This window comes from Crinia signifera, chromosome 9 (genome assembly GCF_055691185.1).
Source record: "Crinia signifera chromosome 9, ASM5569118v1, whole genome shotgun sequence".
In the NCBI taxonomy this organism is placed as follows: domain Eukaryota; kingdom Metazoa; phylum Chordata; class Amphibia; order Anura; family Myobatrachidae; genus Crinia; species Crinia signifera.
Window position 1 is genome coordinate 64,256,805 of NC_139225.1, and position 60,948 is coordinate 64,317,752.

Genomic DNA, 60,948 nt, shown 5'->3' on the forward strand with positions numbered 1-60,948 from the left:
AATAGAGAAATCAAATATGTTATACAATCAAAAAGATTCACGAAGATCTACTATTTTACTATAAGTGATAAATTGTCCTTGTGACTGTTTTTATATACAAATCCAGTTTACAAGTGATATTTCACTAATATGCTATGCCATATATTATATATATATATATATATATATATATATATTTATTTATATACACAGACACACACAGCCTAGTACAGACATTACTACACCATGTAATGTATGAGAAGTGAAATTTTGTCCTATTGTCTTTCTATAAAAATCCAGATTACAAGCAGAGATAGTGATCTTTTACATACAAGTGTATTGAATATCAGCCGAATCAACTCTAAAAATTTTAATTTCAATGAATTACTGCTAATTTTTATTTAATAAAAAACAAAATTTTCGCTGTACGCTCATTTATGTTCCAGCATAACTCCGCAATTACTGCAGAAATGTACACCAATTATACTACACATATTACTTGCCCCCCACAGTGTTTGTTCCCAGATTGTAACACACTACTAGCACTGATGTAGCAGCACAGAGTATTACAGCATAACTCTGGAAAGACTGGAGCAATTGACACAAAGCATGGTACACATCAATTACAATCTGAACAAATACTGTAGGGGAAACACCCCGGGCACTCCCTGGGGTGGGGCAGCAGCACAGACTATATCAGGACATTCATGATATGTCAGTGATGCATAGTTGCCTACCCTCCTGCATTCTGCAGGAGACTCCCTTAAATAGCAGCAATCTCCCTCCCTGCCTAATTCGTCTACCAATCTGCCTCATGTCACCTAGCCCATATTACACAGTTTTTTTGGGGTGGAAAAATGGAATAAGAGATAGATACAGATTCATAAGCACCATTTCCCAGCACTTTACCAAGTATAGTATCTCTTACTCCAGCTGCGGGCACTTGTGAGGGGATGTGTCTTTGTATCACATCCCCTTGCATGGTTGCAAGGGGATGTGGTGGCGATTCAGCAGGGCAGGCCCTCAAAGACTCGGTAAGCTGCAAGATCGCAGCTTAATGACACAACCAGAACCTGGCCCTAATATACATACATATATACACACACACACACACACACACACACACCTTGTGCACTGTGCCATACCTTGTGCACTGGTTCCTTTCTTCTTGGATGAGCAAGAAGTACGCTTCCATCTTCTTTTCCCAATACTTGTGCAGCTTCTGTGCACTCTGTATCTTCCAATTGATGGATCTTCTGCAGTAACGCAACCTTTTCTTGCAGCTCTCTTTGGTGCACTTGAAAATCCCCTTGCACTGTTTGTGCAATTTCATCACACGTCGTGTTCTGGAATCTTGATTGAGAATTTCTTGCCTGTGAACCAAATAACTGTGCAGAGTGATGAATTACCTGGTTAATGAGTGTGTCGGTTTCTTCATCTGTGAAGTTTGGTCCCCTGTTGCAGGAGTCTTCTCCGGAGTCAGCTTTGTGGTCTGTCTGTGATGGTTGTTGGACATCTTCAGTCTGTCTCTGCGCGGATTCTTCTTCCTGTGAAGAGAGAGAAAACCTACTTCTTTCTTCTTGGGACATTGGTGAACCCAAAGCTTCAATCTGTCTTGACGCTGATTGTTCTTCCTCTGAGGGTCTCCTTCTTTTTCCTGGGGCATTTCTAAAAGAAAACTGAATAGAGAAATCAAATATGTTATACAATCAAAAAGATTCATGAAGATCTACTATTTTACTATAAGTGATAATTTGTCCTTGTGACTGTTTTTATATACAAATCCAGTGTACAAGTGATATTTCACTAATATGCTATGCCATATAATATATATATATATATATATATATATATATATATATATATTTATATACACAGACACACACAGCCTAGTATAGACACTACTACACCATGTAATGCATGAGAAGTGAAATTTTGTCTGACTTCCCCAACTAAAGTAAAAATATGGTGTCACTCAACACCATAGAATACAATTTTAGTTTTTATTCCTAAAATTCTGTAGTGAGCAGTGTTTTATCAGCTTTTATATAAATATTATGTTGGGCGCGTTTTTTCCATAACTGTAATTGTGTGTGTGTGTATTAAGGCAATGTGAACTATGTAGAAAAGAAAAAGCAAATCAGTTTCAATGTGACGCACTCCTTATTCACAAAAATGTCAAAATTGACTAAAATTCAAATATATCTTTATTAAATAATTCAACACATTTTTGCTATTTTTAATAGCTAGTATCACTTACAGGTCATCATTATTTATAGTGGTAGTCTCAAATTTTTATTATTTATTAAATAATGCTTGACCCGATAATATAATGTTAAAATAAGAAAGATAATAGATATAGAAAAAAAAAGAGATTTATATGTATATGTCGGGAACGCGTTATCATATGAGCGCTATAGCAACATATTCGTACAGTGTATCTTACTGAATACTTGTCAGATGTAGGCATAGGTAGACGCGGAATGAGAAGCGCAGCTACTAATTGTATTAACACATGCCCAAAAAAAGCACTGATACAAGTATTAATTGTTCAACTAATCAAGTCATACATGCTATATATATGAGAGATATGATATATACACACAGTGAAGAAATGCACCAATCTAGATGTATGTGATTCTAGATTCAACTTATAGGATTTGAAGATAGAGGTGGTTCACTAGGCTGTACGGCAGGTCACCACCCATTCTCCTATTTGATATCCACATACTCCATGGGCATCCTCGAATATAAGAAATACATGTGAATAGTGGAAATCACTCTCTGAGAAGGAAGGATAAATATTAACCTCGAGATACACGTCATTTTACTATAACGAGCCCATTTGAGTGCTCAGGCACTGCACACGTGCGATTAAAACAGCATACTTACGTGATACACAGTAACAACTTGATCAAATCCGCAGAAATATAACATATATTCTATTGCTGTAACATTACAGTGAATGTGTAATCTTTATTAACTACAGACTCCCTAGATACTGGGAGATCATCTAATAAAGCACGCAATATAAGACGGCATTAGCTGCAGAGTTGGGAATAAAACCCATTTATTAATTACATTTCAACTAATACAATGTACCATACTTACCTGAATTATTAACAGGAATTGTCTCACAATATCCTATATTTTTTTTTTTTTATAATTTTTTATTTTGCAAAATTGTAAAATATACATACATATTGTCCACCATTGGACTACCATAAAACCATTCTCACAGACAAACATCGGTACTATCTGACATCGCCGCATATCTCAAATATCAATTCTGGTCCTCAAGTACCGTAACACTTACATCATTTAAGACACAAATAAACAAAACATACCCTTTAGGAAGGATTCATCTAAGAATTTCATATAGCCTTGGAAATAAGAACAGTAGGGGTTCATGAATGCCCCTGTATATACCTCAGTTGAAATTTAGATATATATATATATATTTTTTTAATGGTAGAGTAGGTCTATATTAATACCTGGTCACGCTATCGTCTCTAAGACGAGGGGCATCTAGGTAAATTTCTTCTATATACTTCCCAGTCTAGCCAAAGCTTTAATGTTTTATTTTGTTCTGTTTTCCCCAATGTTTCCCACTTAAAGCAACACTCAATCTTCTCTATTACTTTTTGTAAGGTTGGAGCCTGTTCTTGTTTCCAGTGCTGCGCAATAGCAGTAATGCCTGCCGAAATTATTTGATTCAAAATATATTTCTTAGAACAGGATAGGCTCGTTGGAAGTATATGTAAGAGTGTTACCTGTGCATTTAACTGGATATCCATGCCCAGCCTATCTAATAATTCCCGTTTAATCTCAGCCCACAAGACTACTATTTTCTGACAGGCCCAAAAAATATGTATTGCATCTGCCCTTTCACCACATCTCCAACAAGTATCTGGTTGTTCAGGGAAAAAGGAATGTAGCTTGACTGGGGTATAGTATGTATCGTAGAAGATAAAATAGAATCTTTCAATATACATTGTTGATTTCGACATTCTATTAATAATGGAAAAAAGCTGGTCCCATTGTATCATATCCCATTCAAAATTTAGGTCTCTTTCCCATCTAAGCTGCCATTTAGTTTTATAGTTCAGTTCCACCTCTCGGTCTAACAAAAGGTTATACCAGAATGAAATCCCCTTTTTCCTTTTCACCCCTGCTAGATGGGCAAGGCAACCCGTTGGTAGGGAAGCTAGTTCTATCGTTTGAAAGACCTCTGAGCCTAACCAGTGTCTAATCTGTAGGTACTTATAAAATTCGGAATTGCTCAATTTAAATTTCATCTTGATTTGTTCGAATGACATTAGTTGTCTATTTTCATATAGGTCAGCTAACGTTTTTATAGATTGAGTTTTCCATATATTTAGATTTAGGTTCGGGATTATTTTTTGCAACGTTTCAATCGGAAGGTGTCCCATTGGTGCCCCTAAGCATTTCCTATCTTCCAAGAGTTTATACCACGTATGTAGGATATCTCTAAGTGGCTTCGTTAGGTCTTTATTTAATTTCTCATAACAAGGGGGTAGCCAAAGCAGGTCTTTGAATGGAATTTTTGCATTATAACCTAAGTCTTCTCTACGGCTTATCATGTCTCCCAGTGGTCCACATAAAAACTTTATTTGGTCGATTAGAGTAGCTCTTTGATATAGCTCTAAGTTTGGAGCACCCAAACCTCCCTTCCTTCTAGGTAATGTAATATATTTCTTCTCTATTTTAGCTTTTTTATTTTTCCATATAAATTTATTAAATATCTTGTTAAATCTATCAATCCAGTATTTAGGCAGTATCCTCGGTATAGCTCGAAAGAGGTAAAGTATTCTGGGTAAAAAGAACATTTTTACGATAGCAATTCTGCCTAATAGAGATGCCTCGGTATTCATCCATGCGTTAATTTTTATGTTCAGTTGATGTAATAATTTACTGTAGTTAAATTCCACTAGATTTTTATCCTGCGAGACCAATTGAATGCCTAAATATTGGAGTGAGTTGTTTTTCCATTTAAAGTTAAAGTCATCTTTTAATTGTCGTTGTTCATTTACATCGAGATTTATTGGAAGGGCCTCTGATTTATTTTGGTTCAATTTATAATAAGAAACCCGAGAAAATTGATGGACAATGTCCAGAACCCTAGGTAAGGTGTGTTTCGGGTTTGTCAGAAATAGCAGGACATCATCTGCATACAATAATATTTTTTTCTGGTTTTCCTTTATTACCGGGCCAGTTAGGTCCGTTGTTTGCCTGATAAGTTGTGCCAGAGGTTCAATCGTTAATACATAAATTATTGGGGACAACGGGCAACCTTGCTTTGTACCATTTGTAATTTGGAAGCTTTCTGAGAGGAACCCATTGCAGTACACCCCAGCAGACGGGCTGGAGTATAATGCAAGGATGGCCCTCAGGAAGCCCCCTTCAATACCATACCTCTTTAGGGTTTCTCCCATATACAGCCAATGTAGGCGGTCAAAGGCTTTTTCGCCATCTAACGAAAGGACCACTAATTGCAGCCCATCTTTTGACAATATCCTATATTAACGGCTAACAGAGAATAATTTTAATCTTTCTATAAATCTCTTTTTCTCTATATCTATTATCTTTCTTATTTTAACATTATATTATCGGGTCAAGCATTATTTAATAAATAATAAAAATTTGAGACTACCACTATAAATAATGATGACCTGTAAGTGATACTAGCTATTAAAAATAGCAAAAATTTGTTGAATTATTTAATAAAGATATATTTGAATTTTAGTCAATTTTGACATTTTTGTGAATAAGGAGTGCGTCACATTGAAACTGATTTGCTTTTTCTTTTCTACATAGTTCACATTGCCTTAATACACACACACACAATTACAGTTATGGAAAAAAACGCGCCCAACATAATATTTATATAAAAGCTGATAGTCGACAGCACCCTCAACCTAGGAGGAAAGTGTGTATATATAATAAACTTCCCATAGGTGGGCATATTGCCGTTCACATATATAAAAAACCTACACATATATCTCACGTACCACATATGGTGCGGGTCGCTCACCCTCTCTTCACGCAATATTAAGGCAATGTGTCTTCTTTGTATTTTCTACTTAAAAAGTGGATCAGGGGTTAATATTATTCACATACAGATGTGTCCACATACATCGTTGCTGCGTACTGTACAGCGCATGCCTCTAATAGCCAACAGACTTTTATGTCTTTACTCTGTGGGTTGTCGTATAAATAGTAGACGGGAGTTTCATTTGGACGACCACGTTATATGGATTGTAACAGTAGATCAACGTACATTTAATTTATAGTATTAAGAGATCGGCATTTTATATGTCTAATGTATAAGTTAGACATGGACTAAAAGCCGACAGAATTTACAGACTCTTCTAAAGATCGACAATGCACTGATCGGCATTAGGTTGACACTTGTTAGGTCAACCGGTAATAGTTTGTTATTCATTAGATCGACAACGGCACATATACTGTGGTACATATGATCGACATTACTTTGATCGGCTGTTATTAGATCAACTTCTCCATCGGTCGACAGTGCATAGGGTCGATCGCTAATTGGTCGACAGTTAATAATGTTGACTGCTAATACAGATGGAGCCGGGCTGATGGCGGATCGCCAGCGGAGACAGTCTGGCGATTCACCAGCAAGAGGGAGCCTGGCTCCATCTGTAGGTTGACGTAATTATTTTGACCGGTAATAGGTTGACTGCTTTCCGTGGGGCAGACCTTATGTTGATAGCTACACCTTACCAACCTGGCCCCTTCACTATACCCACTTTTTGCCCTCGTGAAATGTCTTCATCGGCACCCTAACAGGCTATGTGCATAGCTGTGCACATGTGGATGCACAGACATAGCCGTCTTAGTGACTATCCTTTTAAACTTTGCCACTATAAATACCAAAATGCCCTGGCACTGCTCCCTCATAAGCTCGCGCTGGAACCCCTATCAGAACCCCACCCATGATGGCCAGCACCCATGGGAACCCACCTTCACCACTGCTGCACGCTGCCCCCTTCCACACTCTAATAGCCGTCTAAACATGGATGCTGCAAGCCACCCTCTAGTCACCCCACTGCCTGTCTACATGTAGACACACACCCCATCTTTAGCCGTACTGTGTTGTTTTCACCATAGCCATTTAAACCTGGACACCGCACACCTGTCCCAAGTCACGCCGCCTCCTGTCTATATGTAGATGCACACATCATCTTTATAGCAGATTGCCATAAACCAGTGGTTCCCAAACTTTTTTGAATCACGGCACCCTAGAGTATCAGAGTATTTTTCAGGGCACCCCTAGGCCAAAAGTTTGTTACCAAGAATAAAAAATAATAATTAAATAAGTCGTGCTTAAATGTTATCCTTAGGTCCAGTTATGTGGTGAGGGACATGATTTACTTCTGTTTATCCACATATTTTATAATTGAAAGCCACAAGCACTGATTTTGGCCATTACATTGACCATAAACAATTTGAATTGGTTCTGAACCACCAACCTGAGGCACCCCTGCAAGTGCTCCGAGGCACCCCAGGGAGCTCAGTTTGGGGGAACCACTGCCATACACTATTGTTTCCACCATTGCCATCTAAACCTGGATGCTGCAAGCCTGTCCCTAGTTTCCCCACAGCCTGTCTGCAAGCCTGCACCTAGTCAACCCGCAGCCTGCCCCTAGTCTCCCCCCGCAGCCTGTCTGCAAGCCTGCCCCTAGTCTCCCCGCAGCCTGTCTGTAAGCCTCCCCCTAGACACCCCACAGCTTGTCTACATGTAGACGGCCAGCTACACCCTTCTATAGAGCAGTTTGCATGACTATTTTTTACGAGGCACTACAAGTACCAGAATATCCTGGCACTGCGCTATGCTAGTGCTGCAACCACCATCAGCTACCTAAACCTGATGTTCAGCAACCATGGGGAACCTTTTTTTAACTCCTGGGGCACACTAAAATCTGTACCCCCAATGCTCTCTATATGCTACCCGCCGTCTAAACGGGGATGCAGCAAGCCTGTACCTAGTCAATCAACCACCTGTCTACAGGTAAATGCGTACCCCATCTTTATAGTGGTTTACTGTACTGTGTTGTTTTTTCTGTCTAATCCTGGACACCACCTGTCTACAGGTAGATGGCCAGCTACATAATTCTTCAGAGCAGTTTGCTGGACTCAATTTTTTATGTGGCACTACAAGTACCAGAATGACCTGTCACTGCTCTATGCTATACTAGCACTGCAACCCCCATCAGCCACCTAATCCTGATGTTCAGCAACCTTGGGAACCTTCCTAACCCCTGGGCACACTATAAAATCTGCACCCCCAGTACTCTCTGTATGCTACACAAACATCTTTAAAGCATGCAGCATTATTCATTCTAAGTCACCTTTGACTGTATTGTTATCTACAGTGTTTTGCCCTGTATGTGCGGTTAGTGTGTCGTATGTGTACAACGTGACAGTTAAATACAGTTCAACATACTCTATTCCCTTGGTGCCAAGATACTGTACAACTTAATAAATATCCGCCACCACTGCATGATTTAAATGAACTATTCAGAAAGGCCTGATGTATTGTGGTGCCACTAAGCTTTCCAATGAAATAACATAAATTTTTGGGTGAAGGAGGAGCTATTTTCCTGCTATTTTACTGAGACAATAAAAACCCTGACCCTCCCTACCTTAGGCGCCATTACCCTGAGATTGCTACCTGGCTGCATAAGTTTTGGTTGGTTTCTTGGTATTATCTCTTTGCTGGTGGTGATTTCTGATTAGCATATCAGAGCTTTCGGATTCAAGTGACCGGGAGGAGTTCTGCCGACGCTGGGAAGGAGACCCATCTGGAAAGGAATCCATTTCTTTTTCTCTTCTTAAAAAAGTAAGGCTTCTTTGGATATGAGAAGCCAACTAGTAAATTTGTTCCAATAAACACAATGAAATGAGGAACATTATGTCATTAAATAAATGGTTGAGAATTGTTTGGCTGTGTGCGTATGGTTGGAGTTGCAATTGAATTCACCCATAGAGGCTGTTCGCATGCCTGATATTGTAAACAGTGTGCTTGCGAGCATGTAATGGCCCCCATACACTAGGGCGACTTGTCCTTAGGACAAGTCGCCCCCGACTTCCCCCTGAGCTTCCCCGGCTGCTCCCCGGGGGAGCTTGATTAGATTGGCACTTGGCCATTTTTTACATGTGATAAATCATCTCGATTTATCACATGTAAAAAACCCGGGGAGCAGGGGGGGGGCTACAGAGCAGGGCTGCTGGTGGGAGCAGGGGGGGCTGGGGACGCTGCGGGGGACACAGGCGGCATAGAGAGCCGGAAGCGGTCAGTGCTAGAAAATAAAGCCTATACAATGAATGGGCAGCCTGTGATTGGCTGAGCGCTCTCTCAGCCAATTGCTGACTGGCTGAGAGCGCGCTCAGCCAATCACAGGCCGCCCATTCATTGTATGGGCTTTTTTTTAAATTCAGTACTGACAGCTTCCGGCTCCCCCTGCCCGGCTCTATGCCGCCTGTGTCCCCCGCAGCGTCCCCAGCACCCCCTGCTCCCTCCACCGCCGCGCCGCCCCACTAGGTCCCAAGTCGAGTGGTCGGACGTGCAGCAGGTCCGACCACCCGACGCAGATCCGATGCGCACGGGACCACGCATCGGATCTGAGGGGACATCAAAACTAGCCGATTTTGGTCCGATTTCGGCCAGATCCGACTGATCTGGCCAAAATCGGCTAGTGTATGGGGGCCTTAAGTGTGTGTGTGTGTAGTTTGTGGTCGCTCCCATTTGAATAGCAATGCAAATACTAAAGTTTGCATGTGGTGTGGACATTGCTTCGTAGAATGCGTGTGTGTGATAAAAAAATAAATGGCACGTGGGTCCCCTCCATTGCATTTACCAATGCCGGACTCAAAGAAAGGGTCCTGGTTTTAAAATCACAGGACAAAAGATTTAGTGGATCCCCAGATTTATTTTAAACCAATTTTTCAAACTAATGACATGTCAAACTAATCATGTGACCTTCAAATGTAATCTAAAAAGCGCACTGTTAATAGTTTTGCACATAAAAATGCATTATACAGTTAAATACAATCTCTTTGGTATACGTTTCATAGTTTCATTTTGGGGTGCCTTTGGGAACAGGAATAAAAAAAAAAATCCTGAAAATTGTAAAAAAAAAAAAGAAAAAAAAAAAGAATCTATTTCTGAAACACTGCCATCTCTTGGCAGTGAGTGAACTTACATCTCTCACAGAGGCAGCTAGCTTTCAAAACTTTTGCTTTGAGCAGGCTTACATGCATGTGTAAGAATGAATTTGCAGGGAGCCATTTCGGGCGAATATGGTGGATGTGGTAATAATTCATAGCACAATTTTACCCGATTGGGCAAGGTGTCGAAATTGGTCCAAAAACGCATAATGTATGGGCACCTTAACATAACATAGTCACCAGGATAAAGACACAAGGATAAATAAGGATTTGGCTATTCAGCCAATACATTGTAGTGATAGGGGGATAGCGCCTCGACCGAACAGCAGCTGTGACTGCGAGTGAGCGCCTAGTGTCGGAGCAAGAGGCTGCATGAATATAGGCGGAGGAGAGGACAGACGCCCAGCCTGATGACTGAAGGTCACTGGGAATCAGCTCTGTACCGTAGATGATGTACGGAGGTCTCCAAGAACCCACTATGCAAATGATGGGGGAATCTGCTATGGGTAGCAAAAAAACAAAACATATAAACCAGCCACAATATACATACCAACTGCTGGCGGCTCATTGTGGTTTGAAATGGCTGCCTCCTCTCCTGCTGTGTGGGTAGTACAGATCAGCAAGTCACTACCAGGAGGGCGGGCGATAAATTGCACGCTGGGGAAAATGTCCCCTGATGCATGCATTATGGACCCGATAAGATAGATTCTATGTGCAGGATTCATCTCTTGGGTCAGACCCGATGCGCACGGGAATGTGCATTGGGTCGGAGTGTATGCCAATCATGTGAGATTTGGTTTGATTTAATGATCCAATCTCACAAGTGAATGAGGGCCTTAAGTCCTGATATTTTAGGAGGTTGTAGGGGCCGCTATGCCATATTTTACATGTTATGCCCACACTATGAATGTACTCATTGGATCTCTGGTGTAAATACACCAGAAACTTAAACCATGCAATCTTGATTAATAAATATAATATACTTCATGTGTTTCGCCCACACTGATATCTGGACACCATCTTTAGTATGGGCAAAGATAAAATATGTATTTTTTAAATGTTTAATCTATGAATTCATTTTAAAGTCTCTTATATTAAATGACTCTACCCAGAAATATGTTGTACATTTTTAGAAATATATGGGTTTTTAACTTGTGTACCGGAACAGTTAGTGGGTTGGACTTCCTGTTCCTATCAGTATGTGGGGTGTAAAATACACCAGCATGTACAATCCTCTGCATACCTTGAAACAGTACCATTTAGGTTCGTAATGCGTTGGTCCAAGCAGAGGAGATCCCCTACTTTTAGTCATTCCACCATCAGGAACAATTTGAAGATTTCCCCAAACACCTGGAACCTATGGGAAATCTGGCACTCCATATTCATGTTGTCATGTTCGAACTTTCTGTTAGTGTCACTTCATTTTTTTTCTTGTACCCATCAATAGGATGACATGCCCATCTTTTACAAAAAAATTCTGTATGTTTTTTTTGGAGGTGTGCTCCAATAAACGCCTGTTTTTAAGAAAACCTGATTCGTCCATCTGAAAGATACCTTTATGGAAGTCACCTTCGCAATGACTGAGTTTCAGGGTATGCATCATTCTTGGTCGTAACTTGTGCAAAGATACCTTGACAGGCTTTCCCAACTACGGTCCTTAAGGCACACCAACAGTGCAAATTTTAGTGATATCCAGGCTTCAGCACAGATGGTTTAATCAGAATACCTTAAATACTAATTAAGTCACCTGTGCTCAAGCCTGGATATCTAGAAAACCTGCACTGTTTGTGTGCCTTGAGGACCGTGGTTGGGAATGCCTGCTTTATTATATGCTATATCTTGTGAGTTATGGTACGATTTCTTCATTATAAACATGCTTTTATGGGAACAGGTGCTGGACGGGGTCCCGACAGTTGGGATGTCAAAACACAGACAGCTGGGTTCCCGACGGCCACCTGCTATTTTACCTCGTAGGGGTCCACAAACCCCATAGAGGGAGAATAGAATAGTTGGCGAGCATATCGAGCCACCGTGCCCTCAAGAGGCTTTGTTACACTCACCATACTGTCTGAGTCTGGCCAGTCGAGATCCCGACGTCGGGCTAATGACTGTCGGACCCCTATACCACACCCTATGGAAACTAAATCATATGTAGCAAAGACACTGCCATCTTGAGAAATTTGGAGTGAAGATTGAAACCCCAACGGTTGACTCCTTACATTCACCATACCAGGGGAGTTCCTTACATTATTTACTATAAACATCATAGCATCAGTGTGTATCCCTACTATCTTCTGTTTTATATTGCAATTTTTGAAGGTGGTGCCCTTCATTAGTGATAGATGCGGTCAGTCTGCTGTGCTCGAAAGTAACACACCCCTACCCATTTTTTGCTGGTTAAATGCCGCTTGCAGAGTCTCATCCCTGGCTTAATACTGGTGTCCCATCTCCATTGTTGGTTAAATGCCAACCTGCAGTGCTCTCTCCCTATTATAATTGTCAGGAGGATGCCGCCCCCACTGTGCTCATCCAATGCCCACCTGAAGTGCCCCATCCCTGGCTTAATACTGGCACCCCATCTTGAGCACTGGCTAAATGCCTCCTTTAAGTGTCTCATCCCTAGTTTACTTTTGGCGTCCTGTATCCAGCGCTGGTTAAATGCACGCTTGCAGTGGCCTCTCCCTGTTTTAATTGTTGGGAGGGAGCCGCCACCTCTGCGCTTGTCCAATACCTGCCTGAAGTGTCCCCATTCAGAGTGGTCTGTGAATCAAACACTGTAGATCAGTGATTTTCAACCTTTTTTAGCTCGCGGCACACCGGACAAGACTTTCAAATCGCCAAGGCACACCAACAGTTTTTAATCAAATATACTACATATAATAGCAAATATTGACATATATGCCCATGCCCTGTCACAGTATTGTTATTAGAGACCATTAAAAGTGTGGCAGGGCATGCTGGCATATGTAGTTTCACAATTGCCAAAAACCACAGGTTGGCCAAGCTTAACATCGATTTATCAAATATTATCATTAATATAATACTATAGCCACCCACACATGGTAGGTGGCAGATCTGGGACAGCTGCACCAACCCAAATACAAATAACTGTAGAAGTGAAAGCCCTGACAGTTTGTGCGGGCGGCTGCCAGCTGGCACCTGCGCTTACCCCTACATTGCAGCAGAAGCGGTCCATTGTAAGCGGCGCTGTGTTTGCAGGACGCAGGCTGTAAACACAGGATTCGGCCGGGCTCTTGTCTCCATCACCTTGTAAGATGGCGCCGACAGAAGTCCATGAGGGCCTTTTGAGCATGCGCCGGGACAGGCTTGGCGATTCTACGCACAGGCTGATCTGACGTACTTGCTAAGCACAGGCACATCCCGGCGTCGGCTCCACAGGACAGCGCCGAGCACCTCACCCTGCCCGACCCCTGCGTGTCACTACACACAGTGACAGCGCTGCCACCCACAGGTGCAGATTTATGTTTTTGCTGGTGGGTGCTCACGGGGAAAAATATAGGGTCGTGACCTATTCAGAAAAGTGGGCATGGTCTCTATAATACAGACATGTGTATATACAGTCTGGGAAGTGTAGTGTTTGTAAAATATGGTGAAATGTGTAGCCTAATCAAGCTCGCCTTTCCCCCAACAGCCTTAATAGACTTCCAGCCGGTTCAATTAGCAAAATATCAGATTATTACCTGGTAATATGTTTTCCTCTACTCCACCATGGCAGCCATTACTATGGGTTCCTCCCTTCTGGGTAGTCCTTCGGAAAAGAAAAAAAGACACCAGCCCCTATAAGAAGGCTCCACCTCCCTGCTCCGGTGTCTTGCATTCTCCAGCTTTAATACATAAACAGAAATAATTATTCCACATAACACAATACACAACAATTCGTAAGGGATGGGAATATATGCTGCCATGGTGGAGTAGAGGAAAACATATTACCAGGTAATAATCTGATATTTCCTCTACCTTCCCCCATGGCAGCCATTACTATGGGTCATACCCCAGCAGTTATTATTTTCGGGAGGGCATACTCACAACCAGCACCGAATTGTTGCCTCCTCGAAATCATAATAATCATAAATCATAGTTTCAGAACAACTTCTTCAAACTTTCATAGAGCTGCGCTAAGAACTTTCCTCCCGAACTTAGCGTCTGCTGAAGACATTACATCCAGTCTGTAATGTTTTGTAAATGTATGTATCGACGACCATCCTGCCGCCTTACATAATTCTTCCACTGAAGCGGATCCTTTCTCCACCCAGGAAGCGGCCATTGCTCTTGTAGAGTGTGCCTTCAAGCTCACAGGTGGCTCTCTCTGCCTCACTTGATACGCTTTGAGGATACAGTCCTTAATCCACCGCGCCAATGTCGCCTTTGAGGCCATTTGACCCTTTCTAGCACCAGTTGTTAGAACAAACAGATTCTTGACTGTTCGAACTTCTTTTGTTCTCTGAACATAAACTTTTAGCGCTCTCACAATATCCAAGTTATGCAAACGCTTCTCCTTTTCGTTTGTAGGATTCATACAAAAAGAGGGCAAAACAATCTCTTGATTTATGTGAAACTCTGTCACAACTTTTGGTAGGAATTGTGGATTAGTTCTTAGAACTACCCTATTCTCAAAAAAATTTAGAAAAGGCTCTTCTGCCCACAACGCTTGCAATTCTGAAATTCTTCTTGCAGACGTAATCGCCACCAAAAATAAAACTTTCCAGGAAAGAAATAATAATGAAATTTCGTGTAAGGGCTCAAACGGAGGTTCCATAAGCACCCCAAGCACCAAATTCAAGTCCCAAGGTGCCATGGGAGATCTAAATTTAGGTTTCAGTCTTCTTACTGCCTGAATAAACCTTCGGACATACCTGTCCCCTGCCAAGTCCCAGTCCAACATTGCCGACAGGGCTGAGACTTGTACCTTCAAAGTACTTAAGGACAGTCCCATCTGCAGTCCTACTTGCAGAAAACTTAGTACTGATGTAACTTCCCTCGGCGACTGCATCTTCTCCTTACACCTTGATACGTATTTTTTCCACACTTTGTAATACGCTGCAGAAGTGGATCCCTTCCTAGCCTTGAGCAGGGTTTGGACCACTTCCCCTTCAAAACCCTTTTCAGTCAATGACCTGGTTTCAACCGCCAGGCCGTCAACTTCCAGGTCAAAGGTTGCGGCTGACATATTTGCCCCTGAACTAGAAGATCGGGTCTTGACGGAAGCGTCCACGGTTCTTCCACCGCCATCTGGCGTACTGAAGCAAACCACGCCCTCCGTGGCCAATAAGGTAGTACCGCTATTACCTCTGCTTTCTCCCTCTGAATTTTCCTCAACAATCTCGGAATTACCGGAATCGGTGGGAAAACATAGGCACGCCTCATCCACCAGGTGGCCGTCAGCGCGTCCCATTGCTCTGCTTGCGGATCCTTGAATCGAGAAAAGTACACTGGTACCTTGTTGTTCTCTGCTGAGGCCATGAGGTCCACTTGAGGTAGACCCCATCTCCTCACTAACATGGTGAAAATTTCGTCGTTGAGCGACCATTCTCCTGGTAGACAGGTCTTCCTGCTTAATTCGTCTGCCCTGTAGTTCTCTTTCCCTGCCAGAAAGACCGATGTTATGTTTAGAACAGAAGTCTCTGCCCAGGCCAACAACCTGTCTGCCACTTCCATCAGACTGCGACTTCTTGTTCCGCCTTGGCGATTTATATAGGCCACTACAGCCCGATTGTCTGATCTGATGATGAGCTCTTTGCCCTGAATCTGACTCTGGAACTGACGACACGCTCTGACCACTGCCTCCATTTCTCTCACATTGGAGTGTGCTTTTCCCCAGGATGGGGACCATCTTCCTTGTGCAATCCCTGGACCACAAGTTGCTCCCCAGCCTATTTGACTGGCATCCGTAGTCACGACTACTTGCTCCATGGGGGCGAAAGACCTTCCCTGTCTTAGCCGATCGTCGTCTGACCACCAGGCCAAATCTAATTTTGCCGCCTTTGTCAACACTATTCTTTGCATCAGATTTTTGCTGTCCTTGTTCCATTGTATGAGAAAGCAGGCCTGTATTTTCCTCATATGAAATCTGGACCATTGCACTGTCTCTAATGCGGCCGCCATGAGACCCAGCACCTTCATACAGTCCTGTGACCTCACCGTTGATCTTATCCTCATTATATTGGCTTGTTGTATCAACTTCAACCTCCTGTCGGCGGTTAATGCCACCTTCATTTGGGCGGAGTCTATTATCACTCCCAAGTATTGTATTTTCTGAGTTGGCTCTAAATGACTTTTCTTTCGATTTATAAGCCACCCATGTTGCTCCAAACATTGAATCACTCTTTCTGTGTGACGTAGCACAACGTCCCTGGAGCTTGCCACTATAAGTATGTCGTCTAGGTAAGGCCATAGCTTTATGCCTTCTTGCCTCAGTCTTGCCACTAGTACTATCAGTACCTTTGAGAATGTGCGTGGGGAAGTTGCCAACCCGAATGGGAGGGCCGTGAATTGATAGCTCACACCTAGAATCTTGAAACGTAGAAATTTTCGATGTCCCTCGAATATTGGCACATGAAGGTACGCATCTTTGAGATCTATTGAAGTCATAAAATCTCCTGGACCTATCTCTGGAAGTATGGACTTGATTGATTCCATCTTGAATGGCCTGATGCGCACCTTTTTGTTGAGACGTCTGAGATCCAGAATGGTACGAAAACCTCCGGATGCTTTTTTTATAACAAAAAAACGAGAGTACCACCCTAGAGGCTCTTGTCCTCTTTGTACTACAGTGACCACGCCTTGGGCCATCATCTCTTCCAAACTCAAAAACAAAGCTTCCCTTTCCTCCTTGTCCCTGGGAATAGGGGATTCTACTACCAGATTTCCTGGCCACGTTTTGAACTCTATCTTGTATCCTGACTGGATGATTTCCAAGACCCACCTGTCTGTGGTGGACCTTTGCCAGACCTGATGAAACTTTAACAGTCTGGCACCTACCCTTTGAGGGTCGGCGTCATTGCTGTTCCTTCTTGGAAGGGAATCTATTTTCTCTGCCCCTTTGGGCCCGAAAATTTGCCCTGGATATCCAGGATCTCCTTCTATAGGCCCTGCCAGGCCTATAACTCCTGGCTTCCCTATAATCCTGTGGCTGGTATCTGTTGAACCTACTAGGCACATTCTTTTTGGCAGTTTTGTCCTGGGGCAACCAAACCGACTTGCCCCCAGATATCTTTGTCACCAGATCATCCAGCTGCTTTCCGAACAGGTAATCACCCTGGAACGGAAGAGACATTAACTTGTTCTTTGACTGAACGTCTGCAGCCCATGGCTTCAGCCACAAGGCCCTTCTGATAGCTGCTGTAGTGGCCCCTGCCCTTGCAGCCAGGCGCACTGAGTCCAAAGAGGCCTCACACAAGAACTGTACTGCCAGTTGTATGTCCTGAATCATTTTGATTAACTCAGACCTCTTTATGCCATCCAATATATCAGCCTCAAGCTGCTGACACCAGCCTCTGAGAACTCTGGAGGTCACCGCCATTGCTGCAGCAGGCTTTAATGCCGCCCCTGCTACCAAGTGTTGCCTTTTAAGGCCCAATTCGATCCTCCTTTCCATGGGATCCTTAAAAATGTTTGCGTCCTCTAGTGGAAGCGTAGTCTTCCTGGATATCCTAGAGACCGCTGCATCCACCCTAGGGGCCTCATCCCAGGATGAAACTTGCTCCCTCTCAAATGGATACATTTTTGCAATCCTACTTGGTATAGCAATCCTTTTATCTGGGTGTTTCCACTCATCAGCAATCACCCCTTTTAAAGTCTGTGATAATGGAAAAACTTTACTCTTTTTCCTTTTATCTTTAAACAGCAATTCTTGCAAATTAAGATCTTCTGCTGGATCCTCTATGTTCAAAGACTTGTGAATCAGTCCCAATAAGTTATTAATCATGTCTGCACTGAAGTCAGACTCAGACTTGTCCTGCACCTGATCCTCATCATCAATGTCAGGATCTTGATCCAGCACATGCACACTGCCAGCTGCTTCCACTGATTCCTCTGAATCACTTAATACAGCATGTTTCCTTTTAGATCTCATTTTGGAAAAATCCTCCTTAGTCATAAAGGTATCTGACAGTGATTTTCTCAGCATATCTACCAGACTGTTCATCTGAACCATAGGTATTTGCAGCGGGGTCTTACAAGCCTCACACAGGCTGCCCACATGCCTCTCAGGCAAAGATTTGTCACAAGAACTGCATTTAGCTTTGTGTGATCTCTTCTGCTTAGCTTCCTTTTCTCTGCTGGTCTCAGACCTACCAACAAAGAATATCACCTAAGTAACAAACACAGTGGTGCCACAACAAAAAATAAAAATAAAAAACTAATGACCACCACCATTAAAAAATTATTCCTCTCTTAGGGCTTACCCTGACTTCCTAACAGCCTGCCGGTTTTCCTCCTCCATAATCTCAAGGTGGTGCGCTGAATAGAAGCATATACAACTTTAGCTTATGCAAAAAAACACTGCTCATTCAGTAAGAGAGTACTGCATCCACAATCACCTCTTCAATCCAGCAGGGAAAGAGTTACCGCCTCAGTACTACTCCAACACACCTGCTTCCAAGCAGACAATCCTTTCCACAGAATTCTGACAAAAGCAAAATACAAGGTGCTTACTTCTCTCTCTCTCCCCGCAAGCATTGGTGATGCAGTGGACAACAAAAAATATCAGACTCTCTCACCCGTCCAACCGCGCTCCGTGCAGCAGTCGCAGCAGCGTCCACGCGACCCGGCGTCTTCCGGCTTCTTCCTCCAGCCGGCTACTTGTTATGCACGCGTCATCTCCCGCGTCGCGCACCACCTGACACCCGCCTGTTCTCTACGGAGATTAACACAGGCCAGGAGTTACACTGCAAACGCTATCCCGCGCCGCTTGATAGTGCACTCCTGAGGATGCCGCCGACTCAGCTTACCCCTTTCTGGGTTTGCATGCGGCACAAACTCTGGGACCGGACCCCACCAGCTGCAGCAAAGTCCTCACACCTGAGCAGCGGTATCCAGGCAGCACTTCACAGGGTAAGCCCTTCCAACTACCCGGAAAAGAAAAAAAGACACCGGAGCAGGGAGGTGGAGCCTTCTTATAGGGGCTGGTGTCTTTTTTTCTTTTCCGAAGGACTACCCAGAAGGGAGGAACCCATAGTAATGGCTGCCATGGGGGAAGGTAGAGGAAACAATAATAAAAAGCAGGAAGGTTTGGAGAAAAATATAGTACAGGCGCTTAGGGTTAGTTGTTTAGAAGAGGCTCAGTCTGGTGTTTGTACTAGAATAGCAGAATTTAATATGTTTAAAAAGCAATCTTGTAAAAAAAAAAATACACTTATGAAATTAAGAAAAATGTTCACTCACAAAAGAAGTCCAGTACTTGTTTAAAGAACAATCCGTCCCATGTAAGAAACAATGGGTACAGCCTCAGGAAGGTTAATCCACAAATCTCCTGCCTGTCCTTAAGCACTGCGTTCCCTTTGTTGTTCCGCTGTGACATAACTCAAATGCAGGCTGACTCCCCGACGGCTACTGTAGCTGTGGTCCCGGCTTTCATGCTGAAGACAGAGTCTGTACACTTCACATGGGGGAATAAAAACAGTGCTGCGGCTTCTTGCGGGATCTTTATAAGCAAGTTAAAAGTAAGTCACTGATGGGAGGTGAGGAGGGGGGACCCGAAGAGAGACCGCATGACGCGCTGGCATCACACCGCGCTCCCTCTCCCTGCGCTGTATTGACTCAGGAGGAGTACAGCGTAGGGCGGAGGAGAGAGAGGGCAGATCGCGGTATGACGCCAGCGCGTCACATCACAAGCCGGCCAGAAAATATGGGTGACTGTGCGGCCAGCCACCAGGAATGCCAGCGGGCGCCAGTGCCACCCATGATTTTGATTTGGTGAGCCGCCGTGACCCGCGGCCAGGCGGCACACCTGACTCCTGGCCGCAGCACACTAGTGTGCCGCGGCACACCGGTTGAAAATGACTGCTGTAGATATTGTCAAATCCATGTGATATCAATCCATAGTTCGTTATTTTTTCACTTTTTTACTTACTCATCGCCGGTTTTTAAGATCTTCTGTACCTGCTGCAGCAGTGTGGTTGGGAAGTTTAGGTGGAACAAGAATTGTATAAGCATAAAACTTTTGACCGTCTGTCGGACAGGCCTTAAGACTAGTCATAAAGAGGCAAAATATAGTGTAACTTTTTCATAATTAAAATTTATTTTCCACATTGAATCACTACCCTAATTCAAACCATGTTATTCTGGGTTGAGCAACTGTGTTTAACCAAAACATGAAAAAATTACCACAAAAGTGTACACAAAAAGAAAAAATAATAAAAATAAACAATCGTTTTATGTAAACTGTTAAAACACTTAGATACTGCTTGCATAAAATATTTAGCTGAATGCCAGTAAAAGGCAATGTAAGAAACCTGGGGTGGAACATGTGCTTAAAATTAAGCAGTGTATTTTTGGTTTTGTTATAATAGACACAACAAAAGCAAATACAATTTTTTTTATTTTTAGACTTCCATCTTCAAGAACTTTTCTCCCATGGCACACCATCTCTCTTTGCTCAGGTAAAGTGATTGCTTGTTAGTTGGTCCATAAATCAATCATTCCAGTCACAAGCCATAAGGCTGCTAGGTACAGGAATTTCAAGAGTCGCTGGAAAGAAAATAGGACATACAGTATTATATTTCAAACTATCTGGTATTTATAATTTACAATTAAATCTGTAATGAAGCTAGATGGGTTGGGATCATTTAGTCTACAGCAGGCATGTCCAACGTTGGCCCTCCAGATGTTATGAAACTACACATCCCAGCATGCTTTGCCACAGTTTTGCTATTAGACAATGCTAAAACTATTGCAAAGCATGCTGTGATGTGTAGTTTCAAAACATCTGGAGGGCCAACGTTGGACATGCCTGGTCTACAGCATGATGGTCGACAGTCATTAGGTGGATACCATTAGGTCGACATGGGAAAAGGTTCAACAGGTCATTAGTTCGACAGTGTCTCGGTCGACATAGGTTTTTTCACTATTTTATTCTCCCACCACGCCCTAGTGGATGGTGGGGCATGAAATACCGCCTGTCGGCACCTCGGCTCAAAAAACAGTTAAAGACCCCATGTTGACCTTTTTTACTGTCAAACTAATCATGTGACCTTCAAATGTAATCTAAAAAGCGCACTGTTAATCGTTTTGTACATAATGTGTTATACAGTTAAATACAATTTCTTTGGTATAAGTTTCATAGTTTCATTTTGGGGTGCCTTTGGGAACAGGAGTAAAAATAAAAATCCTAAAAATTTTTAAAAAATACATCTCTATCTCTGAAAAACTGCCATCTCTTGGCAGTGAGTGAACTTACATCTCTCACAGAGGAAGCTAGCTTTCAAAGCTTTTGCTTTGAGCAGGCTTACATGCGTGTAAGAAAGAAGTTGCATGGAGCCAAGTCGGGCGAATACGGCGGATATAATTCATAGCGCAATATATGCAAATTGGCCGCAACAATTCCAGATGAGGGAGCTGGTGCATTGTCGTGATGGATAAAAACTCACTAACCTATGAATATATGCATGACTCCCACAAGCTCACTAAGCAGCAGATTTTTCGCATAGCAGGCAGATGTACCAACATTTCAAGAGCCATCGGTCTCTTTATCAAGGAGCACAGTTTGGGAACAGTTTGATTAAAGAGACCGTTGGGTCTTGAAATGTTGGTACATCTGCCTGCTGTGAGAAAGAAAATATCTATACATCTATTTTATATACATACACACACATATATCTATATACATATATCTATATACATATATATCTATATATCTATATATATTGTAGGGGCTCTTCACACACTAAATTAACTGATAATAAATAGTGGAGATTTGGTTCATGAATTGATCAATGCATTTAAGCCTGCAGCCCCCGTCACGGGACCCCACCTTTCTGCAGGTCCTAGCACTATCGCTCAATATGGCTACAATACACATAGCTATCACATCAATGTTTGAATCCAGGCATGCTATCTGATCTAAAGGTCACAGCAGACTGTCCTTTTATAGGTGAGCAGTTACCAACACACCTGTCACTAATCATCTAGGGAACTGGTTAACATAAGCTATGCATTATGGGTTAAAACAGGGTGCATGAGAGAATGTGACCACAATAAAGGTACCCATACACGGCCCGTTAAACGGATCCGTTCGGGTCTTAATTAGCATGCATCGCATCGGATGCCTAGTGCATGCAATGCCATCCGATGCGATGTATAGCTAGTACAAAAAGTATGTGCAGCATATACTTTTTGTAACGTACTATGTGATGCGCGGGAGCGCGCATCGCATAGTACTAAACGGACGGTCCGGGAACGGACCGTCTATGGGCGCCTTAAGACTAATTAAAAAAATTAATCTAATAAAGATTAGTGTATATATATCTATATATATCTATATATATCTATATAATATATATACATATAGATACACATATAGATACAATATATATACACAATATATAGATATATACATAAATACAATATATATATATATATATATATAGATATATATATATATTATATATATACACATACAACATATACATATATACATACACACACACACACACACACACACACACACACACACACACACACACACACATATATATATATATATACACACACACTATTCTTTAGTTTACCCTCAGTATGTTTATACATTGGTTAATTAACCGTGAATAGGGAGGGTGTGCTACCACTGGACACAGGTTTGACAATTTTGGAGAAAGAGGAAAAAGTATGTCTCTGTGTGGTGCACAGATTATCAAAGGAGTAAAAAGTAACTTTTGTTGGATATGTTTTAAAAGATTGTTGTGAAATATAGACAGACAGTGATACATAAAGACACAGACAGTGTGTTTGTTTAAAAAGGATAAAAATCCTCACTCAGTGTGATCCAACTCAAAATCCTCCTTAGGATTAGTTAGATTCTTGGTATTAGCAACACTTTCAATTATTTATTGTGCATATCTCATCATTAATTTCACAATAGAGGCTTGTTTTCCTTTAGTCGTCCAATAATAAATGCCGGTGTGGGAGCATAGACTGATCTGCTGGTGAAAGTAATCAGGGCCTATACTTCCCTGTAATATTATTGTCACCGATCAAAGTGCTTCAATTAACAGTTTAGCAGGCAATGTAGTGCCCCGCGGGTCACCCCTCAGACGGTGCGTGTCTAGTGAGATCTGCCACCTCTACACCAGCACTGCGCGCCGCAAATATGAGGGAGAGCCGCGTCAATGAAGGTCTCTCGTCCACCCTGCAAGGAAGCTCCGGCATGTGTAGGTCAGCGCCGTAGACCTCCGTCTGCTAGGAGTCAAATGTGGGCGCTGCGGACGTCACGCAAGTCGCGCCTCTGACTGAGCGGTACAGTGAGGACTGGCGTACCGCTCCGACTCGAAAAATTTTAAGCTAATACAGATCAAAATGCATACAATTGGGAAATGGGAGAGGAGGAGAGCACACTGAGTGTTTGGGACCCAAATACTCAGTGTGCTCTCCTCCTCTCCCCTTTACCAATTGTCGGGATTTCGCCGATAAAAGAACTCACGTTTTGTGGTGCACAGTCCTGTAATGTAAAGATACAGAAGCACTCACCCTCCTTGCAGAAGGTTTTGGGAAGAACCGGCACACACTTGTAGAAGTCCAATGTATATTTATTTAAGGCATGAGATGGTATACAGACACGGCCCAACAGCCGTTTCAACTGATATTCACAGTCTTCCTCAGGGGCCTTCCTGTTTGAATTTCCTGCATATCATAGATATGGGAGGAAAGACATATGAAAGATTAAACATCCATGGGATTGACAGCGCATCCGTAAGGCTGGCTTGAGGATCCCTGGACCACAACACGTACACTGAAGTTGTGTTGTTGGGATGGACTACAAGAGATCCATATCTGGGAGGCCCCAATGGCTCATCAGGGGGAAAAAAGACTTCTGGGTGGAGTGACCACTCCACCAGATGTACGTCATGCAGACTTATGAAGTCTGCTTCCCAATTTGCAATTCCTGGGATTAACACCGCCGACAATGACAGTAGATACTGTTATTTATTTATAGTTTCTTATAAAGCGTAGCAGATTCCATTGCGCTTTACAAGTGTTCAGCCTCTCGGTGCACTGCAGGTGCCCCCCTGATGCTTTATGTATGCCACTGCTGTGGCATTGTCTGACCTGACATGTACAGGTCTGCCTTGGAGGAGATCCCGTAATCGAATGAGAGCGTTTTACACTGCTTGAAGCTCCAGAACATTGATGGACAGGTGTGCTTCTGAACTGGACCATATGCCTTGCAAAGACCAGGATTCTTCTACCGCTCCCCGGGCTCATAGGCTGGCGTCGGTAAGGAGGAGAATCCAATCTGTGAACCAAAATGGACATCCTTGGTTCAGGTGAGATATCTGTAGCCACCACTGGAGAGTCATTCGAACTTCTGGAGTCAGCATCATGAACGTGGTCCATATGTGCTGAGGTTGTCGGTCCCAATTCCGAAGAATTAAACATTGCAGAGGACGGGAGTGAAATTGTGCCCACTTGACCATGTGTAATGTTGACACATTAAACCCAGAAAAGGGACAGCTATAACCAGGTACAGAAAGAAATACAAACTAGCACTTAGTAAAACACAATACCGTTTAAAGTATTTTAGCTGAGGCAAATATTTGCCAATGTACCACAATCAACCGCTTCTATGGAAACTAGTGGTATGTGAGTGCCTGTAAAAGCATTACAGCTGTGGATGGTTTCACAGGGGAGACACTACTCGCAAGTGCAGGAGACACTGAGCTGCGTTGCTGAAGATAGTTTCCTGTCTCTGAGTGAGCAGGGAAAGCAGCTTTCAGGGCCGTAAAAAACTGCAGGAGATTGGCGCCCAAAGCTAGGAGAGGTGCTGCAGGCTGGCCCCGCCTCCCTTGTACTGGACTTCCCCCACATGTGCTAGTGAGCCCCAATAAAAATGGATGTATACATCCAGCCTGCGCCCCGATGGTCTATTGGAGTCCCTGCCACAAGCAGCAGTGTCAACCACAGATGCAGCGGCCCGCCTCCCAGCATGACCGCAATTTGAGCGCTCAGAGAGGCTTACCTGCCCGTGTCCCCAGCCATGCTGTCTGAGGTTTCTGGTGTCCGCCGGTCTCCTCCTCTGCTGAAGTACCCCTTGACTAGGGTCGTGGGGGAGTTTGTGCTGGCAGGGGTGATTGAGCTGCTGCGCTGTATTCAGTAAGACTGATAGCGCAGGCAGCCCAGCAGCGTTAATGCTGTAATGAAACAAGAAGTTCTGTGTAAAAATAGTAAAAAAGCTTCGGTACTTATGTAATATCTGGACTCCCGTTTTTCTTATGAGACCGCATCCCCTCGCGGGGCTCGCTGCGCTCACCACGCTTCGGGCACGGTGGCTCGCTGCGCTCGCCACACTATATAAAATCAACTCCATGCATAGTTGGATAGTAGGGGTCTGAAAAAATTGGGTGCATTTAACATAATACATAAGTACCAAAGCTTCTTTGGGATTGCATCAGGCAATCCCTGCTGAATAAATGGTGCTCCAGCTTCCTGCTGGCACTAACAAAATACTGAGGAGCATGGAAGCAGGGTTATAGGGAAGAGGAGCTGTGCATCCTGGGAAATCTCACCGTGAGTACAAAGCAAAAGAGTCGTACCATTACAGTCTTAGAAACAACTACACAGGCAGTATCTAAAAGACACCTTAAAAGGGGATTATTATGGTACAAAGGATTACGCTGAACGTTCAGTTTTAATATGCATGAAATTCACTTAGTCGCATTCATGTGCATTAATATATTTTGCAGTTTAAAAAAAAACGCATTAAGTGCTACATTTTATTGTGATTGTTCTTTTATTTACCACACCAAGACAATTATTTTCTTTCATTCAGGTATGGAATCATACCTTTGCAAAATATATGTAACTAAGATCTGAGACCTCTATTATGTTGGTTTTTCAAATCTTATTACTAATGTCCTTTGGTGTGCTGGGGGTTAAATCCCCCTCCCTTGCAGCACCTGGGGGGCATTACTAGTTTGATTGAGCAGATCTCGCCACTGTTTTTCTATGGAATCATACAGCATAACATAATGCTCTGATTGTTATGGGGAGACAGAAATCTGGTTTACCCCAGAATTTCAAATTAAGGTTTTAAATAAAAGCAAATGAAAAAAAAAAAGGTACAATTATGGGGAAAAACAGAATCTAGATACGTAAACTGTAGAAAGCATATTTACTGGTGTTTTCAAGTCCATAAACATCTTTCATTAGCTTCATAGACTCAATAGTCTGCAGCAATGTACCCAATGCCTATTTGTAATGTCCACCACAAAGCCATCTATAATATCTTCAGTGTGTGTAGAAATTGCCATCCTCTTGCAACTTTGCCAGTGGATAAAGTAAGCCATTTTCTTTCAAGTACCCCAAAAAAGTAAAATATTTAAGAGAGTAGCTGCTCTAGTGAGAAGAGGAAAGTTTTATATGGTTTAGAGAAAATCTTAATAGATTGGCACACCACAATTTATAAAGGACAAAAGGAGAGCACCACACTACACAGGGAAACGCATTACTTTTAGAGAAAAATAAAGAAAAAATTAGGATTTTAAAGGGAGGCAAGCAGTGAAATGGTCTAGAAAATAATCAGACAGCATAATGCCATGGCGCATGGCACCAAAAAGCACAGCATGATTGCCTACTGATTGCTGAAGGGATGGTGAAAATTGGCTAAGCACATTAAACTATCCGGATATTACAGAAAAGTAAGCTGGATGTGGAACCAACCAACCATAGTTTGAGAGATTACATTCTGAAATACAAACAAGATTTGAAAAGAAACCAAGCTGTAAATGGGACAGATTACGATATGAAAGGAAGATGTTATGTGAAATGTGCTATATTTACCTGTGCATTGCAGTAAACTTTTTGTACAGCATCAGAAAATTAATCATCTGCAGCTCTGAATCCTTAAACACACTTGTAATGTCCACCACCATGACATCCATAGAGATTTAAAAAGTTGGCTCTCTTGCAGCATTGCCAATAGATGAAGCAAACAATTTTCTTTCATGCACCCAAAACCCTAAAATATACAAGAGTAGTAAGTAAGAAGAGCTAACAATAATAAAATCTAACCATAAAATGGTACTTGTGTATTATCATGGCGCCCAAGTTTCCTACGTACGGCACCGTAGGAATTCGCTAATGTAATGGCATCGCACACCCTATAAAATCGCATGCAATGCGATTTTGCAGGAGGTGCGGTGCGATTCCCCGGGTCTGAGACCGCAGTGAATAAATTACATAGGAAAATCGCATAGCCCTTAAAACGGTTCATGCAATGCGATTTTCCTACGCAAAATAGCCCACTATGCAAATTGCTTTGTGGGCACCATAATAATACACAAGTACCCATAAAATTGCATGTAAAATTGGAAAACCCCTTAAAGGATGTCAACATACAGAACTGAACAGTGGTTTTAATCTTGAAGACCAAGAAATGGAACCTCCTACATTACAATACTGCAAACTCTAGAAAGGTAGCTTACAGCACATCACCACATATCATGATGCCATACTGTAATAGTCATAGAAAACTTTGTATATTAAGTACAAATAAGCTAGACATAGGACTGAAACTGTCAGTAAGGTAGCTAAGAGCATAGCATCAAAAAGCAGGATGCCATACTTCTGGTTTTATGATCTTAATAGTCATAGAAACCTTTGCATATTAAGTACATACAAGCAGGATATTTAATATGAAAAGCTAGTTATGTGAACTTAATACAGGATATATTTACCTGTGTAACCCATAACTTATTGTCTGGCAGCTTCAGGGACTCATTAGGCAACACTGTGTTAGAAGGCATCGGCTTCCCTTTGCAACATTTCCAATGGATGAAGCGCTCAATTTTCTTTCAGGTAACCCAATATAATAATATGCAATAGCGTAGCTGTGAGAAGTGGAAAAGAAACATTCAATCTCAAAACAATTGTAAAACTACAAATTGTAAATAAATGGCACAACTCTACAGGAAGTCTACGCATTATGTAAGGCAACATTCAAAACTGGGTCCGCTGAAAACTTGGACCATTAGAAAGATTGGGAATGCTTTATTAGGATAGGATATTTTAAGTAAAAGCAAGCTGGATATGGGAGTAGAAACTTCAGGTAGGCACCACAATGCACAATGAAATTTAAAAGTATTAGGATTTTAAATTAAAGCAAGCTGCTGCTAAGAATAAAATGTTAGGATAGGGACCGTGAAGAGGGGCACAGCATAATGCTCTACTGATTGTTGTGGGGTGGCAGAATTCTGGTTTAACTGAGAACTTCAAAATATTAGGGTGTTAAATAAAGGATAGATGAAAATGAGTCAGAACGTTAGGAATGGGATCATACAGCAAAACATAATTCTCTACTGATGGTTGTGGGGAGGTGGAAATCTGGTTTAACCCAGAATTTCAAAATATTAGTGAATTAAATAAAGGGTAGATGCAAATGAGGTGAAACTTAGGAACAGGACCATACAGCAAAACATAATGCTCTACTGATAGTTGTGGTGAGGCGGAAACCTGGTTTAACCCAGAATTTCAAAATAGTAGGGTTTAAATAAAGGATAGATGAAAATGAGGTGCAACGTTAGGAATGGGATCATGCAGCAAAACATAATGCTCTACTGATGGTCGTGGGGAGGCAGAAATCTGGTTTAACCCAGAATTTCAAATGATTAGGGATTTTAATAAAGGATAGATGAAAATGAGGTGGAGCGTTAGGAATGGGATCATACAGCAAAACATAATGCTCTACTGATGGTTGTGGGGAGGCGGAAACCTGGTTTAACCCAGAATTTCAAATGATTAGGGATTCAATTAAAGATAGATGAAAATGAGGTGGAACGTTAGGAATGGGAACCATACAGCATACTGCAATGTCGCACGGCACCATACGACACAACATAATGCTCTACTGATGGTTGTGGGGAGGGAGAAATCTGGTTTAACCCAGAATTTCAAAATATTAGGGATTTAAATGACAGCATATGAAAAAAAAAAAGGATCAATTACAGAGAAAAAGTTAATATAAATACGCAAAATGTAGAAAGGATATTTACCTGTGTATTGAAGTCCATAAATATCTCTTCCATCAGCTTCACTTCAGAGTCTGCAGCAATGTACCCCGATGCCCGTTTAATATCCACCACAAAGCCATCTATAATATCTTCAGGGTTGGTAGACATTGCCATCCTCTTGGAACTTTGCCAGTGGATAAAGACATTTTCTTTCAGGTATCCAAAAACGTAATATATTCAATATAGTAGCTGCTGTACTGAGAAGAGGAGAGAAGAGTTAAGGTTTAGAGAGTTTACTAGTACTAAAAATCTCGATTGGCAAACCACCATGTCTAAAGGACAACAGGAGAGCACCATACTTCACAGGGAAACAATACAGCACACCACATACTTTTAGAAAGGAAACAAAAGAAACAATTAAGATTCTAAAGCAGTGAAACTAAGGGGGGTATTCAATGTTGGGTCACGGCTGTCGAGCTGGCCTGACAGCCGTGACACTGTCCCGTTCTCTGTCTGCTTGACAGAGAATTTGCATGAGTAATTCAATGCCCTGTCTGCAACGATATGAGAAGGGGGCGTGGCCGCAACAATCAGCCAGGATCTCATCTTTCTGGCCAACCTCGGCAGAACGACCCCGACTACTTTTTAAGTCTGGCTCGTTCTGCCGGGGAAGATCCCCTCATCAATGCTGTCGGGGAAGATCCCCTCATTATTGCTGTTGGGGAAGATCCCCTGTTCTGAAAATAGATTACTGAAAATAGATTACACCCAAAATTAGAAACTATTTGCATATTAAGTAAAAGCTGATAAAAGAACCAAACTGCCAGAAAGGCTGCTTACAGTATTACACCATAATGCATGATGTCATACTTTTGGTTTTATGATCAAAATAATCATACAACCCTCGGATAAAAATAATCATACAACCCTTGGATATAAAGAAAAACCGAGCTGGACATAGGACTGAAACCACCAAGGAGGCAGCTTAAAGAATAACACCATAATACATGTTGGTTCCATGATCAAAATATTCATACAACGATTTGGATTTTAAGCAAAACCTAGCTGGACATAGGACTGAAACCGCCAAGGAGGCAGCTTAAAGAATAACACCATAATGCATGATGTCATACTTTTGTGGTTCCATGATCAAAAAAATCATACAACCCTTTGGATATTCCGAAAAACCAAGCTGGACATAGGACTGAAACCGCCAAGGAGGCAGCTTAAGGAATAACACCATAATACATGATGTCATACTTTTGGTTCCATGATCAAAAAAAAAAAAAAATACAACCCTTTGGATATTAACCCCTCACCGACGCAGCCAGTTTTTGCCTTCCTGACAGAGCCCTTTTTTTTCAAATCTGACATGTATCACTTAAGTGGGGATAACTTTTTTTTGCTTTTACTTATCCCAGTGATTTTGAGATTGTTTTCTCGTGACACATTGTACTTTAAATTAGTGGTAAATTTTGGTCGATAGTTTTTTTTTTTGAGAAAAATACCAAAATGTCACAAAAAAATGGAAAATTTTGCTATTTGCAAAATGTAAAATTTTCTGCTTGTGAGACAAATAATCATACCACTCAAAATAGTTAATAACTAACATAGACCATATCTAAACTTTATTATTACATCATTATTTCAACCTCCTTTAATTTTTTTGGACACTAGGGGGCAGCAGAGTCTAAATTTTACACATCACACAGTAAACGCTGCTTTTGGCTGTTCACGTTTGAACAGCCAATCGCAGCGATCGCCTGTGACGGGGGGCATCGCTGCCCCCCCTGGGCAATGAGGGAAGATGTCTGCTGTCAGGGACAGCAGACATTGTCCCTCTGCCACCTCGTCTCGAGACGCGGTGGCATTTTAAAGTCATGACGTACATTTACGTCATGTGTCGGGAAGTACATCCCGACCATGACGTAAATGTACGTCAAATGTCGGGAAGGGGTTAAGCAAAACCTAGCTGGACATAGGACTGAAACCACTAGGACAAAACAGCACAATGCTTCACCTTACGGCACTGCATGATGCCATATTGATGGTTTTTAGGGACACTGAAAATAGTTTGTATTGCTGGGTGTTATCCATTAGGAGATCAACGGAAACGCAACAGGATCTGGGACCAACATCATCAGTAAAGCAGAAAACTGCATAATGCCAAGTCGTAGGTGTCGTACGCCAAAGCATCACACAGTACGCAGCTATACCAACGGAATTAGCGATGCTGATAATAGATTACACCCAAAATTAGAAACTATTTGCATATTAAATAAAAGCTGATAAAAGGACCCAAACTGCCAGAGAGACAGCTTACAGTATTACACCATAATGCATGAGGTCATACTTTTGGTTTTATGATCAAAATATTCATACAACCCTTGGATATTAAGAAAAACCAAGCTGGACATAGGACTGAAACCACCAAGGAGGCAGCTTAAAGCATAACACCATAATGCAGGGGTTCCCAATCTTTTTTGATTCACGGCACCCTAGAGTATCAAAAACATTTTCACGGCACCCCTAGGCCAAATTTGTATTTATTAGATTGGGTTTATATGTGATTCTTAGGGTTAGTTATTTGGTAAAGGCCAGGATTTGCTTCTGTTTATACACATTTTATAATTGGCAGCCACCAGCACTTGTTTTGCTCATAAATAATTAGCCATTAATAATTTGAATTGGTCCTGGATCACCAACCCAGGGCACCCCTGCAAGTGTCCTGAGGCACCCCAGGGAGCCACGGCACACAGTTTGGGAACCACTGCCATAATGCCATACTTTTGGTTCCATGATCAAAAAAATCATACAACCCCTTGGATATTAAGCAAAACCTAGCTGGACATAGGACTGAAACCACTAGGACAATACAGCACAATGCTGCACCTTACGGCACTGCATGATGCCATATTGATGGTTTTTAGGGACACTGAATATAGTTTGTATTGCTGGGTGTTATCCATTAGGAGATCAACGGAAACGCAACAGGATCTGGGACCAACATCATCAGTAAAGCACAAAACTGCATAATGTTAAGTCGCAGGTGCCGTACGCCAAAGCATCACACAGTATGCAGCTATACCAACGGAATTAGCGATGCTGATAATAGATTACACCCAAAATTAGAAACTATTTGCATATTAAATAAAAGCTGATAAAAGGACCCAAACTGCCAGAAAGAAGTATTACACCATAATGCATGATGTCATACTTTTGGTTTTATGATCAAAATAATCATACAACCCTTGGATATTAAGCAAAACCTAGCTGGACTTAAGACGGAAACCACAGAGGAAGCAGCTTAAAGCATAACACCATAATACAGAATGTCATACTTTTGGTTCCATGATCAAAAAAATCATACAACCCTTTGGATATTCTGAAAAACCGAGCTAAACATAGGACTGAAACCACCGAGGAGGCAGCTTAAAGAATAACACCATAATGCATGATGTCATACTTTTGGTTCCATGATCAAAAAAAAAATAATCATACAACCCTTTGGATATTCTGAAAAACCGAGCTGGACATATGCTTTAAGCTGCCTCCTTGGTGGTTTCAGTCCTAACACCATAATGCATGATGTCATACTTTTGGTTCAAGGATCAAAAAAAATCATACAACCCCTGGGATATTAATATAGATATGAGCGCTAATAAAGAAAATAGATAAAAAAAAGAAAAGATTGAGAAAGCAAGGATTATACTCACGATAATACCTTTTCTTCGGAATACTTCATGGCAGCCATTACATTGGGTTCATCCCTCTCTCCTCTCCAATTAGACAGGTAGTTTTTTCCCCTTAGGATCCAGCCCCTTCCTCTATATAATCTGGCACCTCCCTTCAGACCGTAGTCTTTGACTGTCTCCGTCCTGATCCTAGGGAAAAAACACAAACAGGGAGGGCCAACAAACTTTTGGGCTGCCATGAAGTATTCCGAAGAAAAGGTATTATCGTGAGTATAATCCTTGCTTTCTCCTTCATACTTCATGGCAGCCATTACATTGGGATGTACCAAAGCAGTAGGGTGGGTTATACTATACCTCAAGCCAAGACTTGTCTAAGGACCTCACTTCCAAAGCTTGAGCCCGCGACATCCAATGCATAATGCTTAGAGAAGGTATGCAAGGAAGACCAGGTGGCTGCTTGACAAATTTCTTTAGCTGAAACTTTGGCCTCTCTCGCCCAAGAAACCGCCATTGCCCTTGTTGAGTGAGCCTTAATGCCTTCCGGAACTTCACGACCCACTTTCTTGTAAGTGAATGCAATTACTTCCTTTAGCCACCTTGACATTGATTGCTTTGATGGAGCCAATCCTTTCTTTGCCCCCTGGGGAATCACGAATAACGCTTCTGACTTCCTGAACCCTGCCGTCCTGTGTAGATAAATCTTGATAGCTCTCAAGACATCTAGGGTATGCAATTTTTCCTCTTTCTTCGTCAGAGGATTTTGGAAAAAACAAGGCAAAATTATTTCTTGACTTAGATTAACTGAGGAAACCACCTTGGGTAGAAAAGCCGGCCTAGTTCTTAGCACTACCCGATCCGGGAAAATCTTCAAATACTGTTCTTTAATGCACAGAGCATGAATCTCTCCCACTCTTTTTGCTGAAGTTATTGCAACTAAAAATAACATCTTCCATGTTAGAAACTTTAACTTTGCTCTGTCCAACGGCTCAAACGGAGCCTCCATTAGTCCATTCAAAACCAAATTAAGATCCCACTGGGGGATTATTGACCTAACTCTAGGCCGGATCTTCCTGAGAGCCTGACAAAACCTTTTAATTAAACTATGTTCTGCTAGTTTCTTGTCTAGCAGCGCACTCAGCGCCGAAATCTGGACCTTGAGTGTTGAAGCCGACAGCCCTTTGTTAAGACCATCACAAAGAAACTGTAACACTTGAGGAATATTTGCTTTAGGAAAGGTAAACTTGCCCTTGGACCAATTTGCGAACACCCGCCATATTCTGTAATAGATCTCTGACGACACCTTCTTTCTCGCTTGGAGAAGTACTTCAATGACTTCTGGGGATAAATTCTTGTCTTTTAGTTGCCGCCGTTCAATTTCCAGGCCGCTAAATTCAATTTGTGAGGCTCTAGGCAGTAAACTGGGCCCTGCCTGAGCAGATCCTGAGTCACCGGAAGAAATACTGGACCTGCAATCGCCATGCTCTCTAACATGGGGAACCAAGCCCTCCTGGGCCAGTAGGGAAGGATAGCTATGACTTGGACCCCCTCCGTTCTGATCTTCCACAATGTCCTGTGAATGAGGGAAATTGGGGGGAACACATACCCCAGGTGAAACTCCCAACTCTGTGATAGGGCGTCCACTCCGCTCGATCCCCAGGCCGGGTACCGTGAGTAGAACTGTGGCAACTTCTTGTTGACTGCTGACGCCATGAGGTCCACCTCTGGTTGACCGAATTGCTCTACTACTTCCTGAAACACTGAGTCCTTCAGTTCCCACTCGCCAGGCACCATGCTTGTGCGGCTCAGATAGTCTGCCAGCTGATTGTCTTCCCCCAGCACATGGAGCGCTGATATGGACAACAGATTTTCCTCGGACCAGCACATGATGTTCCGCACTTCTTCTAAGAGCCCGTGACTCCGTGTACCTCCTTGTCTGTTGACATAGGAGACGGTAGTGGCGTTGTCCGAAAAAATGCGCAGGTGCGCCCCTTGGACTTCTTCGCTGAAGAATTCGATTGCCTTCCACACGGCCCTTAGCTCTCTGTGATTTGAGGAGAACTCTGCCTCGTGCCGGGACCACTGACCTTGACATGTCTTGCCCAGACCATGAGCCCCCCAACCTGTAGCGCTGGCGTCTGTGGTGATCACTTTGTAACGGGGACTTGCCAGTGAAGATTTTCTTGGCACCAGCTGATCGGCCTCCCACCATCTTAGGGACTCTTTGGCTGCCTCTGAGATCTTTATCCTCCTTTCTAGTGGCACCAGTCTTCTCGAGTAACCTAGAAGGGACCACTGGAGAGGTCTCATCCTCCATCTGGCCCATGGGATTATGTCCACCGTGGATGCCATCATCCCTAAGAGACTCATTGCTGACCTGAGGGACACCCGATCTTCTTCGTAGATTCTCGAGATTAGCTGCTGGATTTTCTCGCACCTCTTTGTGGACAAGGATACTTGAAACCTCACGGTATCCACCAATACCCCCAGAAACTGGAGACTCTGCGTTGGTTCTAGACAGCTCTTCTCCCAATTTAACAGCCACCCGTGTTTTTGGAGAAACCGAATTGTGTAGTCTCTTGCTGTGACCACCTCTTCCTCTGAAGGTGCCACGATCAACAGATCGTCTAGATATGCCCATATCATGACCTTCCTTTTCCTCAGTTCTTCTATCAGGACCACCAGGACCTTGGTGAAGACCCTTGGTGACGAGGTGAGACCGAAGGGCAAACAGGTGAACTGGAAGTGATCGTGACCTACGCAGAATCTCAGATATTTCCTGTCGTCTGGGGAGATGGGAATATGGAAGTAGGCGTCTTTTAGGTCGATGGAGACCATAAAATCGTTTCTTTTTAACCCCATTAAGATTGACTTTGTAGTCTCCATGTGGAACTTTCTTTTCTTTATGCGCAAGTTTAATTTTCTTAAATCTAATATAGTTCTGTAACCTCCAGAACTCTTGCTGACTATGAAGAGACGAGAGTAAAACCCGGTTCCTTCCTCTTCCTTCGGGACCCTCACCACCGCTCCTGATGCGATGAGTCCCTTTAAACTTAAATTTAGAGCTTCCCTTTCTATCTTCGAAACTGGGATCTCTGAAACACAAAATTTCGCCATTCTTGGCTTTGACATGAACTCTAGGTGATAGCCAATCCTGACTACCTCCAGAACCCATCTGTCCCGGACGGTTTGTTCCCAGACGCGAGCAAAGCCCAACAGCCTTCCTGCTACCTGGGCTTGCTCCACCACGGGACCACCGTCACTGCTTCTGTGTGGTTCCCGAACTTTCGCCTCTTTTCTTGACGTATTGCCGAAAAAAAGGCTCTGGACGTCCCCTGCGTATATCTGTCCCGGGCAGACCTACCAGGCCTGTAGGACTTGGCTTGCCTATACGCTTGTCTGGATGAATATGAGAAAAATCTCCCTCTTCTGTCCTGTGGTAATCTGACTGATTTACCGCCTGACATTCTTTGAATCATCTGATCCAAACGACTGCCGAAAAGGAAAGCACCCTCATAAGGCAACGTTGCTAGCTTGTTCTTCGAATGGGAATCTGCTGCCCATGATTTAAGCCATAAGGCCCTACGGGCCACCAACCCTGATGTCAGGGATTTTGCTGCAAAATCAAGACCATCTAGGGAAGCCTCACACATATAGTCCACTGCCAACTGCACCTGGGTAAGACTTTTACTGATTTGATCACGGGAAACCTTTTCCTGTATGTCCTCCTGCAATGCCGAACACCAAATCCTGAGTGCCCGAGAAAGGGAGGCCATAGCCACACCTGATTTTAACGAGACTGAGGCAGAGATATGTAGTCTCTTTAGAGCGCTCTCCATTTTTTTATCCATAGCGTCTTTCAGTGACGCCCCATCCTCAAGAGGAATGGTAGTACGAGTCGTCACTTCTGACACTGCTGCGTCGACTTTAGGTATATTACACCACTTAATGAACTCTTCATCCTCAATGGGAAACATCTTTTGAATTCTCTTAGTCGACCCCACTCTCTTGTCGACACCCTGCCACTCTTTAGCCAGGATATCCTTCACAACCTTATGTACCGGAAAAGATCTCCCTTTTTTAGAACGATCCTCAAACAATGCGTCAAACTCGGATTTTGCAGGCTGCTTATAGTTAAGTGTCCTGTAGAGATTTTTAAGCACTGCTTCTACCAACTCCACATTAAATAGACGCTCGTCCTCCAAAACTTCGCCTGACTCAGCTGATGAGCCCCCAGACTCCTCCTTGTCCGCATCATCATGCACTGACACATCACCATCATCTTTATCAAGGCTAGTCTGGGACCTGGACCTCTTATTCCCTGCGTACTCTTCTTTGGAAATAAAGTTTTTCTTCATCCAGTCTCTCATTTCAGCTAACTGGGCAGATATATTCATACCAACATCCTTTTTTGTCAGACACTCTAAACATAGTACTGTCTCTCCCACAAAGGCTCTATCACATCCTGGACAGATTTTAGTATTCTTGGTCTTAGCCACTTTCTTTCTGGGCACTGAAGGCACACTACAAGACAAGAAAGAAAGATACTAACTACCTGACTGCAATATGGCATGCTAAAACAGCGTGTCCTCATTAAGAGGACTTACCTGGGCGGCGGTGTAACCCCCTTCTGAGAGGCATCCTCCATGGCAATAACCTGGCTTGTTTCCAAAAAAGCGCTCCTGCAGCCGACCAGCCTTGCGCCTGTAACACCGGCCAGGCGCCTTTTAATACACGCTGCCGCAGTAGCAGCCGGCGTCCCCCTCTCTGCTGCTGGCGCCAACCCGGCGTGCACTTCCGCCTAGCTGGAACGCACGCGGCCGTGACCCGCACGCCGCGTGCATCCGTCGGAAGTGACGCGCTCGCCACTGACGCCGTCCTGACTGCCGGGGAGACTCAGCGCTAACCAGCGCAAGAAGCCGGAGCCTGCATCCGAACGCTGGGACCACGCAGGAGCCGGCAGACAGGTGATACACACATGCAGTATGCAGGGAGGGACGCTGTGGGTTCTATAATGTCCTTGCCGCCGGCCCACGGACATATTTTAGGCTTAGGCACCGCCAGCCTGCCCGCCCAGGTCTCCGGTCGCACAACCAGCCTACCGGGTATATCAAAAATAACAAACTAAACTCTAACTGACTACCTGTCACAGACAGAAGGAGACAGGAAAAAGACTACGGTCTGAAGGGAGGTGCCAGATTATATAGAGGAAGGGGCTGGATCCTAAGGGGAAAAAACTACCTGTCTAATTGGAGAGGAGAGAGGGATGAACCCAATGTAATGGCTGCCATGAAGTATGAAGGAGAAAAGCACCTGTGGAAATAATGGGGTTAATAAAATGTATACAGCTCTTTTCAAGCTAATGTAGCGAAGTCCGTAGGGCTGCACTTTCCCTACCTCTAACACAGACTGCCGGGGTGAGCCGAGGGAGAAGATTGTCAGGAGCCGCTTGCAGAAATAAGCCGCTTGTCTGGACTGTATGGTGACGTCACCCGGCAAACAGCGATCGTTTCTCCGGCTTCTGTGCTTGATGGATTGGGGTAGTGGAGCGTGCAGGAGAGCGTGCCCACGGAGACCAGCCTCATTCCCTGGGATATTAAGCAAAACCTAGCTGGACATAGGACTGAAAACACTAGGACAATACAGCACAATGCTGCACTGCTTGATGCCATATTGAAGGTTTTTAGGGACACTGAAAATAGTTTGTATTGCTGGGTGTTATCCATTAGGAGATCAACGGAAACACAACAGGATCTGGAACCAACATCATCAGTAAAGCAGAAAACTGCATAATGCCAAGTCGTAGGTGCCGTACGCCAAAGCATCACACAGTACGCAGCTATACCAACGGAATTAGCGATGCTGATAATAGATTACACCCAAAATTAGAAACTATTTGCATATTAAATAAAAGCTGATAAAAGGACCCAAACTGCCAGAGAGACAGCTTACAGTATTACACCATAATGCATGAGGTCATACTTTAGGTTTTATGACCAAAATATTCATACAACCGTTGGATATTAAGAAAAACCAAGCTGGACATAGGACTGAAACCACCAAGGAGGCAGCTTAAAGCATAACACCATAATACAGGATGCCATACTTTTGGTTCCATGATCAAAAAAATCATACAACCCCTTGGATATTAAGCAAAACCTAGCTGGACATAGGACTGAAACCACTAGGACAATACAGCACAATGCTGCACCTTACGGCACTGCATGATGCCATATTGATGGGTTTAGTCACACTGAAAATAGTTTGTATTGCTGGGTGTTATCCATTAGGAGATCAACGGAAACGCAACAGGATCTGGGACCAACATCATCAGTAAAGCAGAAAACTGCATAATGCAAAGTCGTAGGTGCCGTACGCCAAGGCATCACACAGTATGCAGCTATACCAACGGAATTAGCGATGCTGATAATAGATTACACCCAAAATTAGAAACTATTTGCATATTAAATAAAAGCTGATAAAAGGACCCAAACTGCCAGAGACAGCTTACAGTATTACACCATAATGCATGATGTCATACTTTTGGTTTTATGATCAAAATATTCATATAACCCTTGGATATTAAGTAAAACCAAGCTGGACATAGGACTGAAACCACCAAGGAGGCAGCTTAAAGCATAACAACATAATACAGGATGTCATACGTTTGGTTCCATGATAAAAAAAAAAATCACACAACCCTTTGGATATTCTGAAAAACCAAGCTGGACATAGGACTGAAACCACCAAGGAGGCAGCTTAAAGAATAACACCATAATACATGTTGGTTCCATGATCAAAATAATCATGCAACCCTTTAGATTTTAAGCAAAACCTAGCTGGACATAGGACTGAAACCACTAGGACAACATAGCACAATGCTGCACCTTACGGCACTGCATGATGCCATATTGATGTTTTTTTAGGGACACTGAAAATAGTTTGTATTGCTGGGTGTTACCCATTAGGAGATCAACGGAAACGCAACAGGATCTGGGACCAACATCATCAGTAAAGCACATAACTGCATAATGCCAAGTCGTAGGTGCCGTACGCCAAAGCATCACACAGTACGCCGTTATACCAATGGAATTAGCGATGCTGATAATAGATTACACCCAAAATTAGAAACTATTTGCATATTAAATAATAGCTGATAACAGCCAAAATTAGAAACTATTTGCATAATAGCTGATAACAGGACCCAAAGTGCCAGAGAGACAGCTTACAGTATTACACCATAATGCTTGATGTCATACTTTTGGTTTTATGATCAAAATAACCATACAACCCTTTGGATATTAAGCAAAACCTAGCTGGACATAGGACTGAAAATGCTTACAAAATAGCTTCCTGCACAATGCCATACCTTTAAAAAGTAAACTTATTAAATTAAAGCAACCTGGAAATGGGATGATTACGATATGAATGGAAGGTAGTTATGAGAAATATATTTACCTGTGCATTGAAATCCATTAAATTCTTGTCCACCATCTTTAAGGACTTAATAGTCTGCAGCACTGAATCCTGCTGTCCGCTTGTTATGTTCTCTGTTCAAAGACATTGGCTTCTCTTGCAACATTGCCAAGGATAGATGCAAACCATTTTCTTTCAAGTACTCAACGACCTCAATATTCAATTGAGTAGCTGCCCTGGTGAGAAGAGGAAACAATTCATTTAAGTAACGTTTGTAAAAAATTTAAACCAACCAATTTTAAATGCAAGACACCCTACAGTAAGTGAACATACTACATTATAGAAGGTACCATAAAGAAATGAATGTTCCTAAACCTTAATCCTTTTTTCCATACCTGATAATGTATCTATATCTATCTACTGTATCTCTACACACAGCGTGACTGGCCCATAGGGGTACAGGGGAACCCCCAGTTGAAAACACTGCATGATAGCTCATCACTTCCTCTGAGAACCAAGTTACAGAATGTACATCAGAATTGTATATCATTTGTTAGCGCTATTTCACACACACCGGCTCCTGCCGGGTGGCGAAAACCCGAACGGCCAGGAAGCGGTGCCGCACTCTGTTTAGAATGGTGGGGATGGCCACAGCCCAGCAGCCGTCCCTTTCAGAGGTGGGATCCGGCTGCAACCGGGCCATGTGAATGGACACAATAGTGTCTATTAACAACTACTGTGCACGGCACGGCTTTTGGTTGTGCGGGATTTCGCCGGAAGGAGCGTGTGAAATAGCCCTTACATTATACTGCACAGACCTATAGTTTATTTCCTGCTCTGCATTGAAGCTCTTAGAAGGCTGCTAGGTCTCTGTCCGGCTTCCTACAGGAATCTAGCTCTGCACACCGCAGCCTAGACTGTCAGTCCTAGAAGGAGGAAGCACATGCCAATAGGACTGCCTGTACTGTAGGTGACTGGCAGGTAGGACTTCCAATCACTGCCAGGCACACACACCAACTAACTGCATCTGGCTCCATTAAGGCTGAGCAAGGCGGCAGATTATACTTGGGGGGGGGGATGCAGAAGCGTGACTGATCCTTCTTGCTCCTTTTTTTCTTCTTTTCCTCAGTTTTTTCAGGGGTGGGGTTAATGCCCGGAAAACTGAGTTTAAAGGCTAAGAGACTTGCTGGTAATATTGCTAACATATTGGGCTTATTTGTTGTATGGAGAAATTCTTCTCACCAGCCATACCATCAAAAGTCCAGAGGGACCATGCTGAACGCACACGCTGGACAACAAATGTGGCCACCGCTACTCCAAATCCTATAGCAAGCCAGCAAGGAAATCAGACTCCTCTGGTAATAGTATAAGCCAGGAAGAGGGTGTACTACCCCCCTCAATGTGGGATAGGGGAGGTGAAGACTACGAAGCAATGATACAAGCTATTAAATGAACTATAGAGTTCCTACTGGGCAGCACGGATGGTGCAATGGTTAGCATTACTGCCTCACAGCACTGAGGTCATGGGTTCAAAACCCACCATGGTCCTAACTGTGTAGAATTTGTATATTCTCCCCGTGCTTGCGTGGGTTTCCTCAGGGTACCTCGGTTTCCTCCCACTATCCAAAAATATACTGGTGGGTTAATTGGCTTCCAATAAAATTAACCCTAGAATATCTGTGTGTGCATGTGCAAGGGAATATAGGTTGTAAGGTCCACTGGGGCAGGGACTGATGTGAATGTTGAAATATTCTCTGTAAAGCGCTGCGGAATATGTGCTCTATATAAGAAAGGGTTAATGAATAAATAAATACTACAGACCAAGGCTGAGGTCATGAAATAGGCCGTTGAAGAAATAAAAGGCCAGATAAAAACAGATTTCTTACCGTGTCCAAGAGACAGAACAAAAAGTAAATGTTCCAGGACACTACACTTTTAAAAAACAAATTGCAGAAAGCACAACTGATATGGTTAAAATTGGACGAGATTGATAACAGGTCTAGAAGAATGCTATATAGTCAAAATCACTTGCAGATCACTCAGGTTCTTTACCTTGAGATCCCCGATGCGCACTCCCGGGATAGCACAAATCAAAACCTAGATAGAAAGGGCAGCAATGACTATAGTGCAAATCGAATGTAGATTGCATGAATTGTATGTAAATAATACAGTTAGCAAAGATTGCATAGCAATTGAATCTGAAGTTAAATAGCAAGAGAATCTCACCATGTGTACACACCATGAGATTGATAGGTCTACCTGAGTCTAAAAGACTCAATCTTTTACGTAACATTCTACCAGAACTGGTAAACATCCAAACAAGTTGCTCAGATTGAGGGTGCACAGATTGAGTAAATCATAATTAATATATATCTGGCACCACTGATTATTAATTAGCCAGTAATATATACATTGCTGGCACAGGCCAGCAATGCATATATTATTGGCATCACTGCCCACCAATGGTACTTCTATGCCAGTAATATATACAGTACAGTTTTTCCCATTGTGCACAATGGGCAGTTGCCCAGGGGCCCATCCCAATGGGAAAGACAGCACGGTGGTGGGCAATGGGGATCCAGGACACTGTGGCAGACAGCTTGTAGTGCTACCCACCATTGGGGCGGGAAGCACTGCTGAATTTGAAAAGACTGGCCGGATGCTGATTGGCTGAGAGAATTCAGTCTTTTGAAATTCAGCAGCACTTCCTGCCCGCCGGCAATTAGTGCTACAAGCCGTCTGCTGCCTGGATCATCCCTGATAAGTGATGGGGGGACTGTCGGGCAGGAAGGCGCTCCGGGGAACCAGGGCAGCAGCGAATGAATAGTCGCTGGGCGGGGTCGGTCTCCTCACACTCAGTATATTCTGCACATGTGGGCCTTTTTTAACAATGGTGCGGAGGAAGCTCTGACACCGGCATCTGTATCACATCTCGGGCGCACAGTAGTGAGTAGCGTCACTCCCTACATTGTATATAGATCATCCCTATCCCACTGCATGTTGAAAGGGTGGCTGGTGCTGACATTATCCACAAGAAGGAGGCGGCTATTGATGATGCCCTGTGCCCCAATATTGTCCGGCCTGACCCCGGAGATCACTCCCCTCCCTGTGTCACCCATATCGTGTGCTTGCCCCAGTAGCTGACACTCAGATCGGTGTAACCAGTGTCAGTGCTGCTATAATCCCCCCTCCTGCCCATACATTGTGCACCTGCCCGCTGTGTACTGCTGCTGTCTGCTGGTGGCATTGTGAGGTGCACACTGTGTGATGTCAGCTTATGTGTTAATCAGTGGGCATCTATACCCTTATGCCCTCTTCCTATGGGCACAGGGCAGTCTCAACATCAGTGAGGGCCCAGTGAATTATTTTGCCCAGGGGCCCTCACTGATGTTGAGATGGCCCTGAATATCTATATCTAAACATCTATAGATAACTTTTTTTTTTTTAAGTATTAGAAATACTCAGACTATTCTTGATATGTAACCTTATAAATAATGGAGATTTTAATTTAGTAACCTCTAACTATATGGATAGAAATATACCATATATACTCGAGTATAAGCCTACTTTTTCAGAACATTTTTTATGCTGAAAAAGCCCCCCTCGGCTTATACTCGAGTTAGGATCCCACTTGAGTCAATACGTTTTGGCAGCTTTTTGGTGTAAAATTAGGTGCCTCGGCTTATATTCGGGTCGATTTATACTCGAGTATATACGGTACAAACTATAAAGAGACCTCCTCTACCGAGGTATAGAATACAATGGTCTTGTGAATTAAAATGGAGATATATGGAGGGCTCTCCACACAGTTGAAAAGGAATATACATGCCATTCAAAAGTATATAATTCTTTTTCAGCAATCAATTACTTATGTTCTGAATCTTTATTTTCGAGAATTATATCAACAGAAATTAATGGAGAGTTGTGTGCAAGTGATGCATCTAGCCAGAGGTGGGTGGTTATGGCCAAAACAAGATGATATGGTACCCATCTGAAAACAGTTAGAAAGGTAAATTACCTTTGTACCATTTAATGCAAGGGTCTTTTTCATTTCCGGATTAATGTATTTGCCAGTTAGTGAACCAAAATGGATGACCATCGATAGGTAAAGCTATCGATGGTCATCCATACCATATTTCAACACCATCTATTGCAACGACGGTCATCTGTAAGAGTCACCAATACGGCTAGCCGGCTAGCAGTGCACTGACTGTACACCAGTGCTGTGTAGCCCTGCACCCATTTCGGATTGTACATACGGATACACATGCTGGGCTGATGTAACTTTCCCACTGTGCTCCTCTTAACCTGACTTGGGCAGGCGCATCACAGTGCAATTAAGAAACTGAAAGTAAACTACAACTTTAAGTTCTCGCACCGAGCAAGGGCTGTGGGAATTGTAGTTTATTCAATACAGTGCGCCCGGCTGCAGCAGCTGTGTTATGCCCCCTTTCAGACCGCACAAAAAACCCGGTATTTTGCCGTTTTTTAACCGTTTTGAAATGGTAATGTGTGCGGTCTGAAAGGTGCAAAGTGATTTTACTGTTTCCAAAAAAACGGTTTTTGGAAATGGTAAAAAAGCAGAGTCCTACCAGTTTCAGAACCGTTTTTTTTGGGGTCAAAACGGATCTGAAACGGGAACCCCCCCCCTGGGCAGTGCAGGGAGGGGAATAATCGTGCTGGGGGTCCCTACAGTGTATGTTATATCAGTGGCGGGGTCCCTGCAGCTACTAGTTCCCATACGCTGCAGGGACCCCGCCACAGATATAACTTACACTGTCCATACCGTGCTGTTTTGCGGTAGGACCCCCGGGCAGCCTCTCTCCCCCCTCGCCCCCCCCCCCCCCCCCCCCGACAGACGGAGTTCTGTAGATAGCCGGCTCCTGTCCTGCCCACAGGCTCACGGGGGGGACGCTGCCCGCGGGTCCTCCCGCAAAGCTGATTAATTTATTGGGGGGGGGGGGGTCGCGAGAGGGGAGAGAGGTCTAAAGCAGGTTTTGCGGTCTGAAAGCAGCATGTTAGAAGGCTTGCAGTAATAACGGTAGTGTCTAGATGGAATCGGGACATCTGTCAGAATGAACTTAGGTCTACAGTCATTAGGTCGACCCCACTAGGTCGACTGGCAGGAAGGTCGACCTGACTTAAGGTCGACATGGGCCAAGGTCGACGTGACTTAAGGTCGAATTTGCATAAAGGTCGACATAAGGAAGGTCGACTGGTCATAAGGTCGACATGGGTTTTTCACTGGTTTTTGATCCGAATGTCGACACAGTCAACATGGACACAGTTGGCAATGAGAATCGGACGCTCGCAATGCTTCGGACACTATTTTATTCTCCCACCACGCCCTAGTGGATGGTAGGGCATGAAATACCGCCTGTCGGCACATGTCGGCTCAAAAAACAGTGAAAAACCCATGTCGACCTTATGACCAGTCGACCTTCCTCATGTCGACCTTTATGCAAATTCGACCTTAAGTCATGTCGACCTTGGCCCATGTCGACCTCAAGTCAGGTCGACCTTCCTGCCAGTCGACCTAGTGGGGTCGACTTAATGACTGTAGACCTAAGTTCATTCTAATAGATGACCGCATCCCGTCTAGATCCCCTTCAGTTTGGGTATGGGTGAAAACCGGACCAGGACAAAACCCCTGGAACGCCGGACCAGACATCAAACTCTGCATTTTGGAGCTTGTAGCCTCCGGTCCGGGGGGTGTCCTGTCCGGGGGGGCTGCCTGTCACACCTGTCACCAGGGAGAGGAGTAGGGGGAGAATAAAGCCTCCCTGCATGGTCCGGGCATGTAGCAAAAACCGGACGGTCCGGACCACACAGGGAGGCTGTAATCACCCCTTCCCCATGTCCCTGGTGATAGCTTCCCCGGACAGGACACCCCCCGGACAGGACACCCCCCGACCGGACCCTACAAGCTCCGGACTGCAGATTGTGATGTCCTGTCCGGCGGTCCGGAGTGTAGTCCGGTCCGGTTTTTACATAGTCCCGCATGATGCGGGTCCACTGGGATATACCAGGAGAGAACAGGACACACGCGGATAGACCATAAATTACGGAGTGAATGTGACATGCAGCGCTGCTCTCAGCAACACACGGGAAGGAGCCGCGCTCAGCCTCACACTACCCACCCGGGCAGCGGCACACGTACACCTGCACTCAGGTGAGTGGGACAGAGTCCGGAATCAGTGACAGTAGCCGGGTATGGGTAAAATCCGGAATCGGATAAGACACCAGCATGCCGGACTGGACATCAAACTCTGAATTCCTGAGCTTGTAGTATCCGGTCCGGGGGTGTCCTGTCCGGGGGTGCTCCATCTGATGGGGCTGCTCTCGCACCTGTCACCTGGGAGAGGAGAGGGGGGAGAATACAGCCTCACCGCATGGTCCGGGGGTGTAATAAAAACTGGAACGTTCCAGACCACACGGGGAGGCTGTAATCTCCCCTTCCCCATGTCCCTGGTGTGAGCAATCACAGGCATCCCCCCGGACAAGACACCCCCCGGATGGGACACCCCTCGGACCAGACACTATAAGCTCCGGAATGTAGAGTTTGATGTCTGGTCCGGCGTTCCGGTGTCTTATCCGGGTCCGGTTTTTACTTAGTCCCCAGTAGCCACCTTCCCCAACCAAGTCTGGGCCCATCTCATCCGACACCATCCACCGCTTACCGCTCAGTCTCCTTCGCCGCCAGCTCTGGCTAGGGGCCGGTGTGATTTCCACGGCTCCCCTCCGTAAGTCTACCGAGGAAACCATCGTTGTCTTGGAAAGAGAGCTGCTTACCCGGCCCGGTAGTCCCCGACATCTTCCTCTTTCTTCCGCAGCGGCGCTGACACTTCCCGCCTCCAGCCAAAATTGAATTGAAGAAGCCGGACATCTGCAGCAGCACTGATTATATCCTCATACTGTACATCACGTGATCAACCTCTGACGACCTAATCAGGGGGAGGAGTCTGAAGAACAGTACAGGTGCCTGCGCTGGCTGGAGGTTCGGAAGTGCACATCACCAGTGACTTCCGGAAATTGGGGGCGTGGCTTCACGGCGTGTGGCAGGTCCCCCAGCGCCTGAGAGCGGAACGCACTACATTTCCCAGGATCCCCCGCAGCCCCGTCCTGACGCTTGTTCCTGTTGCCAGGGTAACGGAGGCAAGATGGCGGCATGCTGTCAGCAGAAAGCGACTGCCGGGTGACAAGCCCACTAAAGTATATAGTGGTCGGTCACGTGCTGGTGACATAGTGTGGCGGGTCAGCTAGTGTCCGGCAAGCAGGTCAGCTAGCTGGCGTCAGACTGACTGGCGCAGTATGTAGCATGGACAGACTGAACGACGTCTGAAAAGTCCGCTGCAGTATAGTGGTCACATGGGGTGATCAAGTGATGGTCACGTGGGATGTGACGTAATGTTGGTACGCCTGGAGAGAAGGAACTAGACACTACCAACTGGTCAGGGCTGCGGATGATGACGCACTAAGATCCGACTCCACGTAGCTGTAGATTGGATTGGAAGGAGATGGAGGAAAACATGGCGGAGACGGAAGAACGGCAGGAGAGCAGCAGTAAGCAGCTGGTGAGCGTCCAGAGGGGCTGGCACGGTGGATAATGGCAGCTCGGTGTCAGTATCAGCTTCAGTGGTGACGAAGAGAGTTAGCCATGCAACCGAGCACAGTGCCTGTTATGGGCAGAAGGGTACACAGAACTTCCTGACTCGGGTATAAATAGTAATGAGGCGTATCAGCCAGGATGTGCACTGCTGCAGTGATAGATCACAGTATGGTTATCATCTATGCAAATGAGAGGCAGTGCCCTTGCCATCTATTTGGGGGTGGTGTGGGGAGGGAATTGCCTCCTATGGGGGAGAAGCACAGGGTGACAGGTGCAGGGTCATCACCTGAGGAAGATCTGTGGTACAACGGTAATGGTGCCACCATTGCAACCTTTGGATTACTTTTCAGTTAAAAGCACAATAATTGGTCCATGGATGCTCCATTATCTAGCTACTGTTGGAGATATGATGGGGCTACATTATGTTAACGATTTGTTCTTTTCCAGTTTGCCGGATTATCAGATGTGTCCATTTCGGGAGATATTCCTGTAGAGGGGGAGATCACTGTGCCTATTGCATCTCAATCACAAGAAGATGATTTTTCTACACTTGATGAACCTGTTAGAGACACCATTGTATGTGAGATTAGCAGAAGATGATTTTGTGTAATGTTACTGAAATAACTCAAAATTTTCCCATTTGGTCCAGCCATAATGATCTTTATACTAAAATCTGTTATACAACTGTTTTTCTATTTTTTGTATAATATCAGTTACTATTCTACCAAGGTTATATTTGTGCTTCGATAAAGAAAAAAAGTAGATACCTGGGTATCTGTAAAAGGCGCCAGTAGGGCTGCAACCTAAAAAAGGGGCGTCACCCCCTTACAAGAAGAAAATGTGGAATAGGTGGTTGCGCTAAAACAATAGTAACCACTTATGCATATATTAAAACATTATTATTTATTCGAAATTAATAAAATTACTCAGAAAATAGTAATAACAGTGCACATACTGAGCTGAGTAGCTAAAAAGAAAAATGTTGATGTACAGAAAGATAGTGCTGCAGTATTTTATACATATGGGGTTAATTTCTGAAAGTCACCTCTGATCCAGGTGTGTCCTGTCCTCTTTTGGGCCCAAAAAGGGTGTATTAGTCCCAGTGTCAAATGGTGAACAGTGGGATAAGATGGATCTCCGCTGTAGTACTTCCGATAGTTTGGTGGAAGAGTCACTCCACTGGGACTAATACACCCTTTTTGGGCCCAAAAGAGGACAGGACACAACTGGATCAGAGGTGACTTTCGGAAATTAACCCCATATGTACAAAATACAGCAGCACTATCTTTCTGTACAACATTTTTATTTTTAGCTACTCTGCTCAGTATGTGCACTGTTATTACTATTTTCTGAGTAATTTTATTAATTTTGAATAAATAATAATGTTTTAATATATACATAATTGGTTACTATTATTTAGCGCAATTGCCCATTCCACATTTTTTTTATATTTGTGCTTAGCTTACATTGACAGCTTAAAATAGTGCAGAAGAAGATATTAATACAGTGGCTAAACCTACTTACTGGTACTAGGTTTTGGGTGTAAGGGTTACTACACCCTGTCTCATCTGCCACTGCACATGCTCTTTTATTTTTGTTCTTTCTGTTATTTTCTTTTTTGAAAGCAAAGATTTTCTGGTTGGCTTAAGGTGCGTACACATGGGGGAGATATATTGCTCAGTCTCTCCTTTTCATCATGACTAGAGATGGTCGCTGATGAAAATAAACCTCTGCTGGGGGGAGCCGCAGAGGTAATCAGCTGGTCGCAGGAGCAAGCTCCTGCGACCAGCGTTTATAACGGGGCTGAAAACGGGAGCGCGCACCCAGCGATTTATCACCGGGGCACACTCCCATTACTGGCAATATGGTCACCAGCGACCATATTCCCAGCGATTTCAGCAAAAATCGCTGCCGTGTGTACACGGCTTTAGTGCATCAACACCAGTATATTACATACATTTGCTAGAGGGGGCGCTTGAGGAGGTGCTGATCTGCTCTTGTAAACATACACATCAATAAGCCTTTTGAAGCTCTGGTGTGTAATCTGTGCAGCAAATTAAGCAGTACATTTTCTGAAAGCAGGCAAAAAGTATTTTCATGATCATTTCAATTTCACCTCCGTAATGCTGCTCATACCTAGGCCTTAAATCCAGACAGTAGAGAATGTATTCAGTGTTTAAGACGTGGGCAAATCCTTACACTACATTTTACTGAGGTAATTGTACTTTGCATTATTAGAAATATAATCTGAGCATTGTTTAATTTATTTTTAGATCTGAACTTTTAACATGCAGTGCTTTATAAATGATGATTTATTTGAATTATGTTATGGTTGATAACGGGAGAATTTTTTTTCATCTTTCTATAAATCCATTTAGCATACTCTGACAACTAATGTAAGATGTAATATTTCCTAGTTGGATCTGATTTTTCATACCCGTTTCAGATGCGGGACTTGAAAGCTGTTGGGAAAAAGTTTTTTCATGTTATGTATCCTAAAAAGAGCACTGCACTTCTCAGAGACTGTGAGTATATAGAACAAGAACTCTGCTTGAACAAGAACCAATGATTACAGATCATTTGTTCCTTATATTTGTTTAAGTTGAAGATAAATAGAAAATTAGAACACATAAGCTATAAAATATTGAACTTAGCCTTAAGTGCTCGATCCATTTTAAGCCGTGGAGCGGCATGAATAAATACAGCTATATGCTGGGCTTACAGCACCTCCAGACTCAATGATTGTTTGCAGCTTCATAGGGCTAAGAACAAAATCCACAAGTTGGGGGCATGATAGTCACGACATACTATTGCAATGGCAGCTCGCACCTAATAGGTTCATACTCTAAAGGCCCCCATACACTATGCGATTTGGGCACGATTTCACCCGATTCGGATGAATCGGGCCGTGAAATCGGCCCAAATCGCACGTGCAGACACCCCATCCGATCCGATGCGCGGTCCCGTGAGCATTGGATCGGGGTCGGGAGGTCGGACGGGCTGCACATAAGATTTGCTAAATCTTATGTGCAGCCCGGAGCCGTGCGGGGGATGACAGCGGGCGGGGGATGCCGGCTATAGAGAGCCGAGCAGGGGGAGGCTGCATAGGGAGCCGGGCAGGAGGAGGGTGACAGCGGGAGCAGCGCGCTGGGCAGGGAGGATGACGCTGGCTGCCGGGCAGCGGCGGGAGCCGGGAGGAACACACTAACTTGAAAAAAATACAGATGACTGGCAAGCCATTGATTGGCTGAGACCTCTCTCAGCCAATCAGCGATTGGCTGAGAGAGGTCTCAGCCAATCAATGGCTTGCTAGTCATTCTGTATGGTCTTTTATTTTTTTTTTCAAGTTATCTGTGTTCCTCCCGGCTCCCGCCGCTGCCCGGCAGCCAGCGTCATCCTCCCTGCCCAGCGCGCTGCTCTCGCTGTCACCCTCCTCCTGCCCGGCTTCCTATGCAGCCTCCCCCTGCTCGGCTCTCTATAGCCGGCATCCCCCTCCCGCTGATGACCCCCCGGACGGCTCCCTCCTCCTGCAGCTCCCCGGGGACCGCATATGATAAATCCATGTGAATTATCATATGCAAACCTTGGCACATCAAGTGCCTAATCGTGTGTCCCCCTCCCGGGGAGCTGCAGGGTGAAATCAGGTCCGACTTGTCCTTAGGACAAGTCGGACTAATGTATGGGGGCCTTAAGGGTCAGATGCATCAAGCTTCACAAAGTGATAAAATGGGGAGTGATACGTAACCAGCCAATCAGCTGTTATTTTTCAAACTCAGCCTGTAACATTACAGTTAGGAACTGATTGGCTGGCTGTTTATAACTCTCCATTTCCATCACTTTGTGAAGCTTGATACTTCTGACCCTTAGTGTGTACTTATTATCTCTGGATATGTGTTACTTTTGAATTTTAGCCTGCCTTTGTGGGTGGTCATAAATTTATAGCTAAATGTGTTTGGATTTTTTTTTTTTTTTTTAAAGATTATGGTGTTTATGTAATGGGTTGCAAGATTGGTGATGTATGTTGATTTAAAGGGCGAAAAAAGTAAAACAGGAACAATCCAAGCTGACTTTGCCTTTAAAATTGTTAATTTAACTCTACAGCAGTGGTGTCAAACTCATGGCCCTTTACCTGTTATCGAACTACACATCCCAGCATGCCCTGCCACAGTTTTAGCAATTCATTTTATAAAATCTGTGGCAGGGCATGCTGGGACATGTAGTTGCATAACAGCTGGAGGGCCATGAGTTTGACACCACTGCTCTACAGCCTTAATTGCTAAGATTATGCTTGTTCCTAGATCTCACAGTTTATTACATATACCTCCATATGTTCAACACGCAGAGAGTAGTTTAGATGTCTGTACTGTTGTACGGTTTTGTACCACAGTAAACCAAATGTAGTTGCTCATGCCCAAAATTAGACATTTAAGGGAATTTCATTATTTTATCATGACCACAGCTCCTGTCGGGCAACTCACTTGTTTGTGCCTCTGGGCATGAATGCCACAGGCACCCATTATTTCTGCTTGCACCTTCCTGAGGTAGCTCGTAGAAATCTGTCTGAAGTCTGACTTACAGGTGCCCAAATACTGCACGTCTTGCATGGGTTAGCCTAAACAGGATGCATTTGAGTGGAATTTGCGCAGTAAGTGATGGGTGTCCAGAAACTCATGCCCAAACATAATTTATCATCCAACAACCAATTTGGGGAGTGAAGCCAACAGAAGGGTCTATGATAATGTTGCTGCTGTTACAACCTAATTTTTAAATCTAAAATGATGGTGATTTTTCCGTAGGGGATCTATGGGGCCCTCTTGTGCTCTGTGTCTCACTTGCATTGTAAGTACTTTTATTTATTGCCTTCTATTCCCCTGGATGTATGTCAGATCATGCGCTAGTAGTGGTCATCTTTTTTTTGTTTGTTTGGTTGCTGAAACGCAATGCAGGTAGTCTGCAGCTTAATTTAAGTTGCAACACTTATATGTCTGTGTGTGACTGAGTTTCTGAATCTGCAAATGAATTTCTATGATATATTGGCTACAGGTTTTTTTCACAACAAATTCTGAATGGGGTATTCAATTGCGGTAATTTACCACAGCCAACTGATCTGCTGGGATTGCTGCTTACAGCAACCCTGCTTATTGCCGGGTCGTTGGCATCATCCGGGGGCGGTGTAAGGAGACCGCATTAAGGTGATGCTGGTAAGGGCGGGAGGCAACATTAATGTAACGCTGCTGCATCCTCCATAGAAATTAATGGAACCCTAGACCCATCCAGCAACCCGAGTCCAAACCAGGAATAACACTGCTTTTATCCCGGGATGGATTGCTGGGTTGCTGTACCCGGGATATTCAAAATGTCCCTTTCACACTGCACGCCAACCTGGCAACATTATTATTTCACTGTTTGTTTGCTTGCTAAATTGTGTAATATTTGTTATATTTTGTATTGTTTTTTTGTATACCATTGTAATTCTTGTTGTACAGTGCTATAGACACTTGTTGGCACCATACAAATAAAATATTTTAGGTGACTTAAGAAGTTTGTCATTTTGATAGAACCAGCTGTGCTAAAGCATGAGTTTTGTTAAGTGTTTTTTATAGACATTTGGATTTTTATGTTTTATTGATTTATTTCAGAATGCTTCAGGGTGGTTACGCTAACAGCAAAGATGACGGAGGACCCCAGTTTGCTGAAGTATTTGTAATTATCTGGTTTGGGGCTGTTGTCATCACTTTGAACTCCAAACTTCTTGGTGGAACCATGTAAGTAATTTCTAAGCTTTGTCTCTTCAGTTATTAAGTAGAATAAATTTGTCATAACAAATACGAATGGACTTTTCATAGTTTTAAAATAATAAACATGTACAATGGCAACCCTCCCCGCCCTGCAATAATTAAATATAAATTGAAAAAAAAAGATTTTTAAGATTTGGTTAAAAAAAAAAAAAAAACCTGAAACTCCTTGATACTGTAGCATTATTTTTCATAAGATTACTCGTTTATTCTGTAGGTGTTGAGACCAGAGGATCCCTTTAATATTGATATGAGAAAAAAAATCTCATTATACAAATTTTAAATACTGCTTTATTTTTGGAGTTGTTTTTAAGTTAAGAAGACATGCAATATTGGTTAACTATTTCGTTTTAATTGTTCATAGTTTATTTAAGTAAAAGAAAATAGTTGTGTACTATTAGCCTGGATAGAACAATGTGGGCAGCGCATGGAAGCAATAGCACAGGAATAGAGTTTGGGAAATTAAATCACTTGCTAGGTAAATATTCTACACCCCCCCCCCCCCCCCCCCCCCCCCCTGGATAGAACAATGTGGGCAGCGCATGGAAGCAATAGCACAGGAATAGAGTTTGGGAAATTAAATCACTTGCTAGGTAAATATTCTACACACCCCCCCCCCCCCCCCCCCCCCCCCCCCCTGGATAGAACAATGTGGGCAGTGCATGGAAGCAATAGCACAGGAATAGAGTTTGGGAAATTAAATCACTTGCTAGGTAAATATTCTACACCCCCCCCCCAAAAAAAAAAAAAACCCACAATGTTCCCTCTCATTTTATGAAGGCTGCGTGCGGCAAAAGGTATTGGCTGTGCAACTTTGTTAGGAAATTTAAATTTTTGTGCGTCACTTACATATATAACTGGAAAACGATGTTCGGCATTTGTGTTAACTTTACTTTAAACATTCAAACACAACACACAATGTAGTTAAAGGGTGAAACACATTAATTGAGTCCACAACTGCAGAAAGGGGACCACTGCTGCTTTGTGCGCTCTGTTGTAATGTCTGTGCGTGCGCTCGACAGGTTGTGTGTGCGCGCACAGCTTAGAGGGAACACTGCCCCCAAAACTCTCTATCTGCATCTATCCCTAAAATCCCCTCTTAGTACATTACCCTACCCTCTTAATGCCTAACCCTGAGGAGACAACAACCCCCCCCCCCCCACCACCACCATGCAGAGTAGCCCTAACCAACCCGGCATACTTAAATTCAGAATACTGACAGTCGGGATTCCGCATTGTCAGTGGTATCTGAATACTGGTGCCAGTCAGGTTTCCAACTGCCTGTATCCCAAACGCATCCTGTGGTAACACATGACTCCTCAATTTAGAAGAGTTCCTCTGTGTTGCTGAATTTATGTTGAGTGACCCCTCTATTATACTCATCTGTCTTACAGTAAGCAACATGGGCTCGGCAAGGTAGAAACAATAGCACAGGGCTGCTGGGGCCTTCCTTTCTAAATGTTCCTGCAAATTACCATTGCTGGAATTCTCTCCCATTCCACAGATGCTTGTTTGCATTATTTGTTGACTGATCACATCGTTGCATTTACGGTCATGTCCCTGGTACTAATCCAAGACTTTCATATTTCAACACAATGAAGCCATTAATTTTCTGAGAAAGCTCATTCACTGGTGGACACACTGCTGCTCTGCACATATATCCAGATAACCTGTGGCAGGCACACATGGGAACTGGTTTTACAGTGAATGCTATTTGGCTGGAGTCTTACTTTGTCCAGGATGTTTTCAGCATTTTTTAACCAATACTAAAGGTTACTAGAGTTGAATGGAAGCTCTGTTCCAACTGCTTCCATTGATGCAGGGCAGTAGGGTCTTCCCTAGCGAGGAAGCTTCATATCTGTGAGCATTGTGTTAAGAAGAACCTGTGTTCAGCCACACTCACCATCACACAGGCTGTGACTTGCTACTGTCTAAATGGTTTCTCATGTCTCTTTTAGCTCATTCTTCCAAAGCTTGTGTGTCCTGGGCTACTGCATCCTGCCTCTCACAGTGGCAATGTTGTTGTGCCGGCTACTGCTGTTGGCGAGTATAAACCTGACGACATTAATCCTGCGACTGGTCATAGTGGCTGCAATGTTTGCCTGGTCTACTTTTGGTAAAGTCATCAAATCCATTAATATTTAATATAGTGGAGTAAATATGTAAAGCTTTCTAATACAGGGTTGCCTAGTTATGGGTTGTCCTCTCCGTGAGAGGACAGCCTGTTAGAAGGAAAAGGGGTTAGGGCTGGTGGGCGTGTCGAAAAAAGGGACGTGGTCAGAGGCGCAACTAACCTGATGAAACATGTTTGGGGGCATTGTCATTGCGGTCTCATCATGGCCCCACCCCCGGTGTAAAATGACTGTATTACCGGCATTTCACAGTGGTGGGAGGGGGGGGGGGGGGGTGGGGCCCCGGTGATGTGATTCACATCATCAAGTTCCACTGCCGAGGAGTGATTTCAAAAGACTTGGATTATTTTGGGGGAATTGCACACCTTCCTGTGGGGGCTGGACCCGGACCCGATTTTCCGGACCCTCCTGGCCATTCCGGGAGGGTAGGCTAGTATGGACTAATACTGTAGAAGCAGATTTGTATAGTTGATATGTTGAGATATTAATGGGAGAGTTTATGTCTATGGTATTTTAGAGAATACAAAGTTTGATGTGCTCAGAAATACTTGAATAGGATGCTCATTGTATGGAAACCACTATTCTTAACGCATGTACTAGGTCTCTCCGTTCTTATATTAATCAAAATCTCTCCCATGGTGCTGCTGTTCTTGCTTTTAAATTTGTCAAAAAATATAGTGCATATCTCACCGTGTGTTAGCCACTATAACACTGATAACAATCAGTGCCAAATCCCTTATTATGTTAAAATGACATTAGTTGAATTCATATAATTCCAGATTAGTAGTCGGCTATGGTGTTCTATTTAGCATACAGGGGCAGATTTATTAATCTTGGAGAAGAGATAAACTGGAGATAAAGTGGAGAAAAGGTAAAAGGAGATAAACCACCAGCCAATCTTCTTTTACCTTTTCTCCGCTTTATCTCCAGTTTATCTCTTCTCCAAGCTTAATAAATCTGCCCCACAGAGTGAAATCAAAATTGGCCAACCTATGGTAAAAAAAAAAAAAACATTTGGTACTTGTTTCCTATCTGGGCGCCCAGGTTTTCTACGTACGGCACCGTAATGAAATCGCATCGCATCATACATATACACGATATTGAGCGATGCGATGCGATCCGATTCGATTTCCCATAGGAAACAATGTGAAATGGCTCAATTTAGCCAAATTCTCATAGGAACAATAGTAAATGGGCCAAAAACACCCCTGAACATTGTAATGTCCCCCCAAAAGTAGTTTACGCCACCCCGCCATCAACGTGAACCCGAAGCGTGGCGAGCGCAGCGGTACGCGTCCTCCGACCTTTTCATGCCCTACTATCCACTAGGGCGTGGAGTGAGAATAGAATAGTGTGGCGAGCCCCGCGAGGGGACACGGATACCTTCACAGTTATACGCGTCCCCTCGCGGGCGACGCGGACACCTGGGAAGCCCGCGAAGGGACGCGTTTACCTGTGAAGGTATCCGCGTCCCCTCGCGGGGCTCGCTGCGCTCGCCACGCTTCGGGCTCGGTGGCTCGCTGCGCTCACCACACTATTCTATTCTCACTCCACGCCGACGTGGATAGTAGGGCATGAAAAGGTCGGAGGACGCGTACCGCCGCCGCTCGCCACGCTTCGGGTTCACGTTGATGGCGGGGTGGCGTCAACTACTTTTGGGGGGACATTTCAATGTTCAGGGGTGTTTTTGGCCCATTTACTATTGTTCCTATGATAATTTGGCTAAATTGAGCCATTTAACATTGTTTCCTATGGGAAATCTAATCGGATCGCATCGCATCGTTCAATATCGTGTATGTGTACGATGCGATGCGATCCGATTTCTCTACGGAGAATAGCATGGTGCGCAATTAACTTAGTGGGCGCCCAGATAGGAAACAAGTACCAAACATTTTTATTTAAATTGACCAAGGACATTGCTGCTCAGTGAAGGTTTCCAACAGTGAGCATGTGTCATACTTTCCTTTTTACTTGAAATGAATGAGCGGCTCCAGAAAAGTGGCCAAACCTCAGGGTCTGGCTGCAACCACCGGCAACACCTTGCAGACACCCTCAAAAGTGGGCTGCCTGAGTTTGCCGATGACATGATTAGCACGGAATCGCATCATCATAGCCCCAGCTCCACTTTACAATGCCAGTAATGTGGATATTGTAGTGAAGGGGGCAGGGCCATGATGATGCAATTGAATGTGTCGACTTGGCTTACAAACTAAGGGGAGAATTGAGTTCTGTGCGGTTGAACAACACAACAACATCCGGTTGTACATATTACCACTTATTTTGGTACACAATCGTTACTAATGTTTATGCATAGCTGTATAGCAGGGCTGGGCAACGCCGGCCGTCCAGATGTTAATGAACTACACATCCCAGGATGCTTTGCATTAGTTTTGCTATGTGGCCATGCTGAAACTGATGCAAGGCATGCTGGGATGTGTAGTTCATCAACATCTGGAGGGCCGGTTTTGCCCAGCCCTGCTGTATAGGATGGGAGGGAAAACTTGCGACATTCGTCATCATGAAGTGCCTTGTAACCCTTACAGAATCACTTTGCTGCCAACACTGAGAATTTAAGTTACCTTAAGATATACTGTTGCATTCAAGTCCTCGAATCTGCTTGCTTTTTATGTTGTCCGTCCATTCAAATGAAAGCCACAAAATAAGATTATATGACCTGAGTTTGTTGTTTTGCAGCCTCCACGGCCTTCCTAGCCGACAGTCAGCCGCCTAACCGCAGAGCCTTGGCAGTATATCCTATATTTCTCTTCTACTTTGTCATCAGTTGGATGATCCTGACCTTCAGCCCCTCATCATCCCCTTAGTTCTGCAATGGCCTCAGTTTGTTTGATTTACAAAAGGACTTGTGTAAGCTTGTAAGATGGGAATCGCTGAGCCGTTTGGAGGAGAGCATATCACCTGTGTCTAAGTGACCAAAAACCCAAAAGGAAGTTAATTGAAAACATACTGCTGGGTATTTTATTTTGGATATAGCTTGCACTAAATACAAATATCTATCTATATAGATAGATAGATCATTAGTTTTTCTCTTCCTCCTAGACTGAATCTCTAGTACTCTAGGTGGAATGGGATCATTCGTCAGACTGCATTTAGGTCTACAGTCATTAGGTCGACCCCACTAGGTCGACTGGCAGGAAGGTCGACCTGACTTAAGGTCGACATGGGCCAAGGTCGACATGAATTAAGGTCGAATTTGCATAAAGGTCGACATGAGGAAGGTCGACATGGGTTTTTCACTGTTTTTTTATCCGAATGTCGACATGGACACCGTTGGCAATGAGAATCGTACCCTCGCATCGCTCGCTTTGCTCGCGATGCTTCGGGCACGGTGCCTCGCTGCACTCGGCACACTATTTTATTCTCCCACAACGCCCTAGTGGATGGTAGGGCATGAAATACCGCCTGTCGGCTCAAAAAACAGTGAAAAATCCATGTCGACCTTATGACCAGTCGACCTTCCTCATGTAGACCTTTATGCAAATTCGACCTTAAGTCATGTCGACCTTGGCCCATGTCGACCTTAAGTCAGGTCGACCTTCCTGCCAGTCGACCTAATGACTGTAGACCTAAGTTCATTCTAATAGATGACCGCTTCCCCTCTAGGTGGTAGTATGCTAATTGTCCATTATATTCCAGTTCTGCTAGTGTACTTCTTCAGTACTGGAAGTTTACAAAGAGATGTAATGTAAAACTGCATTTCACTACTGATCATAATGACCTGATTTAGACTTGCTTTGTTACCATTGTATCTTAAAAACGTTTCTGTGGACGTAGGTGGGCAAACGATAGGGATGTCAAAGTTCTACATTTGAATGTTTTTTGTTTTTTTTTTGCATAAGCAATACAGCTACTTGTAACCAACTGTGATAATTGTTGAAGAAAATGGACAGTGTAATTATCGTCTGTTGGTTGATCCTTTTTTTGTTTTTTTTTTAAAGCGGCAGTCATTTACAAGGCATTTTTTGTGCCTTGTAAATGATTGCCGCTTTAAAAAAAAAAAAATTGCCCGGCATCCTGCACCTCTGGGTATCTCGAATGGTATTACATTTCCCCTTATACATTAGTAGTTGTACAAACAAAGCATCTGCAGCCAAGCTTAATAACATGATTAAATATATGGCGACAAAACAGTTGCCTATATACATAACTCCCAACTTGTGCAGCCTTTACTTTATATCTCATACGCCAGTATTGCTTTGCGTAGCTTTCAGATACATCTCCACCTTATCAGACAACTCAGCAGTTCAAATGTGCAATTGTAGGATGGTGATCTGTGTTTTAGAGTCTTTTCTAGTAATTAAAAGAGGAGGTGGGGGAACAGTTGGGTTACAAAGGGAGGCCTTTCTATTTAAAAAAATATATATAAACTTACGTGTGCATTAATCTGTTTATACACCCAGCAGAGGGCAGTATTGTACTGAATGTATTGCTGATAAATCCAATATCTAGTAACATCCCAAGCATATTGAGTATATCCAAATTCAGTGTCCAGGAGGAGAGTAAATGTGCTACAAACACAGCTATGCATTGCTTACCCTTATACACAGGGGTTAATGACTATTTTAAAACACTACTGTGCATCTTTCTTTGTTAGGGTGTTTGTGCGTTTGGAGGGGGTCAGCTGTGAATTTCTTTAAATACATGATTTGTTTTAAATAAAAGGTTTAAATGCAATCTATATTTTTAATTTATTAAACTTTTTTTTTAATATTATAAAGTGTCCATTTCATTTATTTATGTGAGATAAATATATTTATTTTTTTGAGTCTCTATCAGACTAACTGGACAGAGCGCAAGGTACTTGTGTATTATCTGGGCGCCCGATTTTTTGATTGTTTGACTTAAGGCAATGGACCCGATTTTACATTGGGTCCAATGTTAAATGCCCCCAAACCCCATTTTCTATTGTAT

The 60,948-nt window shown here is 43.5% G+C and overlaps 2 protein-coding genes across 8 annotated transcripts; one reads left to right on the forward strand and one right to left on the reverse strand.

The window, feature by feature from the left end:
• Positions 1-20,410: 20,410 nt before the first annotated feature.
• On the reverse strand, positions 20,411-47,553 carry LOC146035589 (uncharacterized). 6 transcript variants are annotated; one of them, XM_083159126.1, is made up of 8 exons: positions 47,164-47,539; positions 40,526-40,719; positions 38,465-38,655; positions 29,418-29,632; positions 28,104-28,256; positions 27,208-27,385; positions 25,388-25,559; positions 20,411-20,904 (listed from the first exon to the last, which is right to left on the reverse strand). In XM_083159126.1, exons 6-8 carry the CDS (start codon positions 27,306-27,308, stop codon positions 20,833-20,835), a joined length of 345 nt encoding a protein of 114 aa, XP_083015252.1. In that variant the 5' UTR covers positions 27,309-27,385; positions 28,104-28,256; positions 29,418-29,632; positions 38,465-38,655; positions 40,526-40,719; positions 47,164-47,539; the 3' UTR covers positions 20,411-20,832. The 6 variants fall into 6 exon arrangements, 1 of the variants encoding a protein (XP_083015252.1); XR_014460684.1 differs by lacking the exon at positions 20,411-20,904 and adding an exon at positions 26,544-26,763 and having other exon boundaries at positions 23,808-25,559; positions 47,164-47,553; XR_014460680.1 differs by lacking the exon at positions 25,388-25,559 and having other exon boundaries at positions 20,417-20,904; positions 47,164-47,526.
• Positions 47,554-47,728: 175 nt separating this feature from the next.
• On the forward strand, positions 47,729-60,742 carry YIPF6 (Yip1 domain family member 6). 2 transcript variants are annotated; one of them, XR_014460679.1, is made up of 8 exons: positions 47,729-48,057; positions 48,540-48,668; positions 50,539-50,617; positions 52,889-52,931; positions 53,732-53,857; positions 55,846-56,003; positions 58,714-59,145; positions 59,567-60,742. XR_014460679.1 is itself a non-coding variant. In XM_083159125.1 (7 exons), the coding sequence occupies exons 1-7, from the start codon at positions 48,001-48,003 to the stop codon at positions 58,839-58,841; spliced, it is 720 nt and encodes a 239-aa protein (XP_083015251.1). In that variant the 5' UTR covers positions 47,729-48,000; the 3' UTR covers positions 58,842-60,742. The 2 variants fall into 2 exon arrangements, 1 of the variants encoding a protein (XP_083015251.1); XM_083159125.1 differs by having other exon boundaries at positions 58,714-60,742.
• Positions 60,743-60,948: the final 206 nt, after the last annotated feature.

Excerpts from the sequence above, each read along its gene's own strand:
- YIPF6 (XM_083159125.1), top strand. The coding sequence starts at position 48,001 with ATGGAGGAAAACATGGCGGAGACGGAAGAACGGCAGGAGAGCAGCAGT. Across the intron at positions 48,669-50,538 it reads AACCTGTTAGAGACACCATT|ATGCGGGACTTGAAAGCTGT; the intron begins GTATGTGAGATT and ends TACCCGTTTCAG. Across the intron at positions 56,004-58,713 it reads GTTTGCCTGGTCTACTTTTG|CCTCCACGGCCTTCCTAGCC; the intron begins GTAAAGTCATCA and ends GTTGTTTTGCAG.
- LOC146035589 (XM_083159126.1), bottom strand. The coding sequence starts at position 27,308 with ATGGATGTCATGGTGGTGGACATTACAAGTGTGTTTAAGGATTCAGAG. Across the intron at positions 25,560-27,207 it reads AAGTTTACTGCAATGCACAG|CATTAACGCTGCTGGGCTGC; the intron begins GTAAATATAGCA and ends GTTTCATTACAG. Across the intron at positions 20,905-25,387 it reads ATGGCTGGGGACACGGGCAG|CGACTCTTGAAATTCCTGTA; the intron begins GTAAGCCTCTCT and ends TTTTCTTTCCAG.